This window comes from Natrix helvetica (assembly GCF_964273705.1).
Source record: "Natrix helvetica genome assembly, chromosome: 3".
NCBI classification, from domain to species: Eukaryota; Metazoa; Chordata; class Lepidosauria; order Squamata; family Natricidae; genus Natrix; species Natrix helvetica.
Genome location: NC_138549.1, coordinates 119,827,816 through 119,899,904, shown reverse-complemented (window position 1 = coordinate 119,899,904; position 72,089 = coordinate 119,827,816). Strand labels below are relative to the sequence as shown.

Here is a 72,089-nt window from a genome sequence, read left to right as displayed (position 1 = left end):
TTGAATGACATAAGGACTACCTAGAACAGGGGTGTCAAACTCAATTTCACTGAGGGTCACATCAGGGTTGAATTTGCTCTAGGTGGGCCAGGGTGGGTGTGGCCAGGATGGGCGTGGCCTACTCGACATCACTGTCAAGGGCGCCTGTGGTGCCCCGAGTGCTCTGCCTGCGAAAACAGGCTCCCAAGCACACGGCCCTCCCCAAGCTCCATTTTCACTGGCAGAGGTGGCTTAGTGGCTTAGTGGCTAAGACTCCTGCCTAAGATATAATACAGCCCAGGTTCGAATCCCAGTAAGGGTATGGCTAGCTGATGAGAGCTAATTAGCTCGAAATAGATCTATACTAGTCTCCCTTTATTTATTTATCAGTACAAATACAACACAAATATAAAAAGGCAACATTAAAAATAAAAATATGGTTTTCTGCCTGCATGGTCTTCTGTGATAAGCCGAAGGACAGAAAGAGGGAGTAGTGACCTTCCTCCCATATTTAGGCATACCAGGGGTTGTAACACAAATACATACCTATTTCCCTGGCTCAACTGATAAGGAGGACAGCCTGTGGCTTAGTGGCTAAGACTCCTGCCTAAGATATAATACAGCCCAGGTTCGAATCCCAGTAAGGGTATGGCTAGCTGGTGAGAGCTAATTAGCTCGAAATAGATCTATACTAGTCTCCCTTTATTTATTTATCAGTACAAATACAACATATATATATATGTTGTATACACACACACACAAACACACACACACACACACAGGACTTTTAGAAAAAAATTGGCATGATTTCTGAGGTAGACCTCATTTATATACCTTGAGATGCTGAAAGGTGAGATTGACTGGGGTAGAAATATTCTGTTTCTTGCTCCTGGCAGAAACGCTTACCAGTCTAGAATTCATATGAACACCTGTCAGCATTTCATTGCCTAGGAGGGTTCTATTCTGAAGTAAAGTATCTTGTAAAAGTGTTTTTAGCCCACTGTATGATATAAAAGCCACAGCAACGGTATCTGCAAGAGACAGAAGGAATATCAGGGAGAAACATAAAACCAAATAAAATATACATAATTTCCCCAAACTTGGGAAAATGTTAATAATGAAAGGATCAGTGTAGATCCATATATTTACTTCTTGGCAAAATAGGTACCACCAACTACTATCTAGAACAGGGGTGTCCAAACTTTCTGCAAGGAGGGCCATATTTGATGAAGTGAAAATGTGTGGGGCCAACCATTCAGCCTGACCTTCTTTGAACCGTTAACATTAAATGCAAATGAACTATTTTATGAAAGACTAAACAAATAACTCCGCCAGGGAGAAGAGGCTGCAGGCCACTCGAAATTTGAAAACGGGCCACATTTGGCCCCCGGGCCGGACTTTGGACATGCCTGATCTAGAATAACAGTATTCCTCTTTAGAGGAATTGGACGGAAGCTTGGAGGTCTTCTAGTCCAACCCCCTGCTTAGGCAGGAAACCCTATACTGCTTCCAGTGTCCAATCTATTCCCTTTCACTTTTCCCAATGTAGTATTTTACAGATGTGTTGGATTACAACTTCCCTAATCCAAGTCAGTGATAAAATGCTCAAATATCCTAGGGTTGCAGCTGACTGGGAGAGAGCAATAAAATAGCTAGTAAAAGTAATTTTGGATCTATTATGTAGAAAAACCATACTAGCCATGAACAATACCTGTGGTCATAGCAGTTGCTGCTCTTGGGTGGATGGCCATTTGATCTCCTTGGGCGTTTAATGTGAGCATTTCATTCTTTTCAGAGAATTCTGGACTGATAAGATTTGTTTGGATCACTGAAAAGAGAGAAATGCTGAGTTCCTGAACGGATCTAATGAATGTTAGTCATATTTTTTAAAATCTGAAGCTGATGTCAAATAAGAACCACATGTCATAATAGAATGAAACAAAATTCCTAATAATAGCACTCGCTTTGAGTAGATGCAGGTGCATTGAGTTAGGGCCTTACCAGTTGATGGTTCATTCATGAAAAAAGCTATTCACTGATTACAATGCTGCTGGTCTTATTACTACTTGTGATATTAATAAATCATTTTGTTTTCATTTTTTAGGAATGATTTCATTAATTGTCATAATTTGATTAATTGTCATAGTTTGATTAATTGTCATTAATTGACAGCTTATTGGAATGTTTCATGCAAAAGTAGGAATCAAATTTAAATAATAAATGAAATAAATACATTGAAAACATGCCTGAACTCTCATATACAGGCTGCTTTCATTAAAGAAGTCTAAATTGTGAGTTGCCATATGCACCTGTAGCTGATGAATGAAAGAAGACTCAGTACAGGGAATTTGACTTGTGCAACATACAAGCAAAAAGCCTTTTGTTTTTTTCTTCAAAGACAAAATTCACCTTTCATTTTCCTTACCCGTGAAGTTTTGAACCACTGTTTGAGAGATGTTTCCTGGATTTGCAAGAGCTGTGAATAGTGCACCTAAGCTTATTTCCTCCATAATCATGGGCAAAATTGTGACAAAATCCTTCTTTGTGTTACTATCCCAGTGAGAGCGATTATCAAAAAGATTTTCAAAGGAAGTCACCGAGCCCTGCAGCATTACAAGAAGTAAACTTTTCAAATCTCATTTAGCTTTTCTTAAGCATTTCATTAAGAATGTTCTTGTCAGGATATTGTAGAAGACACTCAATATACTTCAACTTGAATCTTAACTGTTAGGTAAAGGTTCCCCTCGCACATATGTGCTAGTTGTTCCAGACTCTAGGCCAGTGATGGCGAACCTTTTTTGGCTCGCGTGCCACAAGTGGTGGGAGTGCAGGGGGGTCATGTGCGGGTGTGCCGCACCCATAATACAATGTGCGATCCCCCCAGTGCACATGCGCGCACAACAGGTGCGACCCCCCATTTTTACATGCTTTTTTCACCTTCCACAGGCTCCAGAGGCTTTATAGGAGCCTGGGGAGGGCAAAAAGAGCCTCCCCCGCCCCCCTGGATGCCCTCCGGAGGCTTCAGGGACCGTCCGGAGGCTTCCCTGAAGCCTTCAGAACGCTTAAAATGACCCTCCGAGCAAACCGGAAGTGCCTTCAGGGACCGTCTGGAGGCTTCCCTGACGCCTTCGGAGCGCTCAAAACGATCCTCCGAGCAAACCGGAAGTCATTTCAGGTTTGCTCAGAGGGTCATTTTAAGCGTCCCGAAGGCTTCAGGAAAGCCTCAGGCGGGGGAGGCTCTTTTCGCCCTCCCCAGGCTCCTATAAACCCTCTGGAGTCTGGGGAGGGTGACAAAATGGCTTTCAAAAAAGGTGAACTCAGCTGACAGGGCAGCGCCTCGCGTGCCCTGACAAATGGCTCCACGTGCCACCTGTGGCACGTGTGCCATAGGTTCGCCATCACTGCTCTAGGGGGTGGTGCTCATCTCTGTTTCAAAGCCGAAGAGCCAGCGCTGTCCAAAGATAGCTCTGTGGTCATGTGGCTGGCATGACTAAATCCCAAAGGTGCACGGAGCGCTGTTACTTCCCCACCAAGGTGGTTCCTATTCTTCTACTTGCATTTTTACATGCTTGTGAACTGCTAGGTTGGCAGAAGCTGGGATAAGTAATGGGAGTTCACTCTGTTACATGGCGCTAGGGATTTGAACTGCTGAACTGCCAACCTTTCTGATCAACAAGCTTAGCGTCTTAGCCACTGAGACACTGCATCCCATTCCTTATTAATTAACCCTTAAAATTAACCTTAACCCTAACTACAGTAGGTTTTGTGGCAACTTAATATTTACATATTAATTATGCACTTCATCAGAAATGGATTCATTTCTCATGACTCAAAAAGGTTGATGCTACTATACAAGAGATGAAGTCTCTTGTTTGGGATCAAAATACTAAGATGGTTCCTCACTGGAATCCATACAATCATGGATCTTGGATTCTTGATTCTTTGTTAATTTTAATTAAGAAAAGAATATACAAAACTTGATTTTGCATACCAAAATTAAATAAAACGTATTTACAAAATTAAAATGTCAAACAATGGAATCTTATGAAGTGTGGAACCAATTTATTTACTTCTACCTTATTTTCCAGAATTTAGTTTTCCAATCTCATTTCCACTAAACTTTGCAAAAGTCCCTTTCCTATGCCAATCCCATATTGAAACACAGATATTAAATGAATTGGAATCTTCATTCGAAAAACTGATTTAATTCCTAGAATATTGACTCAGATTTCCTCTATCCACTTATCATCTATGTACGTAATAGGAAACTATGCAGTCTTGCTTCTCAGTAAAGAGAAGCTGTGGTCAAATGTTGTCTCTGCAGTTGTCAATAAATCTTACTTTCAGAGTGGTTTCCGTATGCCCGTCACTAGCACGAAAAGGTTTCCAGAATTTCAAGGCAGAACTTATCACTGAGCAGTATAAATTCTTTTCCTAAAAGAAAAGAAGAAAGGAAGCATGTGTTCTCAGGGTCGGCAAGTGAAGAAAGAATCTCTACATAGTTATTTCGGCTGGGGTCTCTAACCTTGGCAGCTTTACGACTCCATTTTGGGAGTTGAAGTCCAAAAAATGGTAATGTTGCCAAGGTTGGAGACTCCTGGAGACTCCTGGTTAGGAGACCTGTAGAAGCCATCTGTATCACAGATGCCAGACCTACTGATCCAGGGCTCTTTCCCCCCCTTCAGAAACAATGTTCTGAACACATATTTTAGGGACTAGCAAACCTTCAGTGGGGCTGGAGGCTACCATACATTTCTTTCGAAGGCTTTTCTCAGCAGTCAGAGATAAAATAGAAATTATAGAAATTAGTGGCAGTGTTTTCAATGCCAGTCTTAAACTCTGTTTTAAAATGATTATTTTTGAAAAAAAAAAAAACCCGACAAGAGCTTCTGTTTAAATTAATTAACCAACAAAATTTGACTTTAAAAAAAAATGGATAAGCTTATCCATAATTGGCCACTGTGATCTGCAGAGGTGTTCTGACCGAGGCTTTCCAAGAGCATGAAGCAAACTCCTTGTCCCTACAAAAACCGCTTTTATTAATTTACTGTGAATCCCGCTTATTCACATCCAAGTCTTTCAAGGGAGGATTTACAGTCACAGACCTTATCTGGCTTGGAGAGCCGCCTAGCTGATATCTGCAAAACTTGGCAAGGAGTCTCGGAAACCCATGAACCAATTAAGCGAACTAATTGTCTCCTGCAAACTCCACTCCCCTTTCTCTCCTCTTTTATTTCCTCTAGGAGGGGCCATTCATCGTCCACCTATGGCCTTACTCTCAAGTTGACCCCTGTTCTTTAGCTGTTCCCTTCATCTGGCGACTCTGCATGCGCACACTTGGAACAGGCTCCAGCTGTTTGTCTGTCTCACTGATGTCTGACTCTGAAGGCAGCTGATAATTGACATACAGCTCTGGCCCCTCTCAGTCTCCGACACAGAGCCCTCATCAGTGCCTTCCCCTGACTCCAGGACTGACTGATGTTCCTCCCCAAACTCCTTACTGTCCAAATCTGCTGCCCTGGCGGGCTATAACAAGAGGCTTCAAAGCAACATATGAGAGGGAGTATTGGAGGAAATCTATATGGTAAAGCAGAGGTGTCACACTCAAAGCCCAGGGGCCACATCCAGCCCACGGGGTGCTTAGATCTGGCCTGTGGGGCCCCTGCCATAAAAAATGGAGCTCGGGAGGGCCACGGGCAGCCCTCCTGAGCTCCATTTTCACTGGAAGAGGGTTACAGAAAGATGTTGTAGCTGAAAACGGAGCTCGAGAGCCCTTTTTCACTGGCAGAGTGCTCAGGCCACCACAGGCGCCCCGACACAAGTGATATTGAGTTGGCCACACCCATCCTGGCCACAACCACCTTGAACATGCCCACCTGACCATGCCCACCATGGCCACACCCACCCTGTTCCCCTGAAGTCAAACACAACCCTAATGCAGCCCTTAATGAAATCAAGTTTGACACCCCTGTGCTAAAGGGTACTCATTCTTTGATTTCTCTGGACATAAATAAGTGGGAATAGAGGCATAGCTAGACAACTAAGCAGGATGGCTTCGTGGGCAATGATAGAGTCAGCATCAAAATGGGAGGGGGGAAGGATTTAGGAGGTAGGGTCAGACAAGACTTTATAACAAGACTATAAGACCAGCAATTCCATTAGTGGTGTCCCCAAACTATTGCAGAGCTACAGCAAGAAAAAAACAACTCAGCTTTACCATCATTCACATATCCCAATTTCTCTCCCTGCAATAAATTGACTCTCCTCCCCATCTCACTTCCAGCTGATAACATGAGCTCAAGGAGGTCCACAATTGATTGTGAATTGCCACAAACGCCACACGCAAATGTTTCAACTACTCCAAGTACATAATTGTGGGGCATTGGTAGTATAAACAGGTTGTTTTTTTTAAATGATACAAATTTAACATATAAAGTATTATACTTACTTTTTTTGGTTCATTTGAACATTTGTTTGAAATGAAATTGTTTTGCACTTTTTCTGTTTGGGAGCGAAAGGGACTTTCTGTAAAGGAAAATAGAAAACTGTAAGTCCAAAGTGCACTTAAAAATGTCCACTTAAAAATGTTAAAATAATTTGATGGATGACATCTCTCATGCTCAGGGGGGAAACATTCTGGTCCCAATTTTAAGCCTTGATGGAGTCGCCTCCTCTCTAAGCAGCAGCATCTGTGCAATTTTAGGATTTCCCTGGACCAACCCTTCCTTCTGAAACAGCAAAGAAAAGCTGTGGCCAGGACTTTGCCTATCTCTGACTGATGTATCAGTTGCACACCTACTTAGATAGGTGTTCTGACCCCCATCTCCATGCCTGTGAATAAGCCAGAACACAGGCTTGGCTGTTTGCCACTATTTAATGAAGGAAATAGCAAGTCCTTTGGCTGAGAGCCCAGGCCACTCACGTGCCAACAGAACAACACAGATAGTCCCCAGGAACAGACAAAATTGGAAATACACAGAGCTTCTCAATCACCAATTCGAACGGTTGTTTCCTGCAAATGTCCCCTCCCAACGCCTCACCTATAAGCTCTCTTGGGAGGGGCCAATCTACAACCACCTGTGCTAATTATCGTCTGTGAGCCTGCCTACGAAGCTGCTGCTTTCATTTCTCAGCCTTTCTCACTCTAGCATCAGGGACTGACTGCCTTTGATCCTCCCCACTGCTCCATGCCTCAGATGCCTCCTGGTGGCCAACCAGTCCCTCTGGTCCCTGCTCTGAATTTGCAACCTGCATAGGGTCTTCCACATCATCCAGGGCAGACTGAAATGATCCCTCACTATCTGAGTCCAGCATCGGCTGAACCGGAGCCTGCTGGGCCACAACAGATATGGAGTTTGGGGGACGTAACCACAGGTAGTGCATTCCAGGCATTGACCACTCTGTTGCTGAAATTGTATTTCCTGCAATCGAGTTTGGAGCAGTGTACCTTAAATTTGTATCTATTGTGTGCTCGTGTATTGTTGTGGTTGAAGCTAAAGTAGTCATTGACAGGTAGGACGTCATCCCATCTGCTTGCTTGAAGTAGAATGTTCATCTGTCCTACATCTTTGTAGGACACCTTTGCGGCATTGGATATGATTTGATTACGGGTCCAATTTAAAATGTTGGTTATCATCTTTAAAATTCTACATTGTTTGCCTTCCAGAAAGCTACAGAACTGCGTCTCCTTTGAAGATACAGTCTGCCTGAAGCAGGAGGGAATTTTAAAGGTTCCCTACTCCTTTTGTTTGTTTGTTTATCCTGTGAAAGAACTTTTCTGTTAAGTTATAGAAGTCCTTTGGCTTTCATAAATTGATTAAGACCAGACTGTTTTGCTGATCATTTATGTGAACTGGCTTGTTTGTTTTTTGAGAGAGAGATTGTTAGGCGCTTCTTGCTGCCATCTTATTATATGTAGCTTTTGTGAGGCACTTTGCCTAATTTGGAAGTGGATAGTATATAAAAATTCTTGAAGTCATTCGGTGACATTGATTGGAAGGAGAGATTCTCCATTTCTTTTACAGTGAATCACGACCACAAAATCTCGTAGTACTCAGTAACTTGGATGGTTTTGAGAAGTGGTCACTTAAATTCCCACAAGATAGGCTGGATATTGAATTTGAATTTCATCTTCTGATTGTGAAAACTACAGAGGTATCTGATTGACTGGACAAAATGGGGCTTGGCATAATTCATTTTAATACTCTTTGTATTAATTTGTAAGAGAAATATTATGTGCAAAAGCCAAAAAGCCAACTAATCCCATTTTATTTATTTATTTACTTCGGTGCTAGAGAGAATGTACTGTCCATGCAAAACTCAAGGTGAAATGTAAGCCCATTGCCTGATATTAAATGTTAATAATTGCCAGAAGTTTTAACTTTTAAGAAGAATGCTGACAGTGAAGGCCTTGCAAATCTTTGCTCTCAAACCCATATTATGTCATATAGACCTTTATTAATTGATAACTATGTTAAACTGCTCAACATCTCTCCATAATTGATAATAGATTTCGTTTATCAGGACATTTGTAGTGGCTGATAATTACAATTCTATTAGTTCCATTCAGTTAAGATCAAGAAGATGCAATTGAAAAGAGTCAATGAATGAATACACTTACTCTCAGGGATATTATTATTTGATCCTGGCCAACGTTTAACATTGCAATTGCTGCCTGGAAAAATAAGGAGATTCTCAGTGACCACATTCATTTTAAGCAAAATTAGACACAGTATTGTATCTTCCTTCCTTTAACCACATTATTTAGCATAAACTAACTGAAGATTTTAGGAAGATATAGATGACTGGCAGGTGTGGATTTTTCGCACTAAAATGTGGTCTTGATTTATTATACGATAAAAGCACCTAATGCATCTCATTATAAAAAGGCAGGAATAACATGCTAGGAATACAACAAACTTAAATTCTCTGCATTTTATCATGGTTTGATTCTGCCTTAACACATGCCAATTTTTATTAAGAAACAGCCAGTGATATGGAGCAAAGGAAGTGTGTAACTTCTATCAATGAAGCCTGGCTGGGGAATTCTGAGAGTTGAAGTCCACAAGTCTTAAAGTTCCCAAGTTTGGACACCCCTGCCTTAAACCAATTTATCAGCAAGCATTCGAGGGTGGCATTAATTGTAAGAAGCAGTTGAGTCAGATACCAACTATGTGGGTCCACAGAAGGGTAAAACATCAAAAGGCCATACCTGTGCTTAGTATGGCTCAACTTTTTGAAGTAGTCTACACAAGAAGCACCAACCATGTAATAAAATTATATTTCAGTTCACTTTTATCAATTTGTTTTACTGCCGGTTCTGTGGGCGTGGCTTGGTGGGTGTGGTGTGGCTTGGTGGGCGTGGCTTGGTGGGCATGGCAGGGGAAGGATACTGTAAAATCTCCATTTCCTCCTGATCAGAGAAACGGGAGGCAGAGATCAGGAGGCAGAGAATAGATGGGGGCGGAGCCAGTCAGAGATGGTATTTACCGGTTCTCTGAACTACTCAAAATTTCAGTTACCAGTTCTCCAGAACTGGTCAGAACCTGCTGAATACCACCTCTGACTTTTATGCATTTGGGGATTACATGTGTTAAAGGCGCAGACACAGTTTAAAACTTACCAAACAATGATAAGATCTGACACCGAAATTTGTTCCATATTGATTCACTAGATGTTCCTACCAAAGAAAGCAATTACTTTCAATCTTAAAACAAATCCAGCTGAGCAAGACTGCCAGAGTTTCTTTATTGATGTAAGGATATAAGCAACCTTAGATAACTGCTTGTTACATGGCATTACAGAATATTTAGCAGCAAGAATAAAGGAAAGGAAAACCAGAAAGGAATAGGAAGTTTGTCAGGCTACTAAATTATGAACTGCAGTGATTCACTTAACAACTCTGGCAAGAAAGGTTGTAAAATGGGGCAAAACTCACTTAACAAATGTCTCATTTAACAACAGAAATTTTGGACTCAGTTGTGCTCATAAGTCGAGGACTAGCTACACAGATGTTCTGAAAATGTTCTCCACCTAATTTCTGCGTTAGAAGCCTAACAAGTTTGCATTATTTTATTTAACAATCTGGTAAAGAGTGTTACAAACCTAAAACCTGTCACAGATTTAATTTTGTTAATCTTGCTGACAAATCTCTTCGCATAAAATGTGGCTAGACACAATCAGACATGTAATCATATTTTTGTGATCTTTTCAGTGTGGTTGTTTATTTTCAAGCATGCATTTTATATTAAAGAAAGGGAAGTTAGCAAGAAGGAACTTTTTCTCACAGTTGCCTGTTTTGTTGAGGAGTAGGAGGGGGATAAATAGCAATACATTCCACAGTTTGGATAGTGTTCCTCTACATAGAATTCAACTTTTTATATCTGCTATAAATTCATTTTAGCAGGAAAAGTAATAATCTGTCAATAAGAATTCCATCCTGAAATAAACATAACCATGCATGATACATGGTAGTTTTGGTGCAAAACTGGACATAGTGGGAAAAGATATACCAATATATAAATTGCACCCATTTCTCTGCAAAGGAAAAACAGCATTTACTACGAGTATCTACATTTTAAAATGTTTTTATTTCAGAAGGTATATGACTATACTTGGCTATACAAATTGGAGATAACTCTCAAGATGTACCCATATGGTGTTACTATGCAAAAGGGATTTGTTACTATACAAATCCACATTCACTTCCCCTAAATTGTCCATTTTCCCCTCCTGACTTTTTTTGTGCCATATGTTTTGCACATCTATACCTTCCATTGTACATGGAAACTGCAGTTCATTACAAAGAAAATATATGCATTAGCTGACATTTGAACAAGCACAATCAGTATTTAGGATCACTTATATTATTCCTGTGAAGGTAAGTAGGTTTTACCTATTGCATCTGCACAAACAATTGCCAATCCAAGACCTAGAATAAATAAAATTCAATTATAATATATAAGTATAGTATCTTTGTCTTTAAAATGAAAGATAGTCCTCCTTCCTTTTTAACTGAAATAACTTTCACCTATGGAACTTCAGTTGCTTTGCATAATCTTGGATTTGTAATTCCCCTTGTATCATGATTCATTTAAAATTGTTATCGTCATTGCATCATTACACTATGTAAAAACTTACCATCCGCTGGAAAAAGGATTGTAACATTGTTAAAATTATTTCTTGTGTCAAAATAAGAACATTCTGATTGCATATGAGCGCTATATTAAAAGTCGTGCTGAAATGCATGAAAAATTTTAAAGAATAAATGAAAATTCATATGAATTTCCAGAGATCTTGCAAAGTGCTCTTAACATGGCATTTGCTTGCTGAGATCAGAAGGTGGTATGCTATGCACAAAAGAGGAGCCATGATGACCAAAATTATAAGGAAAACAGTGAGAGGCTCCTGTAGCAGGAAGTCTATATAGAGTTCAAAATATCTGTTCCAGGATGGGTTTCTGCCGGCCTTACTGGCTGGTTCAGTGTGTGCGCAATTTTGCCTATAAATAGGTCTGTGCATATTCAGAACATTTAAAAAGGTCCAAAAAAGATGTCACGGCGACCGGGGAACCGGTTCAGGGTTGTGGCGAGCATGCCGTCCCTACCCGTTCGGAGACCCAGTCGCCATTTCCACTACTGGTTCCACCGAACCGGTGTGAACCGGTAGGAACCCACCTCTGAACTGTTGATATTGCAGATAAGAGTTAATGGAAATTAAGAGGGGTTGGACTTAGACTACTTGTAGCAATGTAATTACTCCAGGCTGATTCCTCTCTTTATTCCAGCCCCCTCCCCCAGACGTTGCTTCTCCTCCTTCTACTTCCATGAATGAAAATAGCAGTGTGATAGAGTGGAAGAATTAAGATTGTAAAACTGCCAATATTATATCAATATTGATTCTTCTTAAATATTTTAAATAGTTATGGATACAATTTTAGGGATTAGTTGGAAATTGCTGAAATCAAACTGTTTTGAGTCTTCCAATCAATGAAACTACCCCAGTCTAACCCCTGCCCCCACCTTCCATTCCCACTCTCAACACTCCCCCCCCAAAAATTTTTTTCCTAAAAGTTCTGAGTTCATTGAACTCATGGAAGGAAGCTCCCAGATCTTCTATGACCCTAGAATTTCTTTTAGGAGTAGATTTACTAAATCCTGGTCTAAAGTTTCTGATAATGACCATTTTGGCTTGCAGAACATGATACAACACAATTAGAAATACTTTAGTGTAATATACTGTACTCAGAGATGTCTGGTGGGGCTGAGACATAGACAGTTTAGCCTTAGCACTAGAGAGCCAAATGTTCACTCTTCTGTTCTCACCAATTGCTTTAAGGCTGAGGTGCCCTAAAGCAACACTGCCACCCAACTGGTATCTCTTGTCTCAGTAGAAATCTTTCCCATTATGTGGGACTTTCCACCTGAAATGTATCTGCTGTACCAATAAGCTATTATCTGATTTCATTGAACCAGGAATTGTCTACTCACCTAGAATGATGTAAGCGAGAGAATTCCTCATTGCCTTCTTTTGTGAGTGAGCGAATCAATGACTAATTTTAACCTCTCTCCTCTCTCTCTCTCTCAAGTGGTAAAGCATAAAGGAACTAAAAACCGCTATGAATAAGCCAGCACATTAATACGTATTTCCTATAAGGGAGTGGGGAGTGGCAGAGAAATATTAAACATCACCCATAATGTTACTGACTTCTGGTCTTAAACCTATGAGTTATTTTTATGCTTTAAACCTATGACTTATTTTTATCATTACGGTATATCTAGAGTTGCTGGCTGGGGATTTCTGAGATTTGAAGTTTAAACATCTTAAAGTTGCTAATATAGAGAAACACTGATGAACGTAATAATTCTTTTCAGTGCAGTGGTTTTCTTACATGCATTTATTCTTCAGAATTGCCAGTTAGTAAAAAAAGGGAAGCTGACAGAAACGAAGTTTCCCTCAGGTATTACAGTTGGCTGCTTTTTTTTGAGGAGGGGTAGGGGACTGTAGCCATCATGTCAATAGGTACAAAGAGGGTACCATTCCCATAGGGAAGCCTTGTCCCAATTATCAAAATACTGCCTCATCAGATTGGTCAGTTGCAAAAAGACTCCTGCCTGCCTCATCAGATTGACCAGATAGATCAGTAACACATGGACTCGGCTCTAAGAGGGAATATACTGAAAATGGATACACCCCCACACTCCATTTCTAGCCTCTACTGCCAGGATCTACTGTGAGTAGCTATATTTCAAAAGTCTACAATTGATACAAACTCAAGGTAAACCGCTCCAAACTTGATTTCAGAAAATAGGACTTCAGCAACAGAATGGTCAATGCCTGGAATGCATTACCTGACTATATGGTTTCTTCCCCAAACCACCATAACTTTAACCTTAGATTGTCTACTGTCAACCTCACCCCATTCCTAAGAGGTCTGTAAAGGGCACGCATAAGCGCACCAAAGTGCTTAACGTCCCTGTCCTGCTGTCCCCACTTATTTATATCCATTTCCTGTATTCATAATCATGTGTACACTTATATCTGTTATCTTATACATGCTTGACAAGTAATAAATAAATAAATAAATAAATTATTGGACACACTGAAAAGGAGGAGGAGGAGGAGGAGGAGGAGGAGGAGGAGGAGGAGGAGGAGGAGGAGGGAGTTGTCAGAATTCGGAACTACAGGGGAAGCTGCTGTTTATGACAAACATGCTGGACAGTCTGAGATTTGGCTAGTTCTTTATTAGCAAAAGAATTTTGGGGAAAGCCTAAGAGTGACTAAAGATAATGAGGGTACTTTTTTATTTCAAATAATTGATGAAAGAGCCTTTCTGAATAATCATAATTTGAACACTTGTTAAGGAGAGGACTTTTATTTTCTTATTCAAAGCTGCATTGTGCCTATTTAAGACAAAGACATGCTTCACAATAAAGCTCTCTTTCTATTTTTCAACGTTTTGTTGAAAAAAATTTTTTTTTTTACTAAACCGTGACCAACGGAAATAGGCTCCAGTTGAAACATGATACAACCGCATTTGGTTCCTCATATTTTCTTCTTGTTTTCTTTTTGTGAAATTGATGCTAGCGATTTCACGGTGATATCGTGGTGGGTATCATAGCGTAAGAGGGTTTATTCTCAGTATAAAGACAATGCAGATGATCAAAAGTGTTTAATGTTCTTCAGTGATGTCTTGATTGGGACTTAAAACCAAGTGACAGACAGTAAATGCAGAACTTCCCAAATTATTATTTTTCTCTCTCAGCACAGTTTGCTATTTGCTACAGTGACTTTTTTCAGTAAACAGAATCTTTCCGGTGAAATAGTTGAGAATAGTGGTAGTGCAGTGGTTAGAATGCAATACAGGCAGTTCTCAACTTACAACACTTCACTTAGGGACCATTCAAAGTTACAACTGCACTGAAAAAAGTGACCTAGGTCCATTTTTCACTCTTATGACCATTGCAGCATCCCTATGCTCACGTGATTTACTTTTGGATGCTTGACAACTGACTCACTTTTATGACGGTTGCAGTGTCCTGGGGTCATATGAACATCTTTTGCGACCTTCTGACAAGCAAAGTCAACGGAGAAATCAGATTCACTTAACAACCTGGTGACTAATTTAAATACTGCAGTGATTCATTTAAGAAATGTGGCAAGAAAAAATGTAAAATCGGGCAAAACTCACTTAACAAATCTTTCACTTAGCAACATAAATTTTGGGCTCAATTGTGGTCATAAGTTGAGGACTAGCTGTATTGTAGGCTAACTCACTGCTCACTGCCAGGAGTTTGAATCTTATCAGGCTCAAGGTTGACTAAGCCTTCTATCCTTCCGAGGTCGGTAACATGAGGACCCAGATTGTGAGGTGCAATATGCTGACATTGGTAAACTGCTCAGATAATCCTGTAAAGCACTATGAAATGGTATATAAGTCTAAGTGACATTGCTATATGTACTGTATGTGAAGGCAGATAAGCCAGTAATTCTTCAGTATGCATGTGTGTGTGTGTGTGTGTGTGTGTGTATGTATGTGTACATAGGGGGGAAGTATGATCATAAAGTGTTGATGCTTAAAACAACATACAGTATATTTTCAACAAGTGCATATAGAAGTCCTGAAAACATTGTACAACTATTTTCAATCACTGTTAGAGATTCTCACATTTTCCCTGAAAAAAATGTTTTGTGATTCAGGATTCAACTAAAGAATGATGCAATTTTGCCTCCGATATTTTCCCCATAAATATTGGCAGGTATAATGAAATGCTGATGCTCCTACAGAAAAAATTAAGGGTGGGAAAAATTAATAATATTGGTTGTGCATTTTGTGTGAAAGATTAGAAAAACTTTATTTTGATTCTTATAATTCGTGTTGGATGTCTGCTATAATTCTGAAAAGGTACCAAAAATATAAGAGCCTGGGAAGATTCTTAATATTTGAAGTAGCTTTAAATGCTGTTCCATATTTCATACAGTATTAATGAGCCCACCCCACCACATTTCCAAAAATGGGAGGTACTAAGAAGTTGTTTAGGATCTGAGAACAAAAACAAGCATATAGTTTCACGGCAAAGGTATATAAATGGTTTGCTTTCTTTCTAGAAAATATTGCTTCATCATAAGGAATCTATGATCCAAATGCTGCCATGTGGACCTTAATTATATTAAGTTGTTCGTATTTTAGAAGAAAGGTGATATGGCTGTCTTATTCCTTAGGAAGGCCTTCAGAAGTGAGATCAATGCTTGTTTATAGGTTTCACTGCATTATAAAGAAGCTGGATCTTGATGGACCATCTATAAAACTATGTTGAAAAAGAGAACTCTTTAAATGATCTTGTTGAATATAAAGCAAATATTCACAATCAATAAACAAGGACTGAGGGCAGCAGATTCTTTTCGAATATTTTCTAATATTCTACTATAGAAGATAATTATCTTCATGTGGCATTCATGCAGACCTTCATAAATATGAATTGCCTTAAGAATAGTTAAGAATTTATCCCAAATGGTAAGATACCAGTTACTGGATAACTGAAGTAACCAGCACTGTCTTATTATCCTAATTTCCCCCTCCCCTTTCATTCAAATTCTCAGAGACAGCTTGGACGGATTCCTACACGTTGCTTGGCAGCTTCCTTCCTTCCTAGGGCTGAGAGAAAGTGACTGGATCAAAGTCTCCCAGATGGCTTTGTATCCAATGAAGGACTAAAATTCACAATCTCCCTGTTAGATATTAACATATATCGTGGCAAGTCTCCTCTCTGGTCCGCTGCTACAGCGGGAAACAGGTATCGTTCTGATTGGTCGAGGGGCGTACCCGATCCCTATAAAAGGGGAACCCTCCGACCACAGAGCAAGCTGGATCACTACTACTATTAATAAAGAGCTGTTAAGTCACTTCGTGTCCGCAGTCTGTTCTCTCGTTGCCCAGATCCAACATTGGCGACGAGGATGGGATCGAGAGGCAGATAGGACGAAGAACGCTACTCCAGAATCTCCGGATTTGATCCAGCCCAGGAATTCGGCAGAAATTCCGGCAGCCATCTTGGTCACTGCAGCGCGGCAAATTCAAACGAGAGAAGATGGCAATGCACACTCCCCCCGCTCCATTCGACCCAGCGAACGACGAGTGGGAAGCCTTCATGATTCGATTCGAGTGTTTTCTCGAAGCGAACGAATACACAGGGATCACTGACGCCCGGAAGAAAAACATCTTCCTCGGCTACTGCGGGAAAGAAGTCTTCAACACGGCCAGAGACCTCACCGCGCCTACTCCGATACAGGCAGTATCATGGACGGCATTGCAACAGGCTCTACAGACCCATTACGCGCCAAAACCTTCCCGCCATGTTTGCCGCAAGGAATTCAACACGCGGAACCAGAAAGCGGGAGAATCAATCAATCAATATGTTGCAGCCCTGCGTAAAGCAGCAACTCACTGCGAGTTCAGGGATCTGGACGAGCATATCTTAGCGCAGCTTATCTGTGGGTTAAGAGACATTTCACTACAAAAGAAGCTGTTGGCAAACCCGAATTTAACCCTACAGATAGCTCTAAACGAAGCAAGAGCGTCAGAGTCAGCGGAGAAATCATCGGTAACCATACAACGCGGTTTCAGCGTAAACCAGCCAGTACCAAGGCAAACCAGAGTTCACTATGAGGACACAAGCCCCGACTACGAGGATCCCGAGTTCGAGGACAGTCACCTGATGCGGAGCAGTCACTTGAGGCCTGGGGGGAGACCCAGATTCCGTTTGCCGCCCTGCGCAAGTTGCGGAGGGAATCACCCCAGGTCTACCTGTAGGTTCAGGAACGTTGTTTGTTCGCACTGCAACAAACTTGGGCACATCGCACGAGTGTGCCGGAGCGAAGTCCCTGCCTCACGGCAGCCACCCATGTACCGCCAACAGAAGCCCAACCCAGGGGCTTGGCGAAATCAAAAAGGGCGCCCAGAGAGAAATCCACAAGTGTTTACCCAGAGAGAAAATTCCCAAAGAGCTGAGCGAGCGTATCCCCAGAGAGATTACACACAAGGAGCTGAGCGAGCGTATTCCCAGAGAGACTACACACAAAGAGCTGAGAGAGCGTTCTATCAAGACGCTCAACGAGAGTATTTTCAGGATACAGATGCTGAGATAGAGTTGACCCAGAGAGAGGAATTGCGAACGTATCTCACAACAATAAGCCAGGTCCGCACCAAGCGGCCTAAAAAGCTGAAAGTCACAGTCCTCTTGGAGGGCTCACCTTGCGAGCTGGAAGTTGACACAGGATCGTCCCTGACGATCATTTCATGGGCATCCATGAAACAGGCTATCCCTAGCCTCAAAAAGAGCCAACTACGCGCTCCAGACATCCTGCTACGAGACTACCAGGGGAACCGAGTCCCCATCGTGGGCCAAGGCACGTTCCAGATCCGTTTCAAGGACATCGTAGCCCAGCTGCCCGTGACCATCGCCAGCGCACCATTACAAAACCTCCTAGGACTGGATTGGTTTGAATCCTTGGAGCTAGAAGTCACCGGAATCAACGCCGTGGAAAACAGCAGCGCTGAGCAGATTTTTAAGGAGTTCGAGGATGTGTTCAGCCCCGGTCTTGGTAAGTATGTGGGTAAACCGATCTCATTCAATTTAGACCCCAAAGTGGCGCCAATCCGACTTAAACCGAGACGAGTGCCTTTTGCACTCCGCCCAAAAATAGATAAGGAAATAGATAAGTTAGTGGAGCAAGGAATCCTTGAGCCGGTGGATCACGCGCGCTGGGAAACGCCCATTGTGACCCCAGTCAAACCAGACGGATCAGTCCGCATCTGCGCGGACTATAAATGCACAATTAATGTCGCGCTACAACAAAGCGCATATCCTGTGCCTGTAGTACAGCACTTATTGCACTCGTTGGGGCCAGGAAAGGTATTTGCTAAATTAGACATGGCACAAGCTTACCAGCAGCTGCCCGTAGATAGCGCCACAGCGGAGGCCCAAACTATAGTGACGCATAGAGGAGCATTCAAATGCAACCGGCTACAATTCGGTGTGAGTATTGCTCCAGGATTGTTCCAGAGCGTCATGGAACGGCTTTTGCAAGGGATACCGGGAGTCATCCCCTATTTTGACGACATCTTGGTGTCCGCTGCAAACGAGGAGCAATTAAATAAAAGAGTCGGAACTGTTTTGGCCGGAATCAGAGAAAAGGGTCTCCGCCTCAAAAAGGAAAAATGCCAAATTAACGTGCCTAGCGTAGAATTCCTGGGTTATAGAATCGATGGTCAGGGAATACACCCCACTTCAAAGAAAATTAAGGCGATCCAGGACGCCCCCACACCACGGAATCAGACCGAGTTGCAGGCCTTCCTCGGACTACTTAACTTCTACAGCGTTTTTCTGAGACAGAAGGCGACCGTTGCTGAGCCACTACACCGTCTACTCCAGAGGAACACACCATGGAAATGGGGACGATCCAAAGCAGCAGCTTTTGCCGGAGTAAAGCGCCTGCTCACCACTGACTCGCTGTTAGTCCAATACAGCCAGACACTACCGCTGGTATTGACCTGCGACGCATCACCTTTTGGAGTCAGCGCAGTCCTCAGCCACCGGATGCCAGACGGAAAAGAAGCACCCATCGCCTTCTATTCCAGGACTCTTTCATCGGCCGAGAGGAATTACAGCCAGATGGACAGGGAAGCGCTAGCTGCTGTAGCTGGAGTAAAACGTTTCCACGAATACCTCTACGGCCGCGATTTTGAACTGATTACAGATCACAAACCGCTGTTGGGACTTTTGGCGGGAAACCGCCCCACTCCAGTCTCCCTTTCTCCACGCATGACCAGGTGGACTGTTTTCCTGGCTGCGTACTCATACAAGTTAATTCATCGACCGGGCTCCACTCTAGGACACGCAGACGCACTCAGCCGTTGCCCACTACCGGACCTTTTGCCAGACCCCACTCCCGAAGTACCGGTGCTGCTCATTGATTGTTTGGACTCAGGACCGGTTTCTTCCTACGATGTTGCAAGGTTTTCTTCTAAAGACAATTTAATAAAGCAAGTTCAAACTTGGGTTTGGAGGGGGTGGCCGAAGGGAAACGTGGGCCCGGAATTCAAAGTGTTTTGGTCAAAACGGGACGAACTCTCAGTGTTACAAGGTTGTTTATTGTGGGGGGATCGAGTTGTTATTCCGTATGCTTTACGTAGGAATGTATTAGATGCTTTACATGTTGGTCATCCGGGGATTGTTAGGATGAAGGCGTTAGCAAGAAGTTACGTTTGGTGGCCAAACATGGACAAAGAAATAGAGGAATGGGTGTCCACGTGCGACCCATGCCAGGGATCGAGACCAGCACCCCCGGAAGCGCCCGCCACAGAATGGGAAAAGCCTAAAGCACCCTGGTCGAGAATACACATCGACTTCGCAGGGCCAGTTCAAGGTCAGACCTTCCTCATAGTTGTGGATGCATACTCCAAATGGCTAGAAGTAGTCCTAATGACTTCAACCACGGCAGAGGCAGTCATTAAGGTTCTACGGCGACTTTTTGCCACTCATGGCCTGCCCGACCTCCTGGTCCCCGATAACGGGCCCCAGTTCACGGCTATGCAATTTGAGACATATCTAGCAGGTCAGGGAATTCGGCACGCCCTCGTCGCGCCGTTCCATCCGGCATCAAATGGACAGGCGGAGAGAATGGTGCGATTCGCAAAAGAGGCCCTCGCTAGGATGGGTCCAGGTGATTGGCAAACACGCATTGACCATTACCTATTGATCCAACACATTACCCCCAGCGCAACGACGGGTAGGAGCCCCGCTGAACTACTCATGGGCCGCCGTCTACGGTCTCACCTGGACCGTCTTCACCCAAATTACTCTGCCACAGCTCCCCCAGACTCTACAAGCAAAATTCGGAGTTTTAGCATAGGGGATTCAGTATACGCCCACAACTATGCAGGGGGGACATTGTGGATGCCGGCAAAGGTCATTGGCATCACGGGTCCACGATCGTATCTGTTGGAACTAGAAGATGGGCGGAACTGGAAAAGGCACATCGATCAACTACGGGGTCACCTGGCGCACTCAGATCTATGAACAGAGAACGAGAGCTACCTGCCATTGCAAAGCCAGCCACTCGAGAGCCCCAACACAGAAAACTACGACACCTGCGAGCCAAGGACAGAACAAGAGGTCGAGCACGAAACAGAACAACCCCCAAGCAACAAAAGCGAGCAGATCCCCGAACGCCATGGCAACGAGAGCCTGCAAACGCCCGGAAACGAAACACAGAAAGAAACCGATCCTACAATTACTTCTGACCAACCCGAACTGCGACGCTCCACCCGAGTAAGGCAAACACCAACGTATCTTAAGGACTATATTACTAACCGCAACGTTCCGTCTAGGAGGGGAGGGGTGTTAGATATTAACATATATCGTGGCAAGTCTCCTCTCTGGTCCGCTGCTACAGCGGGAAACAGGTATCGTTCTGATTGGTCGAGGGGCGTACCCGATCCCTATAAAAGGGGAATCGTCCGACCACAGAGCAAGCTGGATCACTACTACTATTAATAAAGAGCTGTTAAGTCACTTCGTGTCCGCAGTCTTTTCTCTCGTTGCCCAGATCCAACACTCCCACTTTCTAGCCAGATGCTTTAACTACTACAATGAACTGGCTCTCAAAGGTATTACAGGCATCCTTTCTCTAAAGGCATTTTCAACGTGGGAGTGATGAAGATAATGATAGAGATTGGATGCTCTTAGGGAATTCAGCAGCAGAATATATTGTAGCCAGAATGTACACCAATTGCAAAGAACAAACTCTCTGTAGTAATTGTATTCATCATCAATATGTATATTCAAGAAATAGAAAAGCACAGAATAATCCATAAAGCAAAATTTGATACATACTAAATAGAAATTTGCAATTTAAAAAAAGTTTGTTTAGAGTTCAGTTTCCTTATTAAAGACATGTTGCCTGACATTGTTTAGGCATATTTCTTGGTTTGGGTTCTCGCGTGCCATAAGTGGGGGGAGCGCAGAGGAGTAGTGTGCGGGCATGCTGCACCCATAATGCAATGCATGACTCCCCCCAGTGTGCATGCGAGCACTACAGGAGCTCCCCCCCATTTTTGCATGCTTTTTTTGCCCTCCCCAGGCTCCAGAGGCTTTATTGGAGCCTGGGGAGGGTGAAAACAGCCTCCCCCGCCCCCCCAGAAGCCCTCCGGAGACTTCAGGGACCTACAGGACGCTTCCCTGAAGCCTCCGGAGCAGTCAAAACGACCCTCTGAGCAAACAGGAAGTCCATTTTCGAACTTCCGGTTTGCCCGTAAGGACGGGGTTTTTTTTCACTCCAGAGGCTTCAGAGAAGCTCATGAAGCCCCTGGAGGGCCTCCGGGGGCGGGAGAGGCTCTTTTCTCCCTCTCCAGGCTCCTATAAAGCCTCTGGAGCCTGGGGAGGACAAAAAATGGCTTTAAAAAAGGGTGAACTCAGCTGGCCAGTGCACACATGCACGCTGGCCAGCTGACAGGGCAGCGCCTCATGTGCCCTGACAAATGGCTCCGTGTGCCACCTGTGGCACCCGTGCCATAGGTTCGTCATCACTGCTTTATGGTGTTATGGGTTGGGCAAAAAAGAGGATTTATTTATAGGATATCTCCCCCTGTCCTTGTGGACATGACAGAGACCAGGTCCAGTTTCTCCATCTATACAGTTCCAATATATCTAAGGAAATTATTGCCTTTCCAGAACAAAGCCTTATCAGAAAGAAAGAAAAACTACTTGGTTTAACCAAGGCAGAATGAAATCGACTTGAGCTAGCAGAGATCCAGCCCCATATAACTAAGGCAAACTAAATGAGGAAAATGTCAACAATGTAATCTTGTAAAGCTATCTTTAAAGTATGTTCTCCTGGTTTTATTGTAATGTGTTTATACTGTGTGTTCGATGCTTGCTTTAGAGGGAACTTATTGCGATTGGTAGTGAGCCATAGCCTTTGATCACCATTTGTGACCTTCCTTGCCTGCAAAGTCAATGGGAAGGCCAGCAGGGAAGGGTGCAAATTGTTTTGGTTAGTTGCTCTTGCAACTTTTTCTCCTATCCAGTGGTGGGATCCTGCCAGTTTAACAACCAGTTTGGTGACCACATGTTTTGCTCAGCACATGTGCACAGTTTTTACAAAACTTACCTTCCAGTTTTTACAAAACTTACCTTCTGGGGAGTAACAGAGCAGAGGCACAGCAATCCGCTCTGCCAGCTGAGAGGATATAGGTAAGCAAAGCACAGGGGCGGGTGGGCAGGCCCATCTGATCATTGGAGCGAACCAGTTTGCTCCTAGCTGATCGTCGAAGCTACCAGTTTGCCTGAACTGGTCTGAACCGGCTGAATCCCACCCCTACTTCTAACCATGAACAGCCTCCACCAGCTCTCCCAAGGTCTCTCCAGACCCAAATTAGATTCCGCTGGCTGTCAAAGTCTCACTCTGCCTCTCCAGGCTTCTATCTTGTCCTCCCAAAAATTGTATGATATATCAAACTAAAACTTCAAATCTGGCTTCCTGGATAATTAGCAGCCAACTAGAGTTTATATTAGAATCAATCAATCAATTAGTCCAAATTGCTTTTGGCATCATGATCATTCTATTTATCCTACAGCTGGCATTATAATGTGAGGCAGTTCTAAAAAATGACTTGACATTAAAATGGAATAATAGCTGCAGCTAATAAAGGTAACCAAAAATACTCAGTGATATATTTAAATATGACTGATATTTAAAATACCAACATTCATGTGCATGATACATTATGGTGTTGATGAGCTTTGGACCATAAACTTCAAGATGCTTTCTTAAATTAACCACTGGGAATTTACAAAGCAAACACACAAATGTAAAGTATATAATTGTACATTTATAAAAGCCCTGAAAGGGAAGGGAAGTACATAAGTAAGTAAATAATAAATATATTAAATATCAGCCAGTGAAATTATACATTTAACTACTTAATGTATTGTTCTTATTATAAAGCAAAACAATAAAGTTTACCTATGTGGAGTATAAATCACTGAACTTCAATGTCTTAGCAATATATTGTTCCGTAAAAGCTAGCAAAATCATGGCAGAAGGGTGTTTTATGCATTCCAATAACACAGGAAAGAGCCATATCTTGAGAAAGATATACAGTAGTTAACTTGATGGTTCAAAGAATGACACTTGGTTTACAGTGCTGTCACAAGTGAAACTGCCTCTTCAAATAATTTGCAGAATATGATTTATATCTACTTCAGAAATAAAAACATTTTATCCAAAACTTTATCTACAAAGATATTAATGCATAAGAAGGCAATCCATTAGAAAAAATACTGATAACATATACACAATATATGAAAAAGAGATTTAAATTAATCCTGCATTATAGAGTTATTCAAGGCTCTGTGTTTTCAATTTAGTTAACAACATATCCACTAGATATAATAGTTAATGTCAAGCAGATTAGCTGCCCCTTCTATATTTTCTTTAACCACCATATTTCTGGTGAAGTGAGTTAAAACAAGGAGTGTGTGTGTGTGTGTGTGTGTGTGTGTGTGTGTGTGTGTGTGTGTGAATGTTCTCCACTATAATTTGGAGACAATGTGACTCCAGAGATCAGCAAGGAAAAAGAATTAAAAATGACTGAAGATATCCTAATTTTCTTCAGTTTCATTCAAACTGAACAAAGTCCAAAGGAGAGACAGCGTGCTATGATTGTTCTTGCCATTCAATCTTCTGGTTGTGGACTTCATTAATACGTGGTTCTTTTACCTGGGGGTGGGGAAAATACCCTCTAAAAGTTTGCTTTAGAATGAGCAAAAGGTGAAAACAATATACAATAGTGAATGAAGACTGGGCTAAAATCTTTGTTTACTGAGCAAGCTAAACTAAAGGAAACACAAATGCTATCTTTACATGACACAGTATCATATTTTTATTATAATCTAGCAACAATCTCCAATTTTTAACAACTTGCTTAGATGCTTTTTGCTTTTAAGTAAAATTACATAATTTTTGTGGCTAGGCAGAAAAAGTTCAATTTCAGTTAAAAATTAGGACTTTGTAGAATCTACAAATAAATGAATGCATCCCCTACATAATTTCCCATGAAATGTCAGCTCTCTAAAATATTTGAATTAAAGCCAGAAAGGCTATGGTTTTCCCAGTTGCAATGTATGGCTGTGAAAGGTGGACCATAAGGAAGGCTGAACGCCAAAGAATTGAGGCCTTTGAACTATGGTGCTGGAGAAGACTCCTGTGAGTCCCTTGGACTGCAAGGTGATCAAACCAGTCAGTCCTAGAGGAGATCAATACAGACTGCTTTTTAGAAGGCCAGATCCTGAAGATGAAACTCAAATACTTTGGCCACCTAATGAGAAGGAAGGACTCACTGGAGAAGAGCCTAATGCTGGGAAAGATTGGGGGCAAAAGAAGAAGGGGACGACAGAGAATGAAGTGGCTGGATGGAGTCACTGAAGCAGTAGGTGTGAGCTTAAATGGACTCTGGGGGATGGTAGAGGACAGAAAGGCCTGGAGGAAAATTATCCATGGAGTCATGATGGTCGGACACGACTTCGCAACTAACAACAAAAAGTTTGCTGTAGTTTGCAGTTATGATGGTGATGAAAAAGTAACTTTGCAACAAATCCTTACATTTATAACCATTGCATGTCTGTAAAGCAAGGAAAGGCTGAAATAAGGTTGTAAACACAGTTGCAGTTTCACTTAGTGATTACATAACTAAGTGAAACTGCAACTGATAACCACAACTTTGTACTGACAACCGAGTTGCCAGTACACATTGTGGTTTCTAAATAATAATGAAGTGCCTGTATTTCCGAATTTCTCTGCCACAGCACCAAAAGAGGAAAAGAAGACCTAGAACTGGTATTTCAGGAATTCATGTAGTCAATTCAAGATAATCCAGTTTTCTTCCACTGCCTGCTCTTTGTGAAAGATAGTGTTTGCATTGTATTAAATGGGTTAGAAAAATGACTCTACTGATGTCCTGGACATATAGATACTGCCTGTAATAGATACTAAAGCTAGTAACCCCTACCACTGTAAGTTTGATTAAATCTATCGGTCTCATATCTATCTTACCAAAGGGTTGCTGATGGGAACAGAGGTCATAGTTATCTCAGAAACAGGAGGTTTGATGTCTTTCTTGCAACAAATCCAATGCCAGTAAGCTTCTCTCACCTGAAGATCCAAAATACAAAGTCACGCAGAAGAATAATCTTCAATGCAATTGCCCCTACTTTGGGAATTGTTTGTAAGAATGAAAAGAGGGTTAACATTTAACAATTTTTAAAAAATGTGTTCTTATTTATTACTGAATATTTCAATAACTACATTGATAATCATCAGATTTCTTTTCTTCATTGTCTTTTCTTAATATTCATCTTTCTCCTATTCAATCTATTTTAGCCCAATCTTTAGTAAGGTAATCCTCAACTTACAACCATAATTGGGCCCTGAATTTTAGTCATTAAGCAATGTGGCATGACTGGACCCAATTTTATGATCATTTTTACCATGGTCATTAACAATCACACTGTCAAGCCAGCCTCCCTCAGCAACCAAGAAAGAAACCACTTAACTCCATTTTGCAGAATTAAGAGTACTTTTACTGGTTATGAAAAGATAGCAGCTAAGCAAAGCAAGATCTGAGGCAAAAGTGTGCGAAATCATACATATCAATATGTGACCAACCCCCTCCCCCTGATAACCCTCATCCCAGTGTCCAATCTGCAAATCCCTTAGGTGTCATGTGAGTTCCATCTTCAAGAAGCATCATCAGGTTGGTATGCAGGACGGTTGGTCTTGACCGACACCAAGCACTAATCTCCAGCATGCGCAGTAGACAGTGAGACCAAAACTCCCTTTTTACAATCTCTCCTGTACTTAAACTTCCCCCCCAAATACCAGCCCCCCCCTCCCCGTTTCAATGGCAGCCGAAAGCAAATAGCGTAACAGAGGCTGACACACACAGTTGTTAAAGCAAATTAGCATGGTCGTTAAGCAAATCTGGCTTCCCAATTGACTTTGCATGTGGGAAGCTGGCTGAGAAGATTGGCAAATCACAATTACATCTCTGCAAGATGTTGCAAGGATTGAAAATGTGAGCTGATTGCCAAGTGCCCAAATTGCAACCACGTGTCTGCAGGGATGATGCGACAAATATAATTTCAGGATAGTTCATAACTCACTTTTTCCTACACTGTTGCAACTTCAAACCATCCTTTAAAAATGGCCATAAGGAGATGACATTCACCTCCTAACCATTACATACACCCACCCCCACTTTTTTTCTTCAATAAGAGAGAAACTGGTAGACGAGGGCACGGACCAGTTTTGTACTAGGATCTCACAAAATCCTGAAGTTAGTCTTGAAAACATGGACCATAAGAATGTCTATGAAGATTCTCAGTCATCCACGTCATGGTTGTCCCAAAGGTGCTTTTTCAAGAGACAACTGGACTTTCTGGTTTTTCTTTGATGAAGTTTTGCTTCTCATCCAAGAAGCTTCTTCAGCACTGACTGGATGGTGGGGAATCCATTCCAATGAAATCCTTCCATTCTCCACCATCCAGTCAGAGTTGAAGAAGCTTCTTGGATGAGAAACAAAACATCTTCAAATAAAACCCAGAAAGTCCAGTTGCCTCTTGAAAAAGCACCTTTGGGACATGGATCATAAGAGTTTCCGTTGTAATCTAACTTTTGAAATTGTGCTGTTTGTTCAAAGAGTAGACCTCTGTTTTTCTATACATCACCTTTTGGTTGAGTAAGCAGTGCACCAGGAAGATGAAGGTTCCCTGTGCACTGTTGAAGATGGTGAACAAGTATGCCATAACAACTTCCAAAAAGCCATATTGAAAGAAGCCAAAACACCAAGTCACACCCAGAATGAACACATGGGCTATGGCCTTAAACATCAGTGATCTACAACAACAGCAAAAGATTAACCGTTATCCATCCTACATTGCGACAAACATTATGTGGTCTAGAATATTATGAAAAAGAATTTTGAAAAAGTTTTTTGCCAAATTGCTAGGATCATACTGAACTCCTATTTTCATATTTTATGATTGATCTTACCTGGTATTTCTGACTGAAGATATATTTGAATTGAGAGAGGCCAGTTTTTCATGCAAAGTCTTCAGAATAAGACAGAAAAACACTAGGTTGACCTTTGGGGGGGGGGAGAATAAGTCTTCTCAGATAAATATGATAATAACAACAACAAGAAGAAATAGATCATGCCCTAAGACTAGATGAGCGGAAGGAAAGAAAACTAAAGTTAGTTTGTGTTCGTATACTTCGCTAATTGATTGTTTTAAGTAAGTAGATGTTCACTTCTATTTTAATTCCAGATGAGAAAAAGAAACGAAAGCTTTCTTGATTCCAAATGCTTTTCCCTAGTTCATCCTTCCTTTCCTCCCCCGCCAAAAAGTTCTTCCTACAATATAAAATTCCAGCCATTAGCAAAATATTGAAATTCAATAATTCCCTTTGTGTAACAGATTTTCCTACATTATTTTAAATGTGGTTCCCAAGGAAAGTCTTTTACCACATTATTTGTGAAAGATGCCATGTTTTCCCCAAAATAAGACAGGGTCTTATTTTCTTCTGACCTCCAAAATAAATGTTTGGCCTTATTTTCGGGGAGGTCTTATTATTTTTGAGGTGCAGGAGGTGGTGAGCATAGACACCTCATGGCTGCTGCTGTGTTGCAATATTTTCAGAGAGGACTTATTTTGGGGGGAAGGCCTATTTTAGTGCATGTGCTCAAAAGCCCAATTGGACTTATTATCCGGGGAGGTCTTATTTTTAGGGAAACAGGGTACATCCTCTTATAAAGACTAAAAAATCAAAGAAGGTAGCATACAGTATCTGATTTAGTTACATTGATATCAGGCTTTTGTTTTTCTTCCTAGACATGTTACAAGAAATGTTAAATAAGATTCTTTCATTTCTCTGCTATTAAAAAGAGAGAGGCAATGTTTGCTCACCACAATTATTACACAGACAGGTCCCATAAAGCTCCAGATAAAATCTGGATCAAGCCAGCAGCTAAAGAAAAAGAAATATCAGGAGAAATTTAGACAGATATGCAAACACTTCAATGTACTATACAGAATTGGACTCCCTGAGTTATACTAGCAATTGTTCTCATGTAGTTTATATCTTGGTGGCACCTGCCTTAGAGAAGCAGCTTTTAACCATATGCTAAGACTTACTGATACAGAGTCCCAAAGGCTCCAGGTTTAATGGCTGCAGAAATAGCTACAATCAGGACAGGGAACCCATAACCAATGAAGTACATGGATATCTTCATATACTTGCTGGCCCCACTGTAATTTGCCACTTTCAAGTTTCTGACGATGAGGTAGAGATTGACAGCTTCCAAGAACATCCAGACAAAACAGGCCAAAAAAAGATACTTCAGCATTCCAGCTATGACCGAACACAGGATCTGAATCAAAAACAAAACGTTATTCCTTTATCAGCATCTGATTCCTGAATTGTTGATTTTGAAAGAAAATCAAGAATGGGCTACAAAAAGCAGAGGAATGGAACAAATCATATCTGACATTCATGCTTCCAGCAATAGAGCTACAGGAAAAAAATCTGTGCAAAGTAACCCTTTTTTCATTTCATATATGGAAATATTATAAACCTAATACAAAAAGAGGTTAAAAGAATTGAGCTTTAAAAGAAAACTGATTCAAATCACTTGATCTAAAGAAAAAAGAAGACTAATTTGAACTGAGTAGGAAGCAACCTCAGTTGGGTTCTCTCTCCACTGAGCAGAGCATCACATGTTCTGACCGAGGCTTCCCAAGAGCATGAAACAAACTCCTTGTCCCGACAAAAACCCCTTTTATTAATATACTGTGAATTCTGCTCATTCACATCCAGCAAAGTCTTTCAAGGGAGGCTTTACAGTCACAGACCTTATCTGGCTTGGAGAGCTGGCAGCCAATATCTGCAAAACTTGCAAGGTGTCTCGCAGAGTCACAAACCAATTAAGCAAACTAATTGTCTCCTGCAAACTCCACTTCCCTTTTGTTCCTTTTTTATTTCCTCTGGGAGGGGCCATTCATCGTCCACTTCTGCCCTTACTCCCAAGTCGACCCCTGTTCTTTAGTTGTTCCCTTTGTCTGGCAACTCTCCCCATGCGCACACTGGGAACAAGCTCCAGCTCTTTGTTTGCCTCACTGATGTCTGACTCTGAAGTCATCTTATAACTGGCATATGGCTCTGGCCCCCTTTCTGCCTCCAACACAGAGCCCTCATCAGAGTCTTCCCCAGTCCATGTTCCTCCCCAACCTCCTTACTGTTCAAATCTGCTGCCAGCTCTGCTGGTGGGCCACAACAATCACATATTTTTCTGAAATACCTTGTTGCCTGTTTTATCTATTCCAGTTAGGAAGAGGAGGTCTGCAAAAAACAGGCAGAAGCTCAGTTGTAAGTGGATGAAGGTGCTGCTGTTGTGGCTGGCGCGGCAGAAGAGGAATGTGACAATACACAGGAAGAGACAGATGACTGAGATGGACAACCCAAGGTAGCTAATAGTAGTGAGGATCAGATCTCCCTGGAAAGAGAAGTTCTCAACATTAGATGCGCCCCCTTTTGATAAGAAAGTTATCTTTACATTTCATCTAGACCAGGGGTGTCCAAACTTGGGAACTTTAAGACTTGTGGACTTCAACTCCATTGGCTGGGGAATTCTGGGAGTTGAAGTCCACAAGTCTTAAAGTTCTCAAGTTTGGACACCCCTGGTCTAGACCATAGATCTGACTTTCATATAAAAGCTATTTTAATACCTGGCTGCTTTTGTTGTATGATTGGAAATGAAGCATCAGGATCTTTAAATCTTGAGGATTACAAGCATTTCTTAGTTTACTTTTCTGTACTGTATATAAGAGGAATGGCTATTAATAATTATGGAAAATTTTTCAGCATGTTGAATAGAGAAATTCTATTCTATCCCAGCTTCAATGATAAAAATTATCTTTCTTGACAAGGGAAGGACACAAGAGATATTTGAATAAGTGACAAAAAAAAGCTGTTTATTGCGATGCAGTTCTTAGATGTTTTCAGAAGTTACATACTTGTTTGTGAGCTGTGGCCATCAGTACAGCAAAACTGGACAGATATTGACAGCTGCATTCTGTATGGGTGATGTTAGAAAAACGGTGTTGGCAACCATCACTGGACAAGGCACCAGAAATCCATTGGACACAGAAAACCTTTTCCTGACCAACTATATTCTGCAAGAGGGAAGTAACATTGACGGGGGGTAGGAAGAAAATCTACATATTTACTTTACACTCTACTTCAGAGTTATTGAATATTAAAAAGGAATCAAGTGTAAGACAAGCTAAAAGAACAATGTATACATCATAGACCCTGTAGGTGAGCAGATACTGTAGTGACATGTTAATCTATGGTGGCAAAAAATCAAAAAGATTTTGGTAGCACTATTTCTAATAACAAATATTATTAAAAAACATATGTTTTAATGAGCTGCAGTCCACAGAATCATGGTTTTTTTTTAAAAAAAATAAAAGGTGCTATCAGACTTGTCTTGAATGACAATAAGATCTCCTAAAGGCAATTATTCAACTTTACATCAATATTCTGATTTTTTTCTTAATTTATATTCATAAGATGGTTAGAAAAAGAGGATTGGTTTCCTCTTCATTTACATACCTTGAGATGCTTAAAGGTGAGATTGACGGGGGTAGAAATATCTGTTGTGTGGTTGCTGGTGAAAACGCTTACTAGTCTAGAGTTCATATTGAAATCTGTCAGTGTTTCGTTGCCCAGGAATGTTCCATTCTGCAGTAAAGTCTCTTCTAGGAGTGATTTCAGCCCAACATATGATATAAAAGCCACAGCAATTGGATCTGCAAGTGGCAGGAGGAAGATCAGAGAGCAAGATAACATCACATAAAGAGTATGTATTTTCTCCAACCTGGCAAAATCTTGATAACTGAAAGGATCAATGTAGGACCATATATTTAAGTAAAGGTAAAAGTTCCCCTCACAAATATGTGCTAGTTGTTCCTGACTCTAGGGGGTAGTGCTCATCTCAGTTTCAAAGCCGAAGAGCCAGCGTTGTCCGAAGATGTCTCCGTGGTCATGTGGCCTGCATGATTAAATGCCAAAGGTGCATGGAACGTTGTTACCTTCCCACCAAGATGGGCTCTATTTTTGTACTTGCATTTTTACATGATTTGGAACTGCTAGGTTGGCAGAAGCTGGGATAAGTAATGGGAGCTCACTCTGTTACATGGCACTAGGGATTCAAACCATCAAACTGCTGACCTTTCCGATCAACAAGCTCAGTGTCTTAGCTATATATTTACTTCCTGACAAAATAGGTGCTACCAACTACTTTCTTGCCCTTAAGTCCACTTGTCCCAATTTAGCATTTTACAGATTTTGAATTGAAACTTCCCTAATCCAAACCAGAGTGATGAAAGTTTCTGCAGGTTCAAATATCCTGAGGTGCAGCTGACAGAGAGGGAACAATAAAGCAGATTGTTCTGGTTCTACTCTGTAGAAAAACCAAGCAAGCGAAGAGCAATACCTGTGATCGTGGCAGTTGCTGCCACTGCTCTTGGGTGGATGGCCATTTGATCTCCTTTAGCTATTAACTTGAGTGCTGTATTGTTTTTTAAGGATTCTGGAGTGATGAGAGTTGTTTGGATCCCTGGAATGACAAAGAAATGCTGAATGGATCTAATGAATGCGGGTCATTGTTTTAAACCAGGCGCTAATAACAAATAGGAACCACATGTCATAATATAGTGCAGGGGTGTCAAACTCAAGGCCTATGAGATGCTTAGATCTGGCCTGCCGGACTGGTCTGGAAATAGCAAAGGACTGGCCTGTGGTGCCTCTGCCAGTGAAAACAGAGCTCAGGAGGGCCACAGGTGTGGGTTGTAGGATGCCATCGCAGCCGATAATGGAGCGCAGTAGCCCATTTTCATTGACAGAGTGCTCGGGCCACCACAGGCGTCCCCGACAGGAGAGACGTCGAGCTGGCCATGCCCCCCCCGGCCCTCCCTGAGGTCAAATACAACCCTGATGCAGCCTTCAATGAAATCAAGTTTGACACCCCTGATATAATGCAACTCCACCTCCTCTTTTGTTATTATTTTATTCTTATTAACTATTTTATGTTTTCTAACATATCTTTCATCAGTAAAAACCTTTAATAGTTCATAGAAATATGGGATGCAAATTTAATAAATAAAATGAATAAATAGCTCTGATTACTAATATCTAGACTAATGAAGTCAGAATTACCATATTTTTCGGAGTATAAGACACACCTTTTTCCCTCAAAAAAGAGGCTGAAAATCTGGGTGCATCTTATACACTGAATACAGCATTTTTTGCCTCCTGAAACCCTGCCCCCTTTATCAAAATGGCCGTGCATAGCCTTTACGAGGCTTTCAGAATGCTCCTGGGGGCTGGGGAGGGCAGAAATGAGCAAAAAACAGGCCAGTCTTTGCTCAATTTTACCCCCACCCCCACCCCCCAGGAGCACTCTACAAGCCTCCCAAAGGCTATTCATGCCATTTAAAAAAAAATGTTTTCGTGAAAAATGTGCCATTTTTGGGAGGTCTGCAGAGTGCAAAAACTTTTTTTAAAATTTGCCTCTTCAAAATCTTGGTGTGTCTTATACTCCAAAAAATATGGTATAGCTTGCTTATAAAAAGCACAATAAGAAGATATGCTAACAGCTGGTGAATAAAAGCAGGCTCAGGGGAAAAAATCACTTATAAAACACAGTAAAAATAGAGTCCTTTCTTTCTTTTTTCTTCAAACTGTATTATTATCCAAGTAGTGGGGTTCTTACCCATGGATCTTTCATTTACAGTCTGATTTCCTTTTGATAAAGTTATTGATAGGGCAACTGAACTTATTCCTTCCATTAACAAGGACAAAGTTGTTACAATTTGTTTATTTCTTTCAATATCCCAAAGGGAATGGCTGTCAGAAATGTTTTCAAACGAATTCGTCAAACCCTGCAGTATTACAAAAAGCAAATAGATCTCTAAACTGTTCAAATCACACTTATTTATCTATTTTATTTAAAACAGTTATAGAACTGCCAATCTTGAACTAAATTGTGAGTGTCTCACAATTCTCAAATAAAATAATATGTATCTACAACACAACACAAACATTAGATCTGATGCCACAGCTAAAAATTTCAATGCAATCCACAACATACTCTTGTCATGCCAATCTCATCCTTTACCAACATATGGGGAGAGCCTGGTGTTAAGTACTTTTTGGAAAGTTGCAACTGTGGGGTCTGGTCAAACGTCAGGAAGAAGCATGTTCCATAGGGCAGAGACTGTCACAGAAAAGACACACTTCCTAGTTCTTGTAAGTTAGCAACATTTAAGGAAATGTTAAATGTCAAATCCAATGAATGGGGCAGATATACTTGGGGGAGGGGAAGTAATTATCCACAAATAATCTGGTCCGATAGGCATTCGGAGTTTAAAAAGTTTTACCCAAACATTTTTATTAATTCTCTTCTGAGAATAATGCAGAAAACACTTCATCGGTTAATACACTATTCATAACCAGAAGATGGTTTGAATGACTGTAGCCATTATCTCTCATTCCCGAAATAAAAATGGAAACAAACCAGTGGTGAAATTCATTTTTTAAAAAACTAATATATTTTAATGGGTAATTTTGGGTAATATTTTAACTCCTGGGTTATTAGAGTTTTTAATGTACTATATTTATTATTCTATATACAGTCTTGCAACCTCCTCCACCTACGTATTTAATTATTTAACTGTTTTATGTATGTATTTTATAACGCATTTTAGTGACTGTACACTGCCCCGAGTCCCTTTCGGGAGAGGGGGCGGTCTATAAATACGAATAATAAATACTGGTTCTGTAGGCGTGGCTTGGTGGGTGGGGCAGGAGAAGGATTCTGTGAAATCTCTATTCCCTCCCCACTCCTGGGGACAGCCAGAGGTGGCATTTGCCGATTCTCTGAATTACTCAACATTTCCGCTACCGGTTCTCTGAACTACTCAAAATTTCTGCTACCAGTTCTCCAGAACCTGTCAGAACCTGCCGGATTTCACCTCTGAAACAAATCTTGGAGCTGAGCCTATGTTTATGTTTGGTGACATAAATACCTCACCTGTTCATTTTTTTAAAAAATGGAAAAAAGATAACTCAATTGTCACAGTTGGTTTTTTTTTTTTAAAAAAACTATTTCATTCTCTTTCCCTATGTTTTTTTAATTTTCATCAAATAACGGATCACTGACTCAATCTCTTCTCAATGCTTTTTAGTTTTTTGTTGTTGTGGATTTCTTATTGTAGACAACCAACTTTATGAATTTTATTTGTTCTAGTATTTCTTTTAGTTATATTTTTAAATTAAATATAATTTTAATTTCTTTTAATTTGATTTTTGTTAATTATAAACAAAACATAGCCCTGAGGCATATTTAGGACTAATAAAGTTATTAAGAATTTTATCAGAAATTACTACAAAACCTTATACTACACATCATTTCTTAATATTAAAGGTGACATAAGTGGTGTTGATGCAAAGACTAACATGATTCCCTAATGGAAATGTAGTCACCGATATTGGATTATTAATTATATAATTCTAGTTAGAAAACTGTATTAACTTTATTTTATTATACCAAGATTAAATAAGATTGCTATTTAATTTCCTCCACATATAGAAAAATAGAATCGTTTCCCTTTCCTTCTCTTATGTTTATAACGGTTTTAAGATATTGGAACATTGCTACAAATTATTCTGAAACATCATTTGAAAAGCTTATTTGAATGCCCAATTTGTCACCCACCCACTTTTCATTAATATACACAATAGGAAACTACATAGGCTTGCTTCTTGGGAAAAATAAATTGTTCTTAACTATGAACTATTCAGTTCGTAATAAATCTCACTTCCAAGGAGATTCCAGAATGTGTGCCATTTGCACAGAGCGATATCAAGAGTTTGAAGGTAGGTTCCATCTCAGAGTAATATGTATTGTTTTTCTAAAAGAAAAGAAAAAAAGGATTATATGCTCTTCTCAAAGCTCATCTAGCAAGTGGACAAAGAAGCTACCCCCCCAAAAAAATTTTTTTAAGTAGGTAGCCATGCTGCCATAAATTGGAAACATGGTCTGGAGAGACGTCATAGCCATAAGGAGACATATACTAATGAATGCCCATTCTTGAGCCATTCCTAGAATGAATTCAAAGAGATCGGTGCTATTATCTCCACCTTCTATTCAGTCCTTGCAAAGTTGAAAATAGTGGTGAAGAAAATATCTAACTGGATTCACTTGTCAAACACAATTAGAATTCATAAATAAGTATGCTTACTCAGGGGCTTTGGCCTTTTTAGCATACATTTAGCCCATAAAATGAAAACCCCGCTAATCATTTAGCTCTTTTTTCCCTCCTAAGTTTCAGTTTCTATTGTTTTCTTTTTTAAAAAAAAATTTTTTTAAATTGGTTTTTACAAATATTTTGGGGGAAAGGGTACATAAGTATGGAGAAAAATTTTGACAGCTACATCATACGGAAGGTGGTGCTTCCCCGGGATCTTACATCTCTCTCTTATTTTATATATATCAAAATATCATTATTACATACATATTAGCAGTTTAGGTTTGCCTCAGATTCTTTAACATCTTCAATCATACTTTATATCACTTCTAACCATTTCATTGTATCAACAATTGCAATGTACTTTTAATTCACTTCTGTGACCTGAGCCTCATTGCTGCCTCCTCTCCCCTGTCTGCTGGCAGAGCCATGGCCCCTCCCCCTTTCATATCTTGCGTACTGTCTCTTGTTCCGTCTAGGAGAGTCTTGTGTTTTTCCATGAAGGCTTCCGCCTCCATGGGCAGTACCTAACTTAGATCAAGATAGATAGATGATAGATGATTGATATAGGAGAGAGGGAGGGAGGGAGGGAGGGAGGGAGGGAGGGAGAGAGAGAGGGGGGGGGGAGGGAGGGAGAGGGAGAGAGGGAGGGAGGGAGGGAGGGAGGGAGGGAGGGAGGGAGAGAGAGAGAGAGAGAGAGAGAGAGAGAGAGAGAGAGAGAGAGAGAGAGAGAGAGAGAGAGAGAGAGAGAGAGAGAGAGAGATTTGAAGTCTCCAAGTTTTAGCCTTTAGCCTCTTCTGGAGGAGTTAAGAAAACTAATAAGTCTTTATATCACAAACTTTAATAATTACCTTTAAATTAAAAAATCAGTTTCATTTCTTCCTTCAGAAAAAAGTATTCTCTCTAGATGTTTTCAAGATTCCAAAATCATAGCAATTAACAAATTAATAACAAAGAGCAAATAAAACACAATATAATGCAATATAATGCAATACTTCAGCTACTTTCAGTCATTCACCCTGTATTCCCATTACTATAATTCTCAGTCACAAAATTAACTCATATTGGTTTCCTTACTTGTTTCCATACTTTTTCGCACATTTTTAAATTGACATTTTCCCTCACTGAATCTTGTTCGTAGTAAAGGGGAATTTCTATGAAAGGAAACAGAAAAAATTAAGTACAATGAAAAATTGTCTACTTAAAAAGTATAAAATATTTTCATGGCAGATAATGCTATACAGGTAAGCATATTAGGTTGAATAATATTGAATCAAGATTCAAAGACATTGAGTTTGGGGTTCATTATTTCTCAGAGCAATGGATTAAGCCTTGGCATTTTGTGTTGCAAGCCCTAAAATAGGTTCTGCTCAATTAATCTTTTAAAAAAAAAAATCACAGCAAACATACGAAAAAGAAAAACATCTGTCAATGTGTATGAGTCAGCTTCAAAACTGTCACCAATGCACAACACATAGCAAATTGCACCCCATCCCCATATTTCATGGGGCTCCTGGCCATTAAAATGTTATCCATGAAAACATGGATTTCATTTCAGAATTCAGTTCGTCATTGTTAACCTGTACATCTGGCTTCATCAAAGCTGTTTTATTACTGTTTTAAAATGGAATGTAATTCAGGGTTCAGGAAAGAACAGTCATTTTGTAGTTGTTGAGATATTCACGTGGACATAGTTAACCTGTGGGTAGTAGTAGACAGTGACACCACAGAGTTCACAAGTGCGGTTTATCAAGCACTATCAGAGGCATCTAGTTAGCCATTGCAAGTAACAAAATGCTGAACAACCCATAATGGAATATTGTCATTGATCAAGACATAGGAGATGGCTGAAAATCACTGTTCTTTTCTTTGAATTCAATTAATCTCCAGAATATGCAGTTGAAATGAGATGGGAAATAATAATACTTACTCTCATTAATAGTGACATTTGATATGGGAGAATCAGGTGATGGAGTAAAAGAAGCGTATGTACTACTGTATTCTTCATCATAGCTGCTACAACAGCAACAACTTTCACTCGTGATGGTTGAAGACATAAATTCTGAAAACATTAACAGGATTTTTTGATGAAAAAAAAAACCCTCAAATCAAACATTATTGTGCCCCTTCCCACTTTACATCAGAACCATTCAGCATTAACCTTCCCCTGCCCCAAGTATTTTAGAAATATACAAAGACAAAGAGGAAAAATATATATTATATTTTATGCAGTATTTATACTTTATCTGCTGTACAGCTGTGGTACAAAGAATATAGTGGCTGAACACTATCAAAGTTGATACCCGACAGAGCATAGAACAATTCAAAGAAATAGTGCAAGACTGGAAGATGTGGAGAGACCTGGCTCATAGAATTCTTCATTGTTGAAATCTCTTGGATGATGATCTTCAGTATGTGGTACCAAAGGCATTGTGTGGTATGTGGTACCAAAGGTATTATCAATTCTATGACCTGGCTCATAGAATTCTTCATTGTTGAAATCTCTTGGATGATGATCTTCAGTATGTGGTACCAAAGGCATTATCTTGAAAGTGTCTGCAAGGCAAGAAAAGAGGAAAGGGACATAATGAATAAGAATACCTTATGCCACCAGGCTTGAAATTTTGGGCTTGGACAACCTAGAACTATGCCGCCTATGGTCTGACCTAATTGTAGTACACGAAATTGTCTGCTACATCATCCTACCTGTCAATGACTTCCCCAGCTTCAACCTCAATAATACACGGGCAAACAATAGATACAAATTCAAGGTAAACCGCTTCAAACTCGATTGCAGAAAATACGACTTCAGCAACAGAGTGGTAAACACCTGGAATTCTCTACCTGACTCCATTGTTACATCCTCTAACTCCCACAGTTTCAACCTTAAATTGTCTACGGTGGACCTCACCCCATTCCTAAGAGGTCCGTAAAAGGGGACGTGCATAAGCACACCATCGTGCCTACTGTCCCTTTCCCACTGTCCCCATTTACTTGTACTCATTCCTTGTTCATGTCCATGTGTGTACTTATACCTGTTATTTTATACATGTGCGACAAATTAAATAACGAAAGTAAACAAATAAATAGAATATAGTAGCTGGACACTATCAAAGTTGATACCCGACAGAGCATAGAACAACTCAAAGAAATAGTGCAAGATTGGAAGATGTGGAGAGACCTGGCTCATAGAACTGTTCATAGTTGAACTTTGCTAAATCATCATCATCATAATCATGTCGTACCAAAAGTCTCTTCAAAGTGTCTGCAAGGCAAGAAAAGAGGAAAGTGACAAAATCTGTATTGCAATATCATAATGCCAGCTTTGTCCCTTACATCATTTGCCACAGGTACAAAAAGATGAAGATTGCATCATGATGACATCACAGGTTATCTCATTTTGCATTGTTTGGTTAGAACATCTGTGCCACTGATATGTAGCAAAGGAAGCAGATCAATGGTGGGTTTCAAAAAAAATTTAGAACCTATTCTGTAGGTGTGGCCTGGGAGTGGCTTGGTGGTCATGTGACTGAGTGGGAATAGCTTGGCAGTCATGTGACTGGGTGGGAGTGGCCAAGTCAATGTCACTGAATTCTTTGCCCCCAAGAATGAACTACAAAAAGAAGACATGAAAAAAGGAAATTTATTATTTTGTGCACTTACTACTTAAATAAGAATAAAATAAGTACACAAAACAATAAAGCTATTTACAGAGGAAATATGGCTGTCCTTGCTGGTCTTCAATATTACTGACCACCTTATAGATACACTTCCAGGCCCTCTGCCTCTTCCCTCTTCCTGGATTCACTCAGACATTTTTAAGACTCATAGCCTGTGAACAGCACACACATTTCCCAACCCCTCTGCCTCTTCCCTCTTCCTAGATTCACTCAGACATTTTTAAAACTCACAGCCTGTGCACAGTACACACTCTTCCAGCCCCTCTGCCTCGTTCCTCTTTCTGGATTCACTCAGATGTTTTTAAGACTCATAGCCTGTACATAGCACACACATTTCCATCCCCTCTGCCTCTTCCCTTTTCCTGGATTCACTCAGACCTTTTTAAAAGAGGGGAAGAGTGTCTGTGTGCACAGGCTGTGGGTTTTAAAAATGTCTGAGTGAATCCAGGAAGAGGGAAGAGGCAGAGGGGCTGGAAGATACTATAGGAACACACTTCCAGCCCCTCTGCCTTCCTGGATTCACTCAGACGTTTTTAAAACACACAGCCTGTGCACAACACACACACTTCCAGCCCCTCTGCCTCTTCCCTCTTCCTGGATTCACTCAGACCTTTTTTAAAGAGTGGAAGAGTGTCTGTGTGCAGGGTGTGAGTTTTAAAAACATCTGAGTGAATCCAGGAAGAGGGAAGAGGCAGAGGGGCTGGAAGCATGTGTTCCTATAGTATCTTCCAGTCCCTCTGCCTCTTCCCTCTTCCCGGATTCACTCAGATGTTTTTTAAAACCCACAGCCTGTGCACACACACACTCTTCTAGGAGCCCCTCTGCCTCTTCCCCCTTCCCCAACATCTTCCCTTTTAATTTCTGCAGCAAATGGAGGTGAGTTAAACAATGATGTTAGTTAATGTTTGTTCAATGTTGATGAAAGTCTTCAAAGCAAATCTTATAGCTAAACACCATAATGGGAACTGAAGTTCATTACAAAAAAGACACAGATGATCTGACCTTCACAACATAGCTCAGGCAGTATTTAATAGCACCCCTTTATTCTATTTCCCAGAAAATAATATAAATTCTACCTTTTTCATCTGCACAGACTATTGAAAACCCAATACCTAGAAGAAATGAAATATTAAATTTATAGTACATTGGATGTCTTCAAAATACAAGGCAGACTCTCTAACTTTTTTGTATTTATGCCAGATGGCTTTTCCATAAACTTGATTTGAAATTCCATTTTCCATGCCTTAATTAAAACATTAACTGTCCTTGTTACAATAGAGAAATACCTACTACCATATTTGGACTAGAAATAGGATTGTTGTCATCTTAAGAAAAATGATTTATGGAGTAGATTATTATGTCAGAATGAAAAGACTCTACACCCCAAATCATATCAGCACTGTAATAAAATATACTGATTTTTTTATATACATAGTAAATTTACCTTTAAAAATTAGAGGTTTTCAAACAATAGACACAAAGGCTTGGACAAAATCCTCTGGTTAGTCATACAATTCATTGTTATTCTAGGGATCATGCAAAATACTTCTAAAGCACATTAATTGCTGAGACCAGAATGCACCCATTGGCTGCATTTGATAATCTCAATCCAAAATTGAATGTTGATAGAACCTGACCTTTCATTTAAGAGTTTAGAATCAATTCAAGTCACAACAGCCATTATTGTAAACTTGCATATGGTAATAATACAAAAATAACTGAGTCACCTATTATTCTGCATCTGATTCTCAAGTATAAAGCTGGACTATCATATCTTACACATAGAATGTGATCAATCGAATAAATTATTACAATTTTACTTAGTCATAGCATTCTTGAGAACTTTAAAGATAATTGACTTCTCGCTTCTGTCTCCCTACACATTTTCCTTTTTATCCTTCCTTCTATGTTCTCCAACAAAGAGAATAGATTTCCTAGGAGTCATTTAACTCTGCCAGCAGATGCCCTATGATCATGGTCTATCAACTCAAATGCTTTGCCTTTCTAAGAGCATCTTATCTACTTTGGTAGCAATTTTCAAAGATCTGAGGCAGAAAACCATTCTGTTATTTGTGTCTTTTAACTAGATAGCAGATGGGATTTTCTACCTGTGATATATCTCTTCTACCACCCAAGCTATTGTTTCTCACTGTCCTTGGGTTTGTTAACCAGGGAATTGCCTACTCACCAAGAATAAGAAAACTGAAAATGCTCATCATCATCCTCTTGAATGAGTGAACAAATGACTTGCTTCGTGCGAATCACCCAGAGTTAAAGCATAAAGGAACTACAAAGTGCAAGGGTCACAATATTTTGGTAATATACACTTCCTAAAATAAAAGGAGGAGGAGTACCATTCACCAAAGGAAGTAGCTTTCTTATTCAACAGAATGTGTTATCCACAGACATTGCAAATTGTACAGCTCAAACTAAATCCAGAAATGTGCCTGCTGTGTATGAGAGTCACTCAAATATTTGTTTTTAAAAAAAGAAAATGCCCCAGTATGTTCCTAATATCTTTCCCAACAGGATATATTACCAAAAAGAAGAGAAAAGGAACAGAAAACATAAAAAAAATAAAGAAATGGCTTCCTGCTTTCTTCTCAGCAGTTATACATGCAATTCTATTCAATCCCCTTTAAGGTTACATTTTAATTCCATTATTTCTTTAGCCTATTATTCTAATCATCAAACACATAAGTCTTAAAATCATTTCCTTTTTCATACCGAAAAAAATAACAACCCATAAGTGGCTTCCAGTCATTTATGAACATCAGTAATAACCTTTTACTAATCAAAGAAGTTACTTTGGTCATCTCAGCAAGTTCACCAACCATTCCCCCATGGTGGGAGTCTTTCCATCTTTGTGGATATAGTAACCTCTCTGCAGTAGTCATACATTAAAATAATCTTCTGTGACTCTTTTCTGTTTATCCACCAGTCCTAAAATGAAAAGTTCTGGCTTCAGTATAACATTAATCTTTAAACTAAAATTTACTTTTAAGAAAGTAAGAATTTATCAGATTTCTCAACTGTTCAATACAGCTTCCAAGATAAGCATCCAGCATTTTTCATTTTTTGTAAATATAGGTTACTCATCTCATAGAGTTTTCTATGAAATCATTTTCAGAGTAGATTTAAAAAAAATACAGCTCCCCTCTGTAGAAATAATTAATCAGAATATGTGCAGAATACAGATAATCCTCAACTTACAACCACAACCGAGCCCAACATTTTTGTTAAGTGAGACATCTGTACGTTTTGCCTCATTTTACAACCTTTTCTGCCACCGTTGTTTGGTGAATCACTGCAGATGTTCAGTTAGTAACATGGTTGTTAAGTGAATTTGGTTTCTCCGTAGACTTTGCTTGTCAGAAGGTCACAAGAGGTTGATTACATGGCCCCGATACATTGCAACCGATCATAAATATGAGTTCGTTGCCATGGGGATCAGTGGTGGGATTCAAACTTTTGTTTACTACCGGTTCTGTGGGAGTGGCTTTGTGGGTGTGGCATGGCATGGCTTGGTGGGCGTAGCTTGGTGGGCATGGCAGGGGAAGGATACTGTAAAATCTCCATTCCCTCCCCACTCCAGCAGAAGGTTACTGCAAAATCCCCATTCTCTCCCGATCAGCTGGGAGTTGAGAGTCAGGAGGCAGAGAATAGATGGGGATGAGGCCAGTCAGAGATGGTATTTACCAGTTCTCCAAACTACTTAAAATTTCCGCTACTGGTTCTCCAGAACTAGTCAGAACCTGCTGAATACCACCTCTGATGGGGATGCTGCAACAGTTGTAAGTGTGGAAGATGATCTTAAGTTCTCTCTTAAAGTCCCATTGTACCTTTGAACGGTCACTAAAAGAACTGCTGTAAGTCGAGGATTACCTGCATAGTTCAATAGCTACAGTTATATATACAGCTATGCAGAAATATAACTGTACTGAATAATCAATAGAGCATAATTGCTACTTAGAGAATCTTGTAAGCAAGGGGGGGAAAGATTCCCAAGAGTACGGTTTATAAGACAATAATAGGCCTGTCCAAATTACCCCTTATTTAGGCATATTTCTTGGCTTATATACATTAAACACAAATGTACGCAAGAATAACCATCACCTTTAAAATTAAAATATAAATAATCCTTGTTTTTTATTCCTTTTGCAATAATACAGAAAGTTGTCAAATAAAGCTTAGATTAATAGTTGTTATTAAAAAACAATAGCAATAGCACTTAGCTTTATATACCTCTTCATGGTGCTTTACAGCCCCCTCTAAGCAGTTTACAGTCAGCATATTGCCCCCAACAATAAGGTCATTTTACTGACCTGAGAAGGATAGGAGTCTGAATTCAACCTTGAGTCAGTGAGGATTGAATTGCTGGCAGTTGCAGAATTAGCTTGAAATGCTGCATTCTAACCTCTGGGCCACCATGTTGTCCTATGCTAACTTGTTTTTCCAAATGCTTAAAAAAAAACCCATAGGGATATCATTTTACCATTTTCTCAGTTACCTGAGCAAAAGAGCTTCAACTCCTACTCTACTTAGTTTTACAGCATACTCTCTTTATGCTGTAGAACTGTCTAAGGGCAATATAAACACTTAACTCAGTTGAATGGCTGTTTCTTTCATTGTAAAACAGCCAATGAATTGATGAGATGAAACAAATTGAAGAGCTGTCTAAGTGACATAATAGTGTTCCCTGAAGAAATCTGGAAAATTTGGTTATAATTACAGTAATAGACCAGTAAGATTACCTGAAAGTGTTTAATTTTCCACCAATAAATAATACAGTATTTATTAACATTACTTTGGCCTCTAGTGGTCAAAGACCATATCTGAAGATGTATTCAATTGAAAAAATAGTTGGGATTAGAAAAAAAGGATCTCATAGCTGATTTATACACTGGTAAAGGTAAAGGTTCCCTTTGCACATATGTGCAAGTCGTTCCCGACTCTAGGGGGTGGTGCTCATCTCTGTTTCAAAGCCGAAGAGCCAGCGCTGTTCGAAGACGTCTCTGTGATCATGTGGCTGGTATGACTGAATTCTGAAGGCGCACAGAAAGTTGTTACCTTCCCACCAAAGGTGGTCCCTATATTTCGACTTGCATTTTTACATGCTTTTGAACTGCTAGGTTGGCAGAAGCTGGGACAAGTAATGGGAGCTCACTCCATTATGCGGCACTAGGGATTCGAAATGCCAACCTTCGGATCGACAAACTTAGCGTCTTAGCCACTGAGCCATCGCATCCCATTTATACACCAAGAGTCTTACAAATGAGAAACTTTCTCAAAGGCTTCAACAGATTGTCAATTAATATAGGAATTAAGCATTATAATGGGCATATCATAGCCATTTATATATATAAATAGCATACTTCTCATTTTTTCAGCACCATATTAAGAAACTGACTTGCTAAATGGATTGCCTGATTCTAACCTTTTATAAGACTAGAAAACTAAAAAATTAATAGCTACTTACAGGCCTTTGGCAAAACTCTTAATTCTTTTACCTTACTGAACCTATATAAGTTGGGTTTTCACACTGCATTAAACCATACTATATCTTTGTGGAGAAAGCACAATTGTTTTAGTTCATATTATATACTAATCATAAATCATAGTTTACTAACCACATGGTTGCATTCAGACGATATGATTTTCCAAATATTAAAAATAAATCATAGTTTTGCACAACATGCGAACTTAGTGTGGAAATAAGCACATGGATCTGCTACATATTGCTATTCCATGTAAGGTTATAGCCGTTGGGGTAATAGTTAAAGTTGCTGGATTAAAAAGCAGGAGACTGTGGGTTTTAATCCTGCCTTTAGCATAGAAGCCAGATGGCTGATTTTAGGACAGTCTCCCTCTTGGCACTAGGAGGAAGGCAATGGTAAGGAGCCAGCTTGATGTTGACCCAGAAACCAGGAGGTTATGACCTCTAGTCGTAGGCATGAAAACTGGAGATTTTGGATCAGACTCTCTTAGCCAAATTTACCTAACAGGGTTATTGTGGGGAAATAGGAGGAAGGAGCATTGGTTCCTTCACAGCTTTGAGTTTTATATGAAAAAAGGCAGAATAAAAAAAAATCTCTTCCAAAAATACTCTCAGGAAAACTGTGAAAAGCCGAGATTGATTTGATGGCAAAAATATAATAATAACTTAACCAAGCTGTTTGGAATTTAGCTGCTTGGAATAAATGGGCTGAATTTATGCTAAATCCCACTCTTCCCTGCCCAGGAATGACTTAAAATGGATGAATTTGAGATTTGCATTGGTTAAATGTATTGACAATAAAAGGCAACACAGGCCTAATTTTATGCCGGCATTGGAGCATTTCTTTCATCTGGTTTTAAGATTTAAACCAGGGGTCTCCAACCTTGGCAACTTTAAGACTTGTGGACTTCAACTCCCAGAATTCCCCAGCCAGCAAAGCTGGGAGTTGAAGTCCACCAGTCTTAAAGTTGCCAAGGTTGGAGACCCCAGGTTTAAACAGCATCAATTTACAAGACCTTCTCTAAATGGACTGAAAACAAAATTAAAAAATGAAACACAGGGAACAATCAGCATCCTGTTGTACTATCTTATTTTATCCATTGGAACTCCCAGTTCCGACTGAAGTCAGCCTGTATGTAGTCCAAGAAACCAACATATTTCTGACACACATCTTGAGACCTTGACATGGAAAGCTCACCTTTTTCCTTGCCTGAAGGAGAAATTACAAAGATAGCAACTGGGTGGATGATGGTCAATAGTTTGATCCACATGAGCGTTGATTCCTCTGATTTGATTTTCAAAACTTTCCTCTAGAGTGTAGACCAAGGCTGCAGCCACCATCACTACTGTGGTCTGGAAAGCATGTCAACAAGCCCAGAGCTGAAAGATTATGTGAGACCTCAGTTTAAGTCCATCTCTCTTTATTGTGTGTGTCTGTTGGGGTGGGGGTGGGGAGGTGGGATTGATTATTTGCCTCTCCTACTCTTATTTCTTTGCTTCAAGAGGTTATTTAATAATGGTCCTCTTGATGCTACTCTGTATGTGAAAGTCAGCACTCTCTATTCGTTCATGGTGGTTGCCCAAAGTGACTCCTTAGTTATATTTCAATTATGGTGTTACTTTTGGAAAAACTCAAGTTTTGCATCTTTGTAATTCAGAGGTCAGGTTTGTGATGTTGCACTGGTTTAATCTTCTGTTCTTCTGCATTGGTAGGCTATGGATACATGTGATTTAAAAATCCCAGAAAATCAGAAGAACAGATGGCTATGTGTCACCACCATTTCCAGATATATTTGCCTTGCAGATTTATTTATGATGTGTTTGGGTAAAGGAAGCATCCTGTAGCAGATGCGTAGGTAGATTTATCTGGATAACAAATATTTCTATTGACCTTTTAAGAGGAAGTTTCTATAGATAAGACGTTTCTCTGGATCAGTATAACAACGTTGAAGTGTGGATATTCACTATCCTAAGTATTTTTTCCCCACAGCTGTTCATTGAATTTGATAAGGCTTTGTCTACTTCTACAATTCTATAATCAGTAAAACAGCTTAAACTCAAACATAATGCAGTAGTAAGGTGGACACTATGTTTGCCATTCCCTTCTTTTAAAAATATTCATTGAGTTTTTGGTGTTAGGCTGACCTTTGTGTATTTGCTTTCAGTATATACTTGACATCCAACAAGGCATTTATTTTATTGTTATTGTTTTTAAAGTATATTTTTGTAATTTAGAGGTGAATTAAATAACTTGAATGCATGACTCATCATTGCATATTTCTAAACAAACTTGAAGTATATAATTATTGTTGTTGTTATTATTGCAACTGGGCATCTTAAGAAAAATATATCTGTATCGACCTACCCATAATATATCTATCTGTGAATAATGCCAGGCTGCTAATCATTTAAATCTAAATTCTAAATACACATCTGTTGTCTTCTGAGGGTTTTACCATCTTGTATGGGAAAGATTCCCAGAAGATTGAAATAAAAATGAGGTGGTACGAAAAGGAGATGTTTTTGTAATTATAATTAGAAGGGAAAGAAGACACCACAGAAGCAAACCACAAATTCCAGTGCAGTCTTTCATATGAGACAGTTTTATACCCATGGTATTTGTTTCAGATTTTTGCTATTTTCCAGAGTACATCTGAATTAGAAATATTCCTTTAAAGAGAAATATATTAATTTTATTCCTTCCATCTTAATTCATCTCCTAAAAACAGCTTAGATGGCTACTGGGCATGTAATGATCATTGGGAAAATCTATCATTAACAGCCTTGCTGCCAATCAATTTCTGATCAACTGCAGCCACCATAATTGCCAAATTTATTTATGTTTGCAGCTACAGGAGGAGGCAGTGTGTGATTTATAAAAGTACTTGCAGTGGTGTGCATATAGTTCTCTATCTTACCATCTTCCCAGTTCTCTGTGGGCTGGGAGGAATCAGAACTTGGAAGAATTGGTTACATGTAAGAATAGACAGCATTAAAGCACGGTAAGTATTCGTTGAAGTTAAATAAATCATGATGGCACAATAAAAGAAATAGGTTAAGGGACTAAAAAGAAGCGTGGCTGCAAAGGCTTTTCGTGCAGCCTCTTTTGAATTTATTTTACTTCTGACTATCGCAGAAGATTACTTCCATGCCAATTTCTACAATGTCTTCATGAACATAACTCTCTCCGTCAAGAAATGACAAACGTGGTTCTCTTTTTCAAGGATAAATGTGCCTGATTGAAACAACTTTTTAGTTTTTGTTAATATTAATTTTGTTTGGCCGCAGGCAAATGTTCAATGCTTTTAACTGTCCGAAGACTTGACATTTATGGAACTTACATGTATTTTCCTCCAAAGAGGAAAGGAAAATGTGAAATGACATGTAAAACAGCTGGTATGTATACTGCAGGAAAGAAGAGGTCTATAATTGACTGACAGCATGACTGTATACATGTCTACTCAATTAACCCCCTAGATAAAAATGTACAAAACTGTAACCTGAGAAGGAATGTCCAGATGACTCAAATAATTGAGCAGAAACAAGGACAGGAGTAGAGATTATGGAAGGGTTGAGAAAAGCAGACATGAATGAATGTGGTGGGCTGTAGGCTAAATTTCTGCATCTTTCCTCTACCTGGTTCTCCAACAGGCAGGAGATCAAGAAAGTCAGATAGTGACCAAGGTGATCAAAGCCCCACCCCAATTTTATTTGCATTATCAAACATTATATATTAGGTTGGATTAATTCTTTGAAAAGGCTCATTTAAATCATTAAGATGATAATTATTTCAGTGAGAACACTTAAGAATATATAAGACTACATCCTACATATGATCTCAATTATTTCATTAATTATTATGCTCATATTTTGTTCTGCCAGATATTTAATCTGGATTTAGCATTTTTATCCACATATTGAGTTCTTCCCAAACACCAGGGATATGCAAGTATGGGATCAGTAGCACTGAAAGACTAAGAAGAAACAACAGGAAACAGTTCATTGAAAATGCTGTGTCAGTCAGCCAGTCAACATGCTACAGTATGTCAGTCAATTGCCTCTATTAATTCAACTTTGGCGCTGTTGTAATTCTTCCAGACCTTCCCATCTGCTCCATCTGGACTGACAGTTATTAAAAGAAGGTGTGAGAATCAGGCAGCATTACAAGGTAGCGTGTTTTTGAAAAGAAATGATACACAATTCACAGATTCTTATATTAGGAAGCCACTGATATCCAAGCAAACAAGGAAGAAACCAGAGTGATAGATTACGAAAAAGAATCCGAATGTTAAGTGACAGAAAAGGAAACCTATTTATTTAAGAATGTCACAAGATATCAGAAAGTAAAAATAAACAACTTGAAAACCAAAATTATGTTATTTAAAGAGAGGGGAGAAGAATTACACACTGTGAGGCATGATATAGCAGTCAGTCGGTCAGTCAATGTCCCTTAATTCTGTCAAGGTGTGAGTGTTCAATACTTTTTTTTCTTTTCTTGAGAAAAGTTTTCATCTGTGATATTTAGGGAATCTATACTCCCATGCCCTGTGACTGCACTAGTTAGTATTTTTTCTATTTCTCTAGGCAGGACTTGTCTTTCTTCGTTTTCTGTCTCCCTGTGGTAGAAATAATTAAAATTGGACACAATGACTGGCACAGGCAGTGCAATGGTGAGCACCCCTGCTATAGCACACAGAGTCCCCACTATCTTTCCCCCCGGGGTGGTAGGGCACATGTCTCCATAGCCAACAGTCGTCATGGTGACCACAGCCCACCAGAAGCCATCAGGTATGCTGGAGAAATGTGACTGTGGTTCATCGACCTCTGCAAAGTAGATGGCACTAGAAAACAATATGACTCCTATGAAGAGGAAGAAGACGAGCAAGCCAAGTTCCCTCATGCTGGCTTTGAGAGTCTGTCCTAAGATTTGTAGCCCCTTGGAGTGCCGAGAAAGCTTGAAGATGCGGAATACCCTGACCAGGCGGATAATCCTGAGGATGGCCAAAGACATATTCTGCTGGCCATTCAGTTCATTATGTTGAATCAACTCGGTAGTAAGGGTCACAAAATATGGAATGATGGATACAATATCAATGATATTCATAATATTTTTGAAGAACTCGGTTTTGCTGGGGCAAACAATGAATCTGACCACTAGTTCAAAAGAGAACCAAATGATGCAAGCAGTCTCTATTATGAAGAAAGGATCTGTAAAAGCATTAGATGCCATAACAGCTTTGGTTACATTATTACTTTCGTACTTTAGCTCCTTCTCATCTCTGAATTCAGGTAAAGTCTCTACACAGAAAATAATAATAGAAATGACAATGACCAAAACTGAGACCAAAGCCACACCCCTGGCTGCACTTGAGCTTTCAGGGTACTCAAAGAGCAACCAGAATTGTCTATGAAAGTCATTGGATGGCAAAAGGGTGATAGGATCCTTAATGTAGCCTTCGTCTTCTCTGAACTGATCCATCGCTTCTTCACCAAGTTCATAGAAAGTGATCTCATCAGCAAAGATATCTATAGGAACATTAGCTGGTCTCCGAATTTTACCTCCAGACTGATAGTAGTACAGTATTCCATCAAAACTAGGCCTATTCCTGTCAAAGAAGTACTCATTTCTCATGGAATCAAAGTAATGTATTCTTTTCTCAGGGTCTCCAAGTAGGGTATCTGGAAACTGATGAAGTGTCTTGAGCTGCGTCTCAAATTTCAGCCCAGCAATGTTGATTATTACCCTCTGGTCACCCTCATCCATGCCCCCGTTCTCAGCCCCCAAGTGGTCACAGAACTCAGCGGACAATTTGGAGAATATTGTCTCATTGTTGGTGTTCTCATTGTTGATGAGTATTCTCCAGTTAGACAGAAGGCTGGCACAGCTGGAACGCCCTTTGCGCAATTGCTCAGCAGCATTGAGGTCACTTGAAAAACAAGGCTCTTCCATTATTTCATCAGTGTTGTCAAAATTAACCAATGCCACCTCCATTTCTTTCCAAGTGGACACATCCATCACATGGGAGCAAGCAGGTGAGCAGCCTAAATTCCCAGGTTAGATACCTGTAGGCTGCGTCTTTCCCACGCTATCTGCAAATGGAGAGGGAGAAAGGTTTATGTGTGTCTGTGTGTATGTATGTATGGGTGCTTTGCTTGCAAAGAATGAAATAAATCTGGGTTAAGGATACTTCTTCTTTAAACAAATTGAATAATTTTTCTAAAGGAGGATTCTAGTAGATATTTGGAATCCACATTTTGTTATAGGTATAGTTTTTCCAGCATAATTTACAATACCCAAGGTTATAAAGTTTTACAAAGACAGTCCTTGGATGGATACCATAAAACCATAAATTGTAATAACTTTACTGATCTTTACTGAGAACTGTAGACACTTGTTTCAAATGGAAAATTCAAAGTGAGATTACTGGAATAAGGGCCTTTTTATTTTGTATTCTAAATTCTGTCATGGCAAGTATTTTTTACTTCTTAAATTCATAGGATATCAAGGGATAGCCTGGGATAAGTAACAGAAGTTTACCCTCCATTATTAGTTTATAGTTCAGACATTTGCATATGCATGCATCCTTTTTATTAAGTAAGGGGGAATGGATTGCTTGTTTATGGGAAATACGTATCTTGACCACAAGCAGAAGTCCACATTTTCACACAATTAGTTTTGAGAAGTGGGTTTGTGGAGGTTCTGCTTTGGTCACTACAGTTCAAAAAAGGCTACAGTTTGCAGATGTTACAAACTGATGAACTGGTTCTTAGCATTAATACACATTGCATTCTTACACAGATAATTTCCAGGGAAGACTCACAGGGTCTACAGTAAAATAATAGGTTTGATAATTCAGTGATACCAGTATTTAACAAGCTTCTTAATTATGGAAACTTTGCAGCACTAAATTAAATACATTTGAGAAACAATTCAAGAAATCTATTTAGTGCTGGAATAAAGAACAATGGCAGATTTTAGAAACTGGAATTTTAATTTATTCCTTCAAATGTTGACTTGTGTAGAAATTCTGAAGTTCATATAAGCATTTTAAGCTCTGATTTTGAAAATCCATCTTTATCAGGACTATTTTGTAACTATTTTCATGCTACGGAAAATTCTGGTATTTGCTGTTTTCCAAAAATGTTTTGGGCTACCCTTTCTATAACATCTCATTACAGCGAAAGAGGCTGATGGGAACTGTGATTCTGTGCTGAACATAAGGCAAAACTTCCTAGTGAGTGTTTTGGCACTACGTTTAACACAATAACAGTTCCAATTTATTGGGCCATTTAGAGTCACAGCATTTTCCTTGCATTTTTCTCCCAGGAAATGTGTGTCTTCCTCCACATTACATGTTTACTTGTGCTGTGATTACAAAGGAAAATAAGCTTGTTCTTCAGCTAATGATACTAAATAATGCATATTCTCTCTGTGTAATGTGTTATGTCTTGTTCCTACAACTATTTGTATAACACTTCATCCAAAGATTTCAAGAGCCTTATAATTCATAAAATGCATGAATGAAACCAGCCATAATTTCCTTAAAAACAGCTTATCTGAGATGTTTTCCCACACTCAAGTAGCACTCTGGGCTATGAAAGCTATTTCAAATCATTGATGAAGATGTTGAAGAGTACTGGGCCTAAAACAGAGCCTTGGGGTACTCCACTGCATACCTCCCTCCATGTAGATGCAGTTCCATTGAGGACTACACGTTGAGTGCGGTTGGTCAGCCAGTTACTAATCCATCTGGTGGTGATGCTGTCCAACCCACATTCTTCTACTTTATCTAGTAGTAGGTTATGGTCTACCTTATCAAAAGCCTTACTGAAGTCCAAGTAAACTATATTGATGGCATTTCTCTGGTCCACTAATTTTGTCACTTTGTCAAAGAACAAAATAAGATTAGTCTGGCAGATTCTATTTGGAGCAGAATATCCCAAGGTAACAAAGCAAGGCTATACCACACCTATCCTTTGAAACAACATTCCCCACCCCTGCTTACCTTTAAGAGAGCCTTAAAGACCTGGCAGTTCCTACAGGCACTACTATTCACTCTATGACAGTGAACCTACTATTTTTGATGAAATTAAGTCTGTCTCCATCCACTCAGAACAGTCTTTTCTGTTGTTGCTAAAGGTAAAGGTTCCCCTTGCACATATGTGCTAGTCATTCCTGAACTCTAGGGGGCAGTGTTCATTTCCGCTTCAAAGCCAAAAAGCCAGTGCTGTCCAAAGACGTGTCCGTGGTCATGTGGCCAGCATGACTAAACACCAAAGGCACACGGAATGCTGTTACCTTCCCACCAAAGGAGGTTCCTATTTTTCTACTTGCATTTTCACATGCTTTCAAACTGCTAGATTGGCAGAAGCTGGGACAAGTAACAGGAGTTCACTGCATTACACGGTGCTAGAGTTTTGAACTACTGAACCACCTTTCTGATCGACAAGCTCAGCATTTTAGCCACTGAGCCACCGTGTCCCTCCTCTGTTGTTGCTACTGGTATTGTATTGTATTTTTGATTCCTTCTAAGCTATTCAGAATTATTGGCAAATAGGCACCCTTAGAAATTGATAGGGCATGTGGTTATATGCGTATATAATTCTTGTAGTTTTCTTGACAAGATTTTTCAGAAGTAGTTTTCCCCTGCCTTCTCCTAAGGCTGAGAGAAAGTGACTGGCTCAAGGTCACTCTGCTGTTCTTGTGCGTAGCGTGGGACTAGAACTCACCATCTCACAGTTTTCAGCCTGATGCCTTAACCACAACACACATATTTACAATTATAAGCAAATAAATATTGTGGGATACTATGCTACTTATTAAGCAGCTTAATATGGCGTTCCACCAACCTGTTGATAGCACATAGCGAGACAATTATTAGGAAACAAGGAGGAGTTGATATGAAAATAATTGTACCTTGCAGTACAAGACATTGGGTTAATTTACCTACACTTGAAACCTAGTCTAGACCCAACTCATTAAAAGTGGATTTCTTTACTTTTATTTTATTGAAAGCTTTTATTATTCAAAATATGTTTAATTTCTATGACAATCAAAACATAATGATGATTGTGTTTTTCTATCCCTCATGAAAAAGTGGGCATTAAGAAACTTCTAAAATTCTGAAAGGTTCAGCAGCTGGTTACAGTATTCTTCTGAACCCACCTTACCTTTTCCACCAGCTAAAAGTAGTAGGTTTAGAAGTACATAAAATAAGGAAAAGAGCATTCCTCTTCACTCTGCCTTGGTAGGAGAGGAACAGGAAAAATGCCACTGAAGTTTGGTCTCTCGCTCTCTTGGCTTCTCCCCACTGCATGACATGTCCTGGAAAGGTCTCTTTTCCACCATATCCCTATGGTGCTTTGGTCTCTCGTGTTTAAAAAGGTGTTTTCTGTCTTCTCCCTGACACAATTTTCACCAGGGATACAATCTGGTACGTTTCACCCACAATTTGGATGATAGTGCAGGCCATGTCAGAGATCTGCCCAGCTTCTTTGGTCACTATAGGCTGCTGTGGGCAGGACCTTCCAACCTGGACATTGCTAGGGTCATTTTGTTTAGGGGTGTTAGAGAAACCAGGCCTCTGTCTTCTTGCGGAATAAATTGCCTGCTGTCTGGCTGGGCTCTTTTTGATGTGCTTCATTATAGATGCATCTCATAAATTCAAAGTTCCCCTATTTTGAGCGTGCGTCTGACTTCTTTTCAAAATAAAGGTTTAGTGGTCTTCTGAAAAAGTGGTAATCCTGTGGGACCCAGAAGATAGATTGAAACAAGGAAAGAGGGCTGGGTTCTATCAGCTATGGTAGGTGCATTGGGGTGCATTATAGGTTTTCTGGTGCTTCCACTGACAAGTGATTTCGTTTTTATTTTATCCTTTAACCGTTTTTGTAATTTTCATACAATCTGAGACATGCACACCAACACCACAAATCTCAGCTTAACTGAACCATGTTTCTAGGCCAAACCACCTGCTCGTTCAGTTTTTGCAGCTCCTCGTGCCGGTCATCATGATTACCCACATCCTTGTTCTGGGAAGAGCCCGGGGGTGGTACAATGCTGTTTTGCATTGTGGTTTTGACAATATGAGGTACCATAGCTATTACTGTTACTATGTCTAGGCCAATTGGCGCAGGATGCCAAAGCCAGCTGCAGCATGTTTGCTCCCTAGGGCTATTTCTCTTGGCTATTTCTGGGTGTTACACTTCTCAAAGACTTAAGCCCCACAGCCCTCTACCTTTTCATCTCACCTTTTTGGTTCATACTTGAGGGCTTCCCGCTTCTTTTGAACCCAAGGTTAGTGGGTTTTTTTTTCAGAAGAATACTATACCTACACTCAGTAATGGCTAATCGATACAGGTAGTCCTCGACTTACAACAGTTTGTTTCTAAGTTATAAAGGCACTGAAAAAAGTGACTTATGACCATTTTTCAAACCTATGGCTGTTGCATCATCCCCATGGGTCATGTGATTTACATTTGGATGGCTGACAACCGATTCATATTTATGACCGTTGCAGTGTGCTGGGTCATGTGATCATCTTTTGCGACTTTCTGACAAGCAAAGTCAGTGGGGAATCCAGATTCACTTAACAATCGTGTTACAAATTTAATGACTGCCATGATTCACTTTCAATGATTCACTACAAAGAAGAGGGAGTCAAGCTATTCTCCAAAGCACCTGAGGGCAGGACAAGAAGCAATGGATGGAAACTAATCAAGGAGAGAAGCAACCTAGAACTAAGGAGAAATGTTCTGACAGTTAGAACAATTAATCAGTGGAACAACTTGCCTCCAGAAGTTCTGGGTGCTCCAACAATGGAAGTTTTAAAGAAGATATTGGATAGCCATTTGTCTGAAATGGTACAGGGTTTCCTGTCTGACAGGGGGTTGGACTAGAAGACCTCCAAGGTCCCTTCCAACTCTGTTATTCTATTCTGTTCTCTTCTTTTCTTTTTAACAAATGTGCAAGAAAAGTCATAAAATAGCGCAAAACTCACTTAACAAATTTTTCACTTAGCAACAAAAATTTCAGGTTCAGTTGTGGTTGTGAGTCAAGGACTACCTGTTCAAGGATTGGAAGACAGAACTAAAATATTTCCCTCCCATTTCACCTTGCAAAGCCCCTTCATGTCTATGAACTGTTAATCATACAACCTGACAAGCAGCGAAAGTTTTCAGCTAAATTTACCCAACCCGGCTTCACCTCAAATTAGTTAGAGCAATTAGTAGTTGTTTTCTTCCTGGCAGGTGATGCTTGGTGGAATGGAAATAGCGCCAAGGGAATCTGCTAATTCTTTTGCTACCTGCTGTAGATAATTAAAGAACAACAGGTTCACTAGTCTCATTACAAGGGATTGGCAGAGGGGCTGGGATATACAATTTTAGTTAGCCAACTCATGATTTTACCACTGGGGCAGAATTTTTCTTCCTTAGTCCCATGTGGAAAGTTTTCTTAAGGAGTAAGGGGGGGGGATGAGAGAAAGGAAATACAGAAGGGAAAAACAGTGATATTGAGGGAACGCTTATTCCTTTATGAAGAAGTTTGCCTTAGTTCCCTGTAGTAAACAAGACAATTTACGGTATACCTTGCTCCTTAACGTTGTATCTAAAGGAGGCTTGAAATACTGAAGAAGAGATGGCATAAAGGGGCATCCAGATCATTTTCCTCTTTCTTCTTCCAGAAAAGAAAACAAACAGGAAGATTTTTAGCCTTATTGGATTTAAGTAGAGAAAGCTGAAAGTCCAAGAAATATACTGGATATCTCAAACATAACTCCGCTGTTTTGTCACTACTGATTTAAGGCACTCCCCACCAATAGATGCGTTGGCATGAAAAAACTCCAGCACAAGATTAGCTACTGTTTTGCATTCCTTAATACTGTTATGACTTCAAACTAAACAATGTCTAGATTGTTTAGACATTTCCAGGGGTGGCATTCCTGATAAATACACCCTCTTTTGCTTTCTGCTTCTGCCATCCCCCCCACTTGGTGCAAAACCAGCCAGCAGACAAATCAAATCAGGACATTTTTTGAAACATTTCACTTTTGTATTTGTTGCTTCTCTGAGACTGCTGTCTGTCCCTCCTCCTACATCCTATTTATGTGTCTCACAACTTAAAAATAATTTGACACGATGAAGAAACATATGGGAAGATCAATCTGAGTCATAAATATATGTCTGTAACAATATTTAAATTAAATGAGCAGATTGTAACTCAGGCAAATATAATTAGATATAGAGAAGGATATACCAGGGCAGAAATAGAGAAGAATGTGTCATGGCTAATGTTGAAAAATTGGGAACTGTAGCCAATGCTTTAACACAGAAACTATCCTTTATTTTGGGAGACATTTCAATTATCTAAATTCAAGACCCAGGCTGGGCTCAGCAACCAACATTCTTCGTTATTCATTCATACGAATTCAGACTTCTCCACACACATGATCATCTTTTTTTTTAAAAAAAATTAAGCAACCAAGGGGGGATTCTTTGCCTTTGGGGAAGCATCTCTACCTGGAATGTAAACCAGGGCAAAACCAGCAGTTTTACATATTTCCCCAGTGTCCGTTTTGAGAAGTCCACCGAGAAGTTTTTTGAGAGATTTATAGGAAAGGTTCTGCTTTGATTACTGTAGGCCAGGGGTGTCCAAACTTGGGAACTTTAAGACTTGTGGACTTCAACTCCCAGAATTGAAGTCCACAAGTCTTAAAGTTCCCAAGTTTGGACACCCCTGCTGTAGGCTAATGAAACAGCAGATACTATAAATGGATGCACTTTGTAAGAACTGGTTCTTAATGTGAATATATATGGGTAGTCCTTGATTTATGACCACAGACTGAGCTCAACATTTCCATTTCTAAGCGAGACAGTTGTTAGGTGAGTTTTGCCACATTTTGCGACCTTTCTTGTCATAGCTGCTAAGTGAAACACCGCAATTGTTAAATTAGTAACATGGTTGTTAAGTGAATCTGGCTTTCTCGTTGACTTTGCTTGTCAGAAGGCTGCAAAAAGTCATTGCATGATCTCAGGACACTGCAACCGTCATAAACATGAGTTAGTTGCCAAGCAGCTGAATTTTGATCACGTGAGATGCTGCAAAGATCGTCAGTGTGAAAATGTTCATGTCGCTTTTTTCAATGTTGTTGTAATTTTGAACGGCCACTAAATGAACTGTTGAGGACAACCTGTATTGCATTTTAACATAAACAGTTTAAATAGGCCTATAGTTAAAAAATTAAATGAGCAGGGGAAAACAGATTGTAACTTAGACACATATGACTAAATTATGGAGAGAGAGAAAACAACCCAAGTAAGAGGAAACAGATTGTGCCCTAGCTAATCATGTGAAACTGGACAGCTGAAACAGACTGGCTATTTGCCAATAGTAGTACTTTAATACAGAAGTTTTCCAAAGACCTAGAAGTTGGCTTCCTTGAGATGTCCACACAAGTGTTCCTCAGCTTTTTAAAAATTCACTAAAGCCAACACTGCCAAGTCTCCAACAATGGGGGGAAAATCAAAGAGAGGGGTTTCCTCTTTTGCAAATTTCACCAAATACTCATTCCTCTCTCTTCTTGTTTTACCGCACATTTTAAGCAATCTATTCATACAGCATTCATCTTTATTTTTTGCCTGCCACATTCAAATATCATTTCGATGTAATTCCCCCACTACCTTTTACAGAATTTTCGTAATTTAAAATTTCTCAATTTTCCCATCACTGCTAATTGTCCAACCAAAGCAGACATATTTATATATTTGTTGTAATTTCCTACCATTATTCTTTTTGCCCGGAAATGCCAGAGCAAAAGTCTAAACAAAGGAAGGGGAGAAGTGGGGAGATAAGTCAACTATTCAAATAAACCAAATTTATAGTCCCATCTTTTACTTTTAATAACCTTGCTCTGTAGTTCCTTCAAATAATGTCCTGAAACTTTCTTTTCATTTTTCTTTGTACTGTATCACAAAATTCTTCAAGCTTTAAGAAGCCTCTTTTGTGAATCCAATATATGAACGTTATCCATGTCACTTTTGTGATTTGTTATTTGTATATCCCTTTCAATTAAAACATCAGTCTGTCTCTTCTGTATGTCAGGTGTAGCATCTTTTTTCATATTATCCTTGCAGCTTGTCACTTTAAAATCCACTTTCAGGTCAGTCTGTTTTATTTGGAAAACCTTGTTCCTCTTCCAAAACATGTTTTGAACACAATCTGTTTATAGAGGCAGACACTCCTGTTAAAATTCACTCCTGGGTACATTGTTCAAAAAATATCCTTCAATTGGTCCAATGTTAAAATATTTTGCTCCATTCTGTATTAGTAAGTCAAATGTAAGTGTTCTTTAACTCTAGTTCCTTCTAGTTCCCTCTAGTGTCCAATTTGCAAAGTCCAAGCCTATCATTTAAAAAAATCAAAACGAAAGTGGGTTTTTTTTTTAATGGAAAAGAATCTTATAATTAATTCCAAAATCTTGTTTCAAATTTATCTGGATCCTTAAGTCTATTTGCAACTTTTTAAAGCCAAAGTTTCAGTCACCCTTTTGTTATTTGTTACTTGTATTTTAAGTCCTGAGTCCTTTTGGAGAAGGGCGGCATATAAATCCAAATAAACCAAACCAAAGTTCTTTTGCTAAGGATTGAAGGAAACTCACCTAGTACTGTAAAATATGTTGATCCATAATGTTCTCTAATAGTAAGTAGAAATTACCTTCAGGAATAAAGAGAAGAGATACTGCCTAGGAAATGAAGACTCACCTGTTCCGTTTAGCCGGCCTGGACCATTCATAACCTCATCATACCTCTTGGCAGATATATTTTAATTGGGTAATTTTAATTGGGTATTTTTTAAGATTGTTTATATACTGTTTTTATCTGCTTTACCTGTACAGTGTTGTATTGCCTCCTCTTCTATGTTTTTATGTTTGCATGTTTGTAGTCCATTTTATCTATTTCATTTGACTGTACACCGCCCCGAGTCCCTTTGGGGAGAGGGGGCGGTATAAAAATCGAAATAAAGGTAAAGGTAAAGGTAATGATCAGACAAAAGAAAGGGGAACCCTCAGTGGCTTAATGGTCAGAGAAAGAAATTTAGGAAAGACCCACCTTAATTGATCAGGCAGATAAAGGTGGCAGGAAAAGATTTTTACTTCCAGACTTGCAATATTCTGTTAATGTAGACTTACAATAAAATAGAATCAGCTCATCTAATTTTGTTTCCTGTTTGATTAACCTGGGAGGGTGACAGGTTCCTAATAGCTGAAAAGCAGTTAACAAGCAATTTCTGAAAGTGATTATAAAAGGAAGCACGGGAACCTGATGTCCTTAAAAGTGCAAACCCTAGGTTGAACAAGATAACTATTGCTTTGTCTTCCAAGAATCTAAACCTGACAGAGATGGCTGTCTTGCAGTCTCCTTGCAAGGAGCAACTGCATAGATCAGTTGTGGGTGATTTCAGATCTATGCCCTATCTAGAGTTGAATTGCAAGGAGCTGGTCTTTGTCTCTTCATTCCACTGTGATCAAGTGGATCCATCTTCAGTTCACCACTTCCTTTCTAGGAAGTGATCTTTAGTTTCTTCTCAATATAAACATAATTAATGTTGTGTTTCCAAAGTTGAATTGTTACGTTATATCTGCTCTCTCGTGGAGGAAGCAAAGTAGCTTTTCAGAGCTGATACAAAGTCAGGTAAGCAAAGCCTCCCTTCCCAAGAAAAATGTTAGCAGTCCAGAAGCTGGTGCTGATTTTGTAGAATCATTTGAGCTCTTGGAAAGTGGTATCTTGTTTTGCATGTACTTTACTTTATATATTCCTGGCAGAGAACAGCCATTGAGGTGCACCTCACAGAGTCCAGCCTTACCTTGCCTTTCTTCTCTTGGCCTTCAACTTTCAGCATTTCTTTAACCTTTAAATGCAAGAAGGCCTTGCATTTCTATCAGATTGAAGGATTTCTTATTCCATCTATTTGATTCAGATGACATTGTTGCTTCAAAGTGATCAGAGATTGTGAAGAAATTTATTGTAGCTATTAAATGAATAACTCCCTTTTTCAGAAAAATCATATTAAAATTATTTATCTGTTTACTTGTTTATTTGTTTATTTGGTCTGTGGACCTGGATATGACCTTCAAATTAAGGAGACCAAATATCCCTTTTTGGTAAAGCAGTGGTGAATTGCTTTAAAAACATGATAAGTATAATATTTATTGTCATTGTACTTAAATACAATGAAATTGGTTAATTAACATGATGTTAATTTCCTACAAATCTAAATTGAGGTAACTACAGAGAGAGAAAAAGCTTTGTTTCTGCTGTATGTTAATGAACAGCCCTCTCTAAGCGGTTTACAGAGTCAGGATATGGCCCCCAACAATCTGGGTCCTCATTTTACCCACCTAGGAAGGGTGGAAGACTGAGTCAACCTTGAGCGGTGAGATTTGAACTGCTGAACTGCAGCTAGCAGTCACCTGAAGTAGTCTACAATGTTGCACTCTAACCACTGCACGGCCTTGGCTCAGTATATTAACTCATATAGTTGGGTCTTGTTCTAATCCAAGCTAACATCAGCAAGATCCCTGATATGGTTTTTGGTCAACTATCATGTGTTGTCATTTTTTTTCCAAGTAGGGGGAAATCATCAGATATTAATAGCTACGATATTCATTTGTCAGACATGTGGGTCTGAAGAATTGTTATATATCACTAAAATGATAAATCAACACACCATTTGCAGCAATGGATTATTGATACAGTATCTGTTTTCTCACATTTAAATTAGGCTTTTTTTCCCTACAAAAAAAAAATATCCACAAAACCCCCCTAAAAAACAACCCTGGGACAATGTGGTCACATTTTGTGAACATTTTTATATAGCAATTTCTCAGGCTTCTCCCCCCCCCCTTTTAAATTGTTGTTGTTGTTATACTTCTAAATTTTAAGGTTAAATACTTAACACTTTTTCTTTCATTCAGAAATTTGGTATGAAATAAAATAAAATATTTTAGCCCTGCTCCCTTTGGAACATTTGAGCCCTGTTAAATGCAGCCAACAGTTTTCCCAGTTGGAAACAAGGAGAGGAGGTGGCTAATTTCTTTCCTAATTCCTCTTTTCCATGATATCCTCCTTTATTGTTGCTTTAAAAAACCCTCTACATTCCTACTCGTGTTTCAAATATTCCTAACTAGGATGCAAGAAAATGCAGCAAGTGTTCTATGAATGGTACTCATGGTAAAGGCATTATTCACAGTAACATCCCTAAGTAAATTATTTCCCAAATTTAGATGAATTGGTATGTTGTCTGCTTCTCTTTTGTGTGTAACAGTCCAGTTAGGTCCTTGAACCTAAGTGATCCTACTCACTTGTAACTGATAAGTAGAACAAACCAAAGATAAGAAAATGGCAAAGGTGGTTTTTGCATTCTTAATAGAAACACTGGGATGCAAGTATTAATCTTCATATTAACAGAATACTTTAATTATATTGTTTATCCCAGATCAATTTGTGTCACAGGATAATAAAAAACTGCTCCATCTGTTTCCTTATTTTCTTCATCAATGCTTCATCAAGCATTGGTTGCAATCATTTAATAAATGCCAAGAAAATGCAAATTACTAAAAATTCTGCAGAGGAATCAAGAAGAAGAAAGAAAAGCTATTTTAATTTCTGTGCCAGATGGATTATTCTAAATTGGGTATAGAGTTTTGATGTCTACACCTGTAGGCATAGTCAGATGAACAATCTAGAAAAGTCAAACTTAGAAGGCGATTAAAAACATCCACTGTTAAAATTCAGTTTAAAGTAATTATATTGTCCCATTGGGGGATTATTTTAATAATCCTATTGTGTCCTGTTGAGGTAGCATTTCTGCTACCTCAAATCTCCAATTAAGCTCTTTTTTTAAAAAATGCAATAAAGGTATTCTGCAACTCACCTCAAATACTGCTCAGCAGCTCATCTGAGAGGCACTAAAATGCATGGGGGAACACTGGGAGGTTTCCAATTGTCCCAGATGTGACAGGTTTCTACTTGTTTTCTCTGTTACAATGATAAGCATTAGAAAGAGTTTGCTTTGGCTAAGAATCAGTTTCGGAAATCCAATACAGAGGTGAAATCTTATCCTCTTGTTGTCCTTGGCTTTAAAAGAAAGCATTCTCAAAACGTAGTCGCCCTCAAACAGAGACTGGGTCTTCTTGGGTGCTTAAGTGACAGGCAATTTGATGCCCAAAGTACTTAATCCTGCATAATTGCAATGAAGTTAATCCCCTGGAAGTCAGATGAGCTAAACCGATATAAATGCAATAAGAAACCAATCACTTCTGGATTCTACCCAGATTGGAAAACAAATAATGCAACTGAAATCTAGATAGGACAGCATTCCCTAAACTAGTAGTCACTTCATAGGAGGGATCTACTATGACTTAAACTCCCATATTAGCTGAGAATTCTGATATTTGCAGTTTTGAGAAGTGGAGGTGGGGCAATGAATTATCCCTTCAAATACTTAGACATCTTTTTTATATTCTTGATTTGTTCTGAAATAAAATAAATGATTGAACAATGCCTCTGTGGAAATTCTCAGTCACCCAGATCATGGTTGTCCCAAAGGTGCTTTTTTAAGAGGCAACTGGACTTTCTTGTTGTTGTTTTTCTTTGAAGACATTTCACTTACTCATCCAAGAAGCTTCTTCAACTCAGGATGAGAAGTAAAACGTCTTCAAAGAAAAACCAGAAAGTCCAGTTGCCTCTTGAAAAGATTAAGACTTCCAAATCGGAGCTGCAAAAATCCAAATGGCAGAAAAAGAGATGCCAAAGACACTTTTGGCTGCAATCTAAGAGCCCCCCAAATTTTTGGCACACAATCCTTACAGAAGTAAAAAAAAAAGTAAGTCTTAAGCCAATAGCCTGCCTTTAGAGCATCGCCTAAGCACATTGAAATGATATAAAGTCTTTCTGTTATTTTGCACAACATAGCTGGGATGACACTAAAAGATGCCGTAAGTCGCTATTTCTATAGACACTTTGCTGTGCTCTGGAAAAGTGGAACTTCTGGGTTCTAGTGCCCGATGATCAGCTGGCTGGCGGGCATTTGCAAGCCAGTTTTTGGCACTGCCACGCACACGAAGGCATCATGCTCCAAAAAAGCCAAACTTCCGTGTCTAGTGCGCATGCATGCTCGACGCTCAGCTGGCTGGCACGGATATGCACACCGGTTTTCGGCGCTGCCACACATGCAAAGGACAGCTGATTGTCATGTGTGCATGAGCTCCAGAAACCCAGAAGACAAACAGGCAAAGCCACGCATGCGGGATGACATGGCTTCATGTGCCACTTTGGGCACGCATGCCATAGGTTCGCCATCACGGCACTAGGGATAAAATGGCATATGTCCAGGTAGTCTAGTTACTTGGAGCTCATCCTGAAGCTTACAGTATAAGTGCAACTTTCAAAAAGAACATTCAATCTAGAGCAGGGGTGCCAAACTCGCGGCGTCATGGCGGCATCACGTGATGTATCAGGACTTTTCCCCCCTTTGCTAAACTGGGTGGGGCCAGCACGTGATGTATCCAGCCCCCAGGCCGTGAGTTTGACACCCCTGCAGAGAAACCTATGCGTCTAGTAAGCTGGAATCCCACACCCAGTTACAGGAGATGTAAAGCAATCAACAAGTCTATAACACATCAAATACTGACGGTTCTATTATGCTTTAGGTTTTATTGATTCATCTGTTTTGTTTAATTTGCCAAATGCAATCATGCCTTATTATTTGTTGATGACCATATAATGTAACACTAGTAAAATGAGAAAAGTCATTATAGGGTCATCAAGAAATGGATTCCTTATCTTAATTTACTATTGTCTATTGTGGATAAATATAGGGACACAATGGCTAAGATGCTGAGCTTGTCGATCAGAAAGGTCGGCAGTTCGGTGCTTCGAATCCCTAGTGCCATGTAACGGAGGGAGCTCCCCTTACTTGCTCCAGATTTTGCCAACCTAGCAGTTCAAAAGAATGTAAAAATGCAAGTAGAAAAATAGGAACCACCTTTGGTGGGGAGAAAACAGAGTTCCGTGTACCTTCGGCATTTAGTCATGCTAGCCACATGACCATGGAGACGTCTTCGGACAGTGCTGGCTCTTCAGCTTTGAAACGGAGATGAGCACTGCCCCTAGAGTCAGGAACAACTAGCACATATGTGTGAGGGAAACTTTACCTTTACCTTATTATTGATAAATGAAATCTTTTTAGGAATAAAAGCATAATATAAAGTTGATTTATAGCAATACAAAAACTCAAATAGGGTTGAAGCAATGTGACTATCAGAATATAAACTATTGATATCAATAACCAGTGTCCTTTGCACAGGTGCTTAAGATATCTGCTATCTGGGTTTGTCTGTAGCAGCATTTGCCTCCTCAAATGTCATAATAATACTCAGCCTCAGAAAAGCTTTGTATGATGAAGTTTTCCCTACTTACTCTCTGTGACCATATCCTGCCTACCATCTGGTGACAAGAACAGCTGTAGATTCTGGTAAGAAGTGGATGCCAGTAACCTGGCATTGTGCTTCTCAACTAGAGTGTAACCTCAGGAGTCAAGTCTCTAGCAGAAAAGAATTTAGGACTTTGTGCCTCGGTCAAGAACATATTTTGGCTCAGATGCTTTGCTTTTTTTTCATCAGACTGTATGTAAAAAATGGACTTAGTGACATTTCCTTCATTGCTTTAATGTAGGGATGTCCAAACTTGGGAACTTTAAGACTTATGGACTTCAACTCCCAGAGTTCCCCAGCCAGCCATGGGAATTCTGGGAGTTGAAGTCCATAAGTCTTAAAGTTCCCAAGTTTGAACACCCCTCCTTTAATGCATCCCAATAGAGTCAGGGAGTGGTTTTGCATGTTTAATTTCTACAGAAGCAGCACCAAAAAAAGCCTGTCAGCCAATGGGCAAAACCTATGAGAGATTTCACATTTCAGTTCTGTAAAACCAGATGCACGCCATTCACAATTAATTTCTGAGGTAACCATGCATAACACACGGGTCCTAGGCTGTCTACAGTCCTCAGCCATGGAATTGTGGTGCTGAAATTTGGCAGAAAAATCATAGAAAATAAACCACACATTTCCCATCCTTTTCCAAGGGAAACAGAAATATGTACGGTGAATTAAGTCACAGAATGTAAAAACCAAACCAAACAATAGAAAGAAGAAGCCATTTAAAACTTGAAAAAAAATAGCCATATCCATTTGTGTGATAGTGCTATGATGTTCCTGACTTCCAAAAACAATCTCATTTGAATAATCTCATCATGAAAGAAGCGGGGAACGTACTCACCTAGTTTCTTGCTTTCAAAAATTAAAATGGAGAAATCAGGAGAGGAGATTTTTACTGGAGTAACCACAAATGATGAAGTGAGTTTATAAATTAATATGGTTAGGTTTAGGTTTATTGGACTTACATGCCGTCCTTCTCCCAAAGGACTCAGGGCAGCGTACAACATAAAAACATATTACAAAAGTTAAAAGAAAGATTAAATAGAATATCCCCAAAACCCAATAGACATTTACAATGAGATTTAGAAATTAAATTAAAATTAACAATTAAAATTAATAATTTATTTTATTCAGGCCAGGCCAGCTTGCTAGAAAAGCCAACTTTTTAGGGCGTGCCGGAAGGACCAGAGGTCGGGAATTATGCGAAGCTCCGGGGGCAGCTCATTCCAAAGGGAAGGCGCTCCCACAGAGAATACGGCCTTCTCCAAATTTTTGCCTGCATACTGGAAGGGAAGGGGTACAGGAAAACCAGGCTAACCAAACGCGCTGTTGGTTTGGTTTATGATATTAATATATTTTTTTCTTTGATTCTTCTCTATCTGGTGAGAGGAAGAAACACAAAGTTATCGGCCCGAAATTATTTTAGTGAACTTCTATGGCTGAGGGAAATGCTCTCCCTGGTTCTTGCCTGATACCTTCAAGCTACAACCTGCATTTTATTAACTCTGGCCATTTTTTTAGAAGACATCTTTTTGTTCCCTTCCCAAAAGTGCTAAAGATTTCACTTCTCAGGATACCAAACACAATGGGGCATTGCTTTACCACCATCATAGAAATCTCTTCAGTAAAGATTATAAAACATTTAATCTTAAGGCAAATTAAGTACCGTATTTTTCAGAGTATAAGACGCACTAGAGTATAAGACGCACCAAGGTTTTGAAGAGGCAAACTAAAAAAAAAAGTTTTTGCACTCTGCAGACCTCCCAAAAACGGCCCATTTTTCATGAAAATGGGCCCATTTTTTTAAAAAATGCATGCATAGCCTTTAGGAGGTTTATAGAGTGCTCCTAGGGGCTGGAGGAGCAAAATTGAGCAAAAAATGGCCCGTTTTTCACTCATTTCTGCCCTCCCCAGCCCCAGGAGCACTCTGCAAGGCTCCTAAAGGCTATGCATGGCCATTTTGGTGAAGGGGGTGAGGTTTCGGGAGGCAAAAAATGCTGTAATCAGTGTATAAGACGCACCCAGATTTTCAGCCTGTTTTTTTAGGGAAAAAGGTGGGTCTTATACTCTGAAAAATACGGTGCATTCATTCTAAATTCATGGAGAGAGGGGTGGGGGTAGAGAGAGATATGATCTGAGGTAGATGTTACTTGAAAAAAGAAGTCGTTTTTTTCCTTTTCCATGCAAAACGTGCAGAGCATATCCATCAAACTGTATTTTCCTCTCACTGGTATCACTGCTCATCATCCTATCAGCATCAGAAACAAATATCGGTTTGACCATAGGTTGAGGTTAATAATGCAAGCTGATCATGGCTGAAGGGTGGTCAGGAGAGGTCAACCCCCTTGATTGGCAAGCGGATAGGTTTTCAGTCTTCATTTAGCTAAGTGTTTTCTTCTATCCAGGAAGAGGAGTTAACTGCAGCTTGGACTTGCCTCAGGACCAATTTTGAAATCCTTGAACTTCTGAAGAATGAAAAGAAATCAAGAAAGTCAGAAGGGTCAGAAAACGCTCTGCACGCATAACTTGATCAGGTTTTACTGTTGTTTTATATTTCATTGGTTCAAGTGCTTTGAAAATAAAAAGAGCAAGAGGTAAATTTATTTTCTAAAATGAAGCATGGCACAATAAGATTATAGTTTAAATGCCCTGGCATTCAAGACTGTTTTATCATAAAATCAATATGTCTTCCAGTTTGTGTCTGCAGCTGCTGACAAAAGAAAGGAAAGCATTTTAAATAAAAACTGGGCCTTCAAATTTGTGGCAAACATGGATTTTTAAGGGCTCTGGTTTGTACCCAATAATTACATTATTTTCCCCAGAGTATACAAGTAGTCCTCATTTATCAATCACAATAGGGATCAGTAGCTCTGTTGTTAAGTAAAGCAGTTGATAAGTGGGAAATCACATATCTGTGCTTTCATTTACCTCATTCCCCTACATTTTGAAGTGTTCACTACAGATTACCAAGAAGGGAATTTGTGTTTGTATTTATATTCATTGGAGAAGAAGAGATTATACCAGAACAAACAGGCACACAGGGGGGATACATGTCAAAAAGAACGTAGTAGTCATCAGCAGCCCCAAATAGGCTTTGCTCAATGTGTATTCTGCATTGTGTACCTACTTACTCTCTCGTCTTCAATCTCTCTGTCTTGTCAGGAGGAGAAAGAAAGAATTGGTCAGACATAGGAAAAAATGCTTACAGAAATCATTCTAGACATTTTGGTACCCGGGGTAAGATTGGCTAGCAGGCTCGCCCCAATTACCATAGACAGTAATTTAAATTTTAAAATCTGCATTAGCTTTAGGTCAATTCATTGGTTGGTTGGAGCTAATCCAAATTTTAGAAAGTTAGTCAGCTGCAGAAAAATCAGAACTAAAAATAACAGAAAATTAGAGAACTGTGACTCTTTGGGGGAAATTGGCCTTAAGCAAGGGGTTGGACTAGAGGACCTCTGAGGTCCCTTCCACCTTATGATTCTATGTTCTAAATTACATTTCTACGCGAGAAAAGAAGAGCAAATGCCTAGAGAGTCTAGAGCTGGCCCGGCTTATTAGGCCTCATCTTGGTAGGATAGACAATCTCTTAGAAGCTTCATTTCAGTCGTAATTCTCAGTCAACAAGATCTGCCATGCTATCCTCCCAGCTTAATATCACCAGGGAAACAAAACCTTCTCTCCTCTTCTCCTTCTCCTCATTTCAAAATATAGTAATTAATACTGAACTCAGCTGTGACCCTGAAGAGACACCATCTCTCCTCAAATTGACAGGGTGCCATTAATAATTACACTGCTCCTCCTGAAGGACCATCGTAACCTTATCACATCATTCCAGTTTCTAACACAGTAAGATTGTGGTACAGCGTTGCCTGGATGATGTTAAGATTTTGGGTATTAGTAATGAGAAAGTCTTGTTTTATTTAAAGGATTTGTATTGTTATGGTTGTTGGTACAGTCAGCCCAATGTTTAAATATTACTGTCAGCCATAATCTTTTCCAAAATGGAGGAGGAGTAATATTATTTTCTCAAATATCTAAGGTTCAGGCTGTGTTTCAAAATATTTTTTCCTAAAAAGGTTTACACAATAAAGTAAAAACTATACTATAGTTTCCAAAGTAGTATAAAATATTAAGAGCAGTCATCATCATGAATAATTAAGAAATCAAAACAAATTCAGTGCTTGCCAGATATAAGGGGGAAAAAAAGATTTGAACACAGACAAAAAACTTACTTTGACTACAGTCACCTTGAAACACCATCATTCCATCATTTTGCCCCACAGGGCCTGTTGGCATTCTCTCATTCCAATTTATTTGGAAAGAAACAAAACAGTATCCCACTGTAGCAAATATTAAAACCAGGGCAATTTGGCTTGTTATATGCATGGTCTCAAACGGTTCATGTAGCCATCTTCCCTTTTATTATCTGGATAGAAGTGGATGCAGCATATAAGGGTGCCTCTTTTTAGTTGATCTTCACAACAGATGGAGTAATATTAACTGACCCAAACTTACATAGTTTGCTCCATGACAGACTTAAATCTGGAACTTCCTTGTCCCAGTCAACATTACATTGGCTTTAGGGTTTTCAATGCCAAGACCAAATTTTAGAAGGGAGCCTGGCAGCAGCAGGCAAAGAAGACTTGTCATCTGGTTGGCATAGCATCAGTATCCTGACCACTGCAGTAAAGCTACCCTAACTTCAAAGGCAATCCTCCATATTGTAAAATGCATTCCAACTTCAATTCAGTTGCACTTTATACACATGCGCAGAAGTGATTCTGGGACAATAGGTATGTCCAACTTCCTCACTTTTGCACTTCCCTGGCAATGAACATTATCTGAGCTTCACCCTACTTCATAAAGAGTGAACAAATTACATTAACATTTGGTGCTTGTTTAATTGGTGTCATAAATGAAGTCAACCAAGCTACAATGTAGCAGTTTAGAAAAGTAATTGCCATTGTAATACAATCAATTCAGTTTAAGGGATGTCTAAGGTTAGTTGTTTAAGTACTTCATTAAACAATCAAGGTTTATTTGGCCCAGCCTGCTCTGCTTAAAGTTCACAGAGAGTACAAACCTTTTTAGTAAAATATTTGATTGGGAAACAAATACATCACATTTTAAAACTACAATTTAGAGCAGGGATCAGCAACCTTAAACATTCAAAGAGCCACAAAGGTCCTAACTGGAAGCACACACACCCCATTCATTTCTAGAGCCAACTGGAAGTCCGGTTCCCCCCATCATAGAGTCTCCTCCTAGCGCAGCATCCTTTTTCCTCTACCTGTCCTAGAAAGCTCTATCAATTGTGGATCCAACTGGCAACAGGGAGCTGCAGCTGAGGTATGAAAGAGCCACATGCAGCCCCAGAGCCGTGGGTTGCTGATCCCTGATTTAGAGCTACTATTTAGGAACTAGACAAAGTGCAATGTCCTTGACTTGCGACCGGTCTTTAGTCCTCGTCTTACAACTGGCGGCAAGTCCTTGACATACAACTGACAGCCCGGCAACCAAAGGCTCGCGCCTATTGGCTTAGATGCACCTGGCTGGAAGCGGGCTTTTTACTGTGTTGCCATTGGCTGCTCTGCTTGACAGCTCCGTATAAATAGCTATCAAGCAGAGCAAGGTGCTGAACTGTTCTGTAGTTGCCTTGAGCCTCTTCTTTTGAAAATAAAAGCTGTTCCGTTTACCTCAGCAAGTCTGACGCCTCATCCTTGGGTTCAGGCTTCAAAACAAAGGAAACCCTTTTATTAAGGAGAGAAAAGAAATGGATGTTATGTTGTTGCTGAAAAATTTCATTTGCAGAAAGATCAAATGAAGATGTTCAATATGTACTGATTTGATTTGTAGAAACTGCATGTACCCATCTCCCATATATTGACATATTTGCTTATATGTATATAGTATTTTAGAGATAAATGAGTGGAATAATAAAATGTTGGAAATGTGTTATTGGTGGGCTGTACCATATCCCAGTTCAAATGTAAAAGTATTTAAAGTACGGCTAAAATTGTCCAAGCTGTTTATAAAACCAACATTTCAATCTTTGTCATTTAGATTGAATACTTCTCCATTATGGCCTCACAAATTGTATTTCTATTTTAATATAATGATAGGATATACATGAAAACATGCAAAATAGATTGGTGTAGCAGTTAAGATATCAGGTCCCCCCGCCCCCAATTTTGGCCCTACATTAGTGGCTAATAAAGTAGCACAATTTATGGGTGAGAAAAAGTCTTCCATAAGTTAAATGCAACTCTAAGTGACTTGATAAGGGTGCCAATCTAGTTTTATTGCATTTGCCTTGTCCAGACACCCCAACTACTCCTTAAGCTAAATAACACATCGCCTTCCTTCATTCCAGTAACGCAGGGGTGTCCAACTCACATCGTCACAGCAGCGTCACGTGACGTATCGGGACTCCCCCCCTTTGCTAAACAGGGCGTCGGCATGGCCAGTGTGCAACCGGCCCGCGGCCCAGGTGGTTGGCAGCCCTGCAGTAATG

At 39.7% G+C, this 72,089-nt stretch overlaps 3 protein-coding genes across 5 annotated transcripts in view; all 3 read right to left on the bottom strand.

The window, feature by feature from the left end:
* Positions 1 to 12,562, bottom strand: part of LOC309389688 (adhesion G protein-coupled receptor E3-like) — a 23,303-nt gene extending 10,741 nt beyond the window's left edge. Inside the window, exons 1-9 of the mRNA XM_081948326.1 lie at positions 12,468 to 12,562; positions 10,874 to 10,909; positions 9,602 to 9,658; positions 8,600 to 8,653; positions 6,428 to 6,504; positions 4,321 to 4,413; positions 2,405 to 2,582; positions 1,691 to 1,807; positions 814 to 1,010 (exon numbers count right to left, since the gene is read on the bottom strand). Coding sequence (XP_081804452.1) covers positions 814 to 1,010; positions 1,691 to 1,807; positions 2,405 to 2,582; positions 4,321 to 4,413; positions 6,428 to 6,504; positions 8,600 to 8,653; positions 9,602 to 9,658; positions 10,874 to 10,909; positions 12,468 to 12,498 — 840 coding nt within the window. The 5' untranslated portion in view covers positions 12,499 to 12,562. The remainder of the gene's footprint in view (positions 1 to 813; positions 1,011 to 1,690; positions 1,808 to 2,404; positions 2,583 to 4,320; positions 4,414 to 6,427; positions 6,505 to 8,599; positions 8,654 to 9,601; positions 9,659 to 10,873; positions 10,910 to 12,467) is intronic.
* An 11,490-nt stretch (positions 12,563 to 24,052) lies between these two features.
* Positions 24,053 to 41,871, bottom strand: LOC309389687 (adhesion G protein-coupled receptor E3-like). Of its 3 annotated transcripts, XM_081948323.1 has the most exons (18): positions 41,775 to 41,864; positions 40,663 to 40,698; positions 39,088 to 39,171; positions 38,268 to 38,462; positions 37,837 to 37,968; positions 36,984 to 37,060; positions 35,478 to 35,570; positions 33,371 to 33,539; positions 32,093 to 32,215; positions 31,210 to 31,406; positions 30,609 to 30,767; positions 29,894 to 30,088; positions 28,731 to 28,966; positions 28,503 to 28,563; positions 27,589 to 27,680; positions 27,264 to 27,432; positions 25,591 to 25,689; positions 24,053 to 24,258 (listed from the first exon to the last, which is right to left on the bottom strand). In XM_081948323.1, the coding sequence occupies exons 1-18, from the start codon at positions 41,806 to 41,808 to the stop codon at positions 24,196 to 24,198; spliced, it is 2,214 nt and encodes a 737-aa protein (XP_081804449.1). In that variant the 5' UTR covers positions 41,809 to 41,864; the 3' UTR covers positions 24,053 to 24,195. The 3 variants fall into 3 exon arrangements, with proteins under 3 accessions (XP_081804449.1, XP_081804450.1, XP_081804451.1); XM_081948324.1 differs by lacking the exon at positions 39,088 to 39,171 and having other exon boundaries at positions 41,775 to 41,862; XM_081948325.1 differs by lacking the exons at positions 39,088 to 39,171; positions 40,663 to 40,698 and having other exon boundaries at positions 41,775 to 41,871.
* Positions 41,872 to 49,557: 7,686 nt separating this feature from the next.
* On the bottom strand, positions 49,558 to 51,099 carry KCNA10 (potassium voltage-gated channel subfamily A member 10; the record flags this gene model as incomplete). Its single annotated transcript, XM_081949390.1, has 1 exon — positions 49,558 to 51,099. The coding sequence occupies one exon, from the start codon at positions 51,097 to 51,099 to the stop codon at positions 49,558 to 49,560; it is 1,542 nt and encodes a 513-aa protein (XP_081805516.1).
* Between the last annotated feature and the right edge of the window lie 20,990 nt (positions 51,100 to 72,089).

Excerpts from the sequence above, each read along its gene's own strand:
- LOC309389687 (XM_081948323.1), bottom strand. The coding sequence starts at position 41,808 with ATGATGATGAGCATTTTCAGTTTTCTTATTCTTG. Across the intron at positions 30,089-30,608 it reads TGGCCACAGCTCACAAACAA|GGAGATCTGATCCTCACTAC; the intron begins GTATGTAACTTC and ends TTCTCTTTCCAG. Across the intron at positions 25,690-27,263 it reads ACTGCTTACTCAACCAAAAG|GTGAGAGAAGCTTACTGGCA; the intron begins GTGATGTATAGA and ends TTGGATCTTCAG.